Raw genomic sequence first — 70854 nt, 5'->3', positions numbered from 1 at the left:
CCGGGGTCCTGGACCTCTTCCCTCCCTCAAGCACTCACCCCCAAGGCGCCTGACATTTCACGAGACCCAGCTAGGGCAGCGGGCGCAGGCTGGTGTTGTTCGCTGGGGTCCTGGGGGGCTTCCTGTTGGGTTTGAACCAGGTGGGACAGACGGGAGGGAAAGGCCAGGTGTCCAGCTGCAAGGTCCTTAGGGTTGGGGAAGAGGCGCTGAGAATCCGGAGGGTCCCTAAGTCCTCGCCTGGGGTACACCGCAGCTTACTCCCTCCCCCTTCCCAGTGAGCAGCCCCACCTGGTGTGGTGTGGTTTGGTGCGGTGTTTTGAGGTGCAGTGCGGTGTGGTGTTTGATGGAGGCAGAGGAATGCATGGGGCCAAACTGATAGCAGCCTGCAAGAGCCACGTGAGTGGAGTAGGCCAGGGCTTTTGCCTCTGTGCGGTGCCAGGGCCTCTTACATGGCTTATTTCACCACCTGGGGTCCCTGGCAGAGGGTGGCGGGAGGCTGGCAGGTAAGTTGGCAGGCAGGCAGGCAGATGCATGGGTGAAACGTGGCACCCGCTGGGCTTCGGATGTGTGGGCCAGCCTCTTGCTCCCAGCTGCAGCCGCTGGCGTCTATGGCCATACCACCCTGAACACGCCTAATCTCCTCTGATCTGGGAAGGTAAGCAAGGTTCTGGTTAGTACTTGGACGAGAGACCACTTGGGAATATCGGGTGCTGTAGGCTTTTGCCATTTGCTTTGGCCTCATTGACCTTTTCTTTGGCACCCCCCCGACATCCTCCCACCCTGTCCAAGGATCATGGCTCCTGGGGCCAAACACACCCCAGTCACTGCTCCCTCACCCCATCCCTGGACAGCCCAGTGGCCTTGTCTGGCGTGCACACTCCACGGCAAGTCACATGTGGCTCACTCCCCACTTCCCTCTCTAAGCCAAATCCCACTGCAGGGTCTCGATGCCACATCCCAGCTTTGCCCCTTCCGTGACACACCACACACACTCGCATGGAGGAGGAACACAGGCGAACCGGGGACTGGGGGCTGGGCTCTGGATGTTGGAGGGTGGGGACTGGGATGAGTGTAAACAAGGATCATGGAGGGGTGGTAGATGCAGCGAGATCTCAGACTTTATACCACAGGCCTGGGCTGCCTGGGTCCTGGACCTCTTCCCTCTCTCAGAACACTCACCTCCAGGCTACTGGCGATTCACAAGGCCCATCTAGGGCATTGGGTTTGGGCTGGTGATGTTCTCTGGGGATGCTGGGGTCTCCGGGTTGGGTTTGAGCCAGGTGGGGCAGACACGAGGGAAAGGCCAGTTGTTGGGCTATGTTAGCCCTCTTGGTGGAGAGGAGGCGCTGAGAATCCCCTGGGCTGTAAGGCAGGGCTGGCCTAATTCCCCTTCTAGCTCCTACTTCCTTCCCAATTAGCAGACATCCTGGTTTTTTATGTGTTTGACAGGGCTATGTTTCCTTCCTGGATGACTCAGTAAGACGTATGCTTTTCAGCCCAATGATGGAGTGTAACTTTACAAATTGTAAATATTCGATGAAACTATCGATTTTGATACTGAATTATGTCAGTCAGAAATATACAAGTACCATGAAATAGTGTAATCATTTATGGGTTAGAAGCAAAGAATAACTGGAAATAAGGTAGAGAGTGAGAACAAGAGACAAAGCGAGAAAGGGAGAGCAAGTAGACTATAGAGTAAAAGACCCTAATATAAGAATAGTTGGATACTACTAGAGGGAAGGAGGCTGCTCAGGTAGTTATCGCACACATGAAAGGAGATTGAAATGTGTACCTGCCAAAATGCACACTGGGTAATATTTGGACCCTGAAACTAATTCTTTGTATTAACCTTTTGAAATCAAAGAGACAACAAAAATGCAATTTGAAAAAGAAAGAAAATGAAATGAGTACCTGTCCAATCATTTAGTAGGTGAATTACATGAGATTGTAGTTATGACACCCTTGCCAGGACTGCTGTGGGTTCTGAACTACGTTGGGGGGCTCAGTGAGTTGAGGGTCCGACTTGGGCTCAGATCATGATCTCGCCGTCTGTGAGTTCGAGCCCTCTGTCGGGCCTTGTGCTGATAGCTCGGAGCCTGTGTCTCCCTCTCTCTCTGCCCCTTCCCTACTCATGCTGTGTCTTTCTCTGTCTCTCAAAGATGAATGAACATGAAAAAAAATTAAAAAAAAAGAACTACCTTAGAAGAAGTTACAATGTCCTCTAAGTCACATTGCATAGAGACTCCTCTCTTTCCCGTGCAGAAATATTTAGCAGTAGTTGTGCAGGTATTGAAGAAGAATGAGGATGACAATGTCTTACAGATAGACAAAGGCAGCTTAACAATGGAAGGTTAGTGGGAAATACTCCGTGCATGCCATCCTGGGCCTGTAGTTTTGACGCTCATGACGCAAGTCAAATAACAGGTTCATTTTGTATGAATTCCTTTAAAGGCCACCCATCCTTCCTCTGTGTCCAGCACTATATCTTCATTAGTGACCGGGACAAAATGTGATCTGTGCCCATGTGGAGATCACTGCCAATGAGGAAGACAGAGGTGAAAAGGGCGTCCATGTGGTTAGTAGGGATGGGAGACAACAGCATGGGTCATTGAGAGCAGAGACCTGCACTTCAAAGGAAACTTCCTCCGAAAGGAAAACTTGGCACGAAGGTCTTGGAAAGGAATGAATTAGAGCTTTTGGAAAAGTGTGTTTTTATATTGAATAAAAGATGTGTTATCATCTCACCTGTGTATTTATTCCTGGAACGTAGGTTTAAACTGGAGGGGATCGGGTATCTATCTGGCAATTTGTCTCACCAAATTATAGCATTGTGGCAGAAATCTTCTAGGCCTCTTTAGTTTTTCCAAGGACTTCTGCATTCCTGTGACAATCAAGTCATTCTCTTTGGAAACCTCCATTGGGTCCTCTTCCTTATTGACTTTCCTTAGATTTTGAAGCAGCTTAACCGAACCAGGTTACCTTTGCCGGTAGCTTTCTGTGTTCTTTGGATACACAAAATAAGGCTGATGAAGGAAATAAGAATCCTGGCATTCAAGGGCAATCACAGCCTACACTGTTTTTCTACCTTAAGCATTCTTTTCAGAGAGTGGAATCACAATGTGAGTTTGGCTTTTTTGTTGGGCAAACTGTTTTGTTTCTGTTTTTATTCTTATTTTCATTTCAACTGGGTAAACCCTACTTCATATCTTTAAATATCCATTTACATTGGTTTTCAATTTTTTGTTACCCTACTCCTCATAGGGAAAACTCTTCGCCTGCTGCCAGTGCCCTTAATAGTACACATAAATGGGAACAACAAGTAGCCATAGAAGGGGGAGCGCTTGCTGACGTTGCTTCTTTAAAAAGTCATAGCAGGGTGGCTGCACCAGTTTGTATTGTGACCAGCAGTGCAAGAGTGTTCCCCTTTCTCCAAATCTCACCGACAACGGTTCTTTCTTGTGTGGTTTCATTTTAGCCATTCTAGCAGGTGTGAGGTGGTCTCTCGTCGTGGTTTTGCTTTGCATTCCTTAATGCACAGTGATGTTGAGCATGTTTCCATATGTCTGTTAGCCATCTGGAAGTCTTCTTTGGGCAAGTGTCTATTCATGCCTTCTGCCCATTTCATAACTGGGCTGTTTGGTTTTGGGTGCTGAGTTTGATAAGGTGTTTCTAGATTTTGATCCTAACCCTTTATCAGATATGTGTCTTGCAAATATCTTCTCCCATGCTGTGGGCTGCTTTTAGTTTTGTTCATTGTTTCCTCCACTGTGCAGAAGGTTTTGTCTTGATGAGAATATTACTCAGCCATCAAAAAGCATGGAGTCTTGCCATTTGAAACTATGTGGATGGAACTAGAACGTATTGTGCTAAGCTAAATGAGTCCATCTGAGAAAGACAAAGATACAATTTCACTAGTATGTGGAATTTAACATATGAGAAGGTGAGGACGAGAAGAGAGGTAGACTTAAAAAAATTTTTTTTAATGTTTATTTATTTCTGAGACCGAGAGAGACAGAGCATGAGCGGGGGAGGGGCAGAGAGAGAGGGAGACACAGAATCCGAAGCAGGCTCCAGGCTCTGAGCTGTCAGCACAGAGCCCGACGCGGGGCCCAGACTCACAGATTGAGATCATGACCTGAGCCGAAGTCAGACACTCAACCGACTGAGCCACCCAGGTGGACCTAGAAAAGAGGTAGACTTTTAATGCTAAAGAACAAACTGAGAGTTGATGGAGGGATGTGGGTGAGAGATGGGCTAGATGGGTGGTGGGTACTAAGGAGGGCACTTGTGATGAGCACTGGGTGTTGTACGTAACTGATGAATCACTGAATTCGACTTCTGAAACCTATATGTTAACTAACTAAAATTTAAATTAAAATAAGAAACAGAAATCTAAACAGCCCACTCCCTCGGTCATGGTCCATGAAATGGTTTTGACAACAGTGTGTGACGTTCTCTCTGGCACCATCATTCTAGATGCTGTATCATGGTCCTGTAGCCAGAGGAATCGGATCCTCTCTGTCTGAGAAGGAGGTGTCCCATTCAGGGCTCTGAGAGAAAAAGCAGAGATGACACATGCCTACATGAAAGTCTGTGCAAATCCCTGGTCACTGTCTTTGCTCTCCAGAATCAGACCCCTCCCCACCGGAATCAAAGGTGATGGCAACTGAAATCATGGCAACAATCACCCTCCAGTAAGAGAGTCGAGGCCCCTCCCGCTACTGAAAAATGAGTGCCCTGATCTCTAATGCACAACAGGGGGTCTAGTTTCAGGAGTGTGATGAGTTATTTTTGCTAGTTTTGTGGATGAGAAATTACACCGAACTCATCGTCCTATGTTCACTTTTCTAATGACGAGTGAGGCTGGATGTTTACCACTTCCTGCCATTTCCAAAATGTAGCCACTGTTCTCAGTTCTGGGTGAGCCTGCTGAACACACTCTCCTGGACATCCCCCGGGGACACAGACAGTGATGTGTGTCCAGTCAGGAAACGTCACTCCTTGTGAAACCACTAAGCTGTTAGTGAGGGGAGGTCAGTTTCCAGCTTTCAGGACAGAAATTCTGTCACTTACTTCTTACTTGCTTTGTCCCGTGTTTGTTCCATCTCTCTCTGTCTGTCTACTCCTCTTTCTCTCTCTCTCTGTATCTCTCTCTCTCTCTCTCCTTCCCTTTTCCCTCTCTCTCTCTGCTCTCTGTCCTCCTTTGCTCCCTCTGTCTCTCCGCTAACCCTGCAAATGGGGAATCAAACACTTCAGTTAGGGAATACCATATGAGAACATGATATAGGAGAGTAAGAAGCAAGTTTCCAAGTCAAAAGATTGAAATAGGCTCTCAGTTGCAACTGAGTTCTGACACTGTCTGTGTGAGTGAGCTTGGAAGGAAAGTATCACCCTTTTGAGTCTCCGTTGAGACCACAACCCTGGCTTCATAGAGACTTACTTTGAGGCAGGGTCACACAGCTATGCTGTGACTGGATTCCTCTCCTACAAAAATTGTGAGCTATTCAATATTTGTAGTTTTAAGGTTCTAAATATCTAGACAATTCTGTCAGAGAGGAATGGAAAGCTAATAGTCTACCAGGTCCCAGCATCTGGTCTATGGTCTGGCTCCTCTCTGCCTCTCGCCTCCCAGGATCCCACAGCCACATTATCCACCTTTCTGATGTGTCTGGACAAACTCGATTCTGTCTCCTATTCTTGGCCACAGCAATATCTTCTCCTGACACGTCGCAGCCACGGGCAGGGTGGTTCCCTCTTGTCATTCTGGTCCCAGCAGATGTCACCTCCAGTGACTCCCCAGGCTGTCCTCACAGCACACTTGTTTTTTTCACTATTACAGTCCTTGAACCCCTTCCCTTTTTATTGGGACAAATCTTGTCTTTCATACCTTCGTTCATCTCCCCACCAGACTGTGGAGACCTGGCAGGCGGGGACCGCTTTGTCATTGCCAGCCTTTCAGTTAGGCCCACCAGATCCCCTAGCACAAAGTGCGTGCTTGGAGCAGTTACTGAATGAAGAAATTGAAGGACTGTGGAGCCCTCTGTCTAGATTTAATGGGCTTACTCTGTGGAGATAACTGCTACTCATGGGAGATTCCTGTTGTATCTGAGGCAGGGGGATTCCAGAATGACGTCTGCACGAACTTTCCCTTGTTCCGTTCCTCCAGCAAGTCTCAGTGGGCACCACGGACACAGGAGGCTGCCTGTTCCCTGGTGCCCGGCGCTAGCACTGCAGCCACAGGCATGAAGACCAGCAAACAGAATCAGCGCCCTGACCCCAGCTTAACCTAATCGCACCTAAACCTAAGCTAACGTGGCCCTCGAAGGTCCCTGAGTAAAGCTCATCAGCCACACGCCCAAGAGCTGTGCTATGGACCTCAGGTTTCTGTCGTTCCCCTTTGTCCATCCCCAGTGTATACTCGTGACTCGGGAGGCATCCTTCCGTCGGCCAGCAAAGTGAACCCCCTGTTTCCCAATGAAGAGCCCGCGGACCCCGGACTGTTACTGGACTTGGGCTCTGGAGTCAGTGTACAGGGCTCTGACATGTCCTTCCCTATCCCCACCCCTCACCGCCCCAAGTCCCCAAACCTCTCTAGGCTCTAAAGGCTTCAGCAAGTATCAAGTCCTTCTCTAGTCTCTCAGAACACAGTGAGGCATTGATCGAGAACCAAGGCCAGTTGACACTTTATGATTTTATGGAACTCAGGAGAAACCCACTGGCAACACAACTGATTATGGGAGAACACCAAGGCCTTCTCTTCTTTAGCTATTGTGAAACTACTGGGAGTTAGTTCATCTTAATTCCAGGTGCCCAGAGAGGCAGACTGTAGGACCCTAGTCCTTTCCTCTGGAGGCTGGCTCAAGGATGGTCCTGGGTGCAGCAGAAACCTACAAACATGAAGAATCTCTTGCCCATTGGGGGCGCCTGGGTGGCGCAGTCGGTTAAGCGTCCGACTTCAGCCAGGTCACGATCTCGCGGTCCGTGAGTTCGAGCCCGTGTCAGGTTCTGGGCTGATGGCTCGGAGCCTGGAGCCTGTTTCCGATTCTGTGTCTCCCTCTCTCTCTGCCCCTCCCCCGTTCATGCTTTGTCTCTCTCTGTCCCCAAAATAAATAAAAACGTTGAAAAAAAATTGAAAAAAGAATCTCTTGCCCATCTTTGGGCCTTTGTGCAGGAAGCTGTGACAATGGATGCTGCTGCCCCATGGCAGAGCTCGCTCTCACCTGTTTCTTCCTTCTGTCTTGTTATTGCCCAGTGTCCAGTCTCTCTTGAACACACCGTTCAGTGTGTGTGTGTGTGTGTGTGTGTGTGTGTGTGCCAGTGCATATGTGGGAATTAGGATAGCAAGGTGAACTCAAATGGACAGGAAGTGCTGTCATGATTCCTCCTGGAATATCTGTCTCTCATTTTTAGAGCAAACGTGATGGGAGAGCTTTAAGCTATTGCCAGTTGCACCAAAGATACTTTGTCAGTTACATAGAAATTACCCTAACGGAGAGGTATAAAATCTGTACTCTGAAATCTCATGAACGAAATGCAAGAGGACACAAAGAAATGGGAAACCTCTCCATGCCCATGGTTTGGAGTACAAAATGGTTAAAAGGTCTATACTACCCCAAGCAATCGACACGTTAGCGCAATCCGTATCAAAATACCACCACCATCTTTCACAGAACAAAATAATGGAATGATAAAAGTCCCCAAATAAACAAAGCGATGCTAAAAAACCAAAGCAAAACTGGAGGCATCATTGTGGACATATTACAAAGAGGACTGAAAACAAACAAAAGAAATAAAACAAACAAAAAGCCTAATGATTTATTGTGACTGACTCACTTATTCCAAGAATATTTCTATTCAGTTTCTCTTTATGCTTCTACCTCAGCAGTAGTCGAATAAAATCTAATGTTTGCCACTCAGATATTTAGAATAAATGAAGGAAAATAGGACAGAAGAATGTGCTGTCATGAAGATTCAACGTTTCTTTATGACATTTTCTATTCACAGGTGTTTCTAACTATGCGACCTCCTCATTTCTAGGTGATAGGAGAACGTGACCACATGCAGGAACCACAACTGACAGACTGTCTTTCAAGTGAATTGAGATAGTTCTATACTTCTGTCAGATATCACTTTCCTGTTTGGCAATCCCACAGAAGTACTCACAGCTCAACCATTGGGAGACTTTGCACTTTAGCAACATAGGTTATTGTAAAGTCTATGTGGCCCGAGACATAAACACACACAGTGATGTGTCCCTGTGTGATGACTGCAGTCCAGAAACAGGTGTCATGCTGCAAAGCAATCGGGTTAGATGTTAAATAGAATAGAGAATATGAGACGCTAATGCAATTCAAAGCAGGTGGTGCTGGAAAGAGCCCACCTCACTTCAGGGTCAAGAAGAGACTGGGATCAGGGGCCAGATCCAGGAGCAACTGGTCTGTCCTCAGACAGTGACAAGAAGCTCTAGGCGAGCTCCCACTCGGTGGTGGGCTACCCCACAGCAATTCGTTTGCCATGTTGGGGAAGAAAGGTCGTCCTTGCATTCCTAAGAAGTCAGGGCCAGGCAGGATTGTGTTGGCTCAGATGGTTACTTCCTGCTCTCTCCCAACCTCCTGGAATGCCTGTGCTTCCTAAGTTCTGAGATGCTAATGGTTTGTCCAAGCAAAGTGCATACCTTGCCTAAGGAGGTAGAAACAAGAATCTCCATAAGTAAAGATCAGAGACCATCTCCAGGGACTTGGGGGTCAGCCAGGAGCCAGATAAGATCCTTCAAATCACCACTGCTCTATCGCTGAAGGAAAGGAATGGAAGAAAGTGATAGCCCTTTTACATACAGGGCTCCTAAGTGTAGCTACTGGAGGTTCCCCTGAGGCCTGGCCCACCGAGGTTAGTGCTGACACCAACCTGGCCCAGGAAAAGGTGCTAGTGACTTCATTGGAAGCTTTATACCATTTTCTTCGGTGAGCAAGACATCTGGCCTTCAGTGCAACCCTTCAGATTCCCTTGCTCTTTCATTAATGAGGATATCATTATGGGACATTCACAGACATAATCTAGGAGCATTTTCTGACGGTAATCATGGAGTTGTGACCAGTTGCCAGGAATCTAGGATGGCCTGGGCAATATGAATCCATGGGCTTCCTCTGCAAGACCTACCTTGGCCAAAGATGTCATCGGGGATCGGAACTGTTCAGCCCAAGAGGCTTGCTTTGTGCACAGGGGCAGAGGAGGTTCGGAAGGATCCGATCTCCTTTCTGGATCAAGGGCCTAGGGCCATGTTGAGGAGCTACAGGGCTGTCAGTCAGACAGTGCCCAGTCCTTCCCGGGGAGCCTGCACTCACACCGTGTGTCATCACATAGCACTTAATTTCTGATATCGAAAAGGAAACGTTCACCTCCTGCCTGGAAGAACTCTGTGTCTGGCTGGTTTCTGTTGCCATGGGACCATTGCCCTGCTCTCTACCCACCCCTTCCGGGAAAGCCTGAGCTACCTACCCCCTGCGACACTCAGGGACCGTGCGTGTAAAGTTCATTCACCGAGCAGGTTGGGGCACAACAATATTCCAAGACTAAAATACCAGAGCCTGAATCTGAAGACTCGCCAGGAGCAAGAGCCTACCTTGTGAGTCACAAGGGCCTCTCTATCCACAGATGGGAATGGCTTGAAACCTGGCCAGAGCTTGACACTTTGCTGACCATATTGACGTTGGGGTGCATGACGTTCTCACGGGACTCCCTGGTACAGCTAGTGGGTGTTCCATTTCTCTTCAGGCCACAGGTCTTTTTCACTCCTTGGAACCCACACTTGCCCAGGGAGTTGTGCTAGTAACATCAGCTCCAGCTTCTTTCTGTTTTCACCTGAGTTGAAGAACTTTAGCCCTCAGTGTATCTTTTCAATTTTCTTACACGTATCCTCACTGTGTGTTCATTGGGAGATATTCCATGCTGGAGTCGGGCAGCCTTTGTCTCCAATTTTATTGGTGGAGTCTTGCCAAGTTCCCATCAATTTGGAATGGCTTGAGGAACTGATGCTCTTCTGGTGTCTGCCAGATGTATCTTGGGAACAGGAGGTACTGGGGACATGAATGTGTGAAGCACAAGAGGCTTGCTTGTGGGTAGTGGCAGGTGATATTGAGAGACAGTTGGCCTCACTGCTGTGGCAAAAGTTGACAGAGATGGGGCCTTTAGGGCCACAGTCAGAAGGGGAAAAAAAATCACATAGATCGGGCTAACTAGTCTTCTTTTTTTTCATACTTTACTGCTAAATTATCTTCCATACAATACCCAGTGCTCATCCCAACAAGTGCCCTCCTCAATGCCCATCACCCATTTTCCCTCTCCCCCACCACCCATCCACCCTCCATTTTTGTTCTCTGTATTTAAGAGTCTCTTATGGTTTGCCTCCATCCCTCTCTGTTTGTAACTAGTTTTTCCCCTTCCCTTCCCCTCGGTCTTCTCTTAAGCTTCTCAAGAAGCACATGTGAGTGAAAACATATGATATGTATCCTTCTCTGACTGACTTATGTGGCTCAGCATACAACCTTCCCGTTGCATCCACGTTGCTGCCAATGACACGCTTTCACTCTTTCTCTTTGCAGATAGGGCCGATTAACTCCCAGTGAGCACACATGAAGGTTGTTTTCAACCCCCCGAACAACTAATTTCTGATATCAACGAAAACATGTTGTCCTCCTCAAACCGTTGGGCGTTGAGGTCTCTTGTTTGTGCAGTGACTATTACTGTGCTCTTTGCCCCCGCCATAGACTGCCACAACATCCTGCTTTTGGAGACTTTCAGGGATCCTGCATGCCCAGTCGTTGCGCCAGCAGGGGATCGTCAAAGAAACGACTCAAAAAGAACTAAACAGAATCAGAACCCAGTCCTACACACTTGGGCATCAGCTCGTATGGAGACTCTGCCCTCCAGATCACCACTGCTTTTACCCACGGACAGGAAAAGCTGCAAAGCTGGCAAGTGCCCCAACCCCCCCTACACTGTTTGATGTCAGATGTTGGGTTTCTTTGGCTACCTTCAAGCTCCCGGGCGTAACTAAAATAGGTTCTATTTCTCTATAACCCACAGGTTTTCCATAGTCATAGGACATGAAGCTTCCCTGGGGAATTGTGCCGGTCACTTCCTTCACAGATTTATTTTATTATCATCTGGGACAGAGAGTTGGGACCCAACTGTATCCCTTCTGATTCCCTTGATCTCTTCCTAATCCGGTTTTCCAGTGAGGGACTGAGTTTCCTAGCCTGGAACTATGTCTCTCTGATTTTAATTGTGGAGTCCTGCTACGTTGCCCTAGATCCAAGGGAACATGGACAGTGGGTTCTCCATGGGCTCACCTGTGACACCTCTCTTGGCAAGAGAAGGCAAAAAGTCTTCGGGGATGGGGCAAGTGTTATTGGGAGGGAGCCATCTTCACTTGTGTGCAAGGGGAGTTGGAGATCAGAGGTCAGAGTCAGGAACCATGTAACTGTTACTCAGAGAGTGCCCAGCATTCACAAGCAGCTAACACATGGCGATTCCCAAGGACACATTGCCCTCCCTTACTGAGACCTGTGTGCTTGTTAGCCTGAGGGCTGTTGGTGACCCTGTTCCACAGGTCGCTGTGAGGTAACCACATGATGAGAAGTCCAGTGTTGGAGCATGAGCATTGTTCTTCCCCAGGTGGTCAGGGCAGACAGTCCATTCAAAGACTCGGGGACCAGAGCCCAATTCCACAGACATGGCTGCCAGCCAGCACAGAGAAGCCAACGCTGAGCTAGATCACGAGGGCCTCTGCCCACTGGTTGTAAGTGGAAGGCCAGAGCCAGAAGCCTTCCTGCCCTACGTAGCTCAGGAGGCAGTGCGCTTGTGATCGGTGCTTCCTTTCATGCCAACCCCACAGACGTTTCCTTCTTACTCTCAGGACATCTAGCTTGCCTGGAAAATAGTGGTCATGTCCGCAGTCCCATTTGAATTCCATTTTCATCTGAGCTGAACAACTTATGTCCCCCGTGTGTTTCTTCTCACTTGTTATTCTTATTTTGATTATGATTATCATCATAATCATCTTTGTTATTTATTGACCAGTTCCTCCCTGTGGGGCTTTGGTGGAAGCAGTCTGGAAGCCTCCCTTCTGATTTTTCATTGTCAACTCCTTTAAAGCAGGGTCCCTGGATGTGGGACAGCTTGGAAAATTAGTGCCTCATGGGCTTCCCTGGCAAACGTACACTGGCAACAGGAAGCAGGTACCCCAGTGCGTTGGAAAGCATTGAGCACAAGAGGTTTGCCTGTGGACAAAAGGCCGGGTGGAAAGCAGGCTGCCTTCCTTCTAGGGCAAAGGAAATATATCAGCAGGAAGGAGTCGGGAGCAACGCAGCTGCCACCCAGACAGCAATCTCTGGCAGCTTCTCTGACTGACTAATTTCACTTAGCATAATAATATCCTCCAGTTCCATCCACCTAGTTGCAAATGGCAAGATTTCATTCATTTTGATAAGGCACAGACCTTTCTTCCTGGCGGAAGGTGAGAGGCTGCTCACAGGTCTCTCTCTGAAACCCAGCGATCCACTGAGGAAATCCCAGGCATCTGGAGGGATCCGTGGGTAAAAACGATGAAGAGTAAAAACGTCAGGAGGACGTCTGATGCCAGGGCAGGTCGTCAGGCGTGCAGACCTTTTCAGGACTCCAGGACATCCTCCCACACTTCACACGGCTTTGTGAAGAAATCCGAAGGAGGGAAGGAGGAAGTGCATTTGACTAACCAAATAGCTCAACCGGTTTTCAGACACACTGAGAAAATACAGAAAATAACACGTTTCCAAAGATTTGTAGCTGCATAAAGTTTTCTCTTCGTGCCAACAGAAATCACTGCTGCAACCTGCCAGCATACATCTCCTCATGGCCTCCAGTGTTTGTTCCTTGTAAATGATGACTTTGCTACAAGTAATAAATTCTATTACTGTGAGTTAAACATGTACTCACACATGCAAACACAACACACAAAAGGGCCACCAGGGTGGCCCACTAGGCCAAGCATCCAACTTTCGACTCAGGTCATGATCTCGAGGTTTGTGGGTTCGAGCCCTTCGTCCAGCTCTGTGCTGTAAACTGGGAGCCTGGAGCCTGCTTCTGATTCTGTCTCCCTGTCTCTCTGCTCCTCCCCTGCTCACACCCTGTCTCCCTCTCTCAAAAAGGAATAAACATAAATAAATAAATAAATAAATAACCCAAGTAATCCTCTCTGGAGGGACCGTGTTGCAGCTGGGAGACAATCACAGCACAGGGAATGCTGTCTGCATGAAAAGCAGGGAGCTTCTGGGAGCAAAGGGAGAAGCCGGCTGCAATTCTAATGAACAGTAATGCTTACTGCCCAGAGATCAAGACACCAATCCGTCAAGCCACCGACTCCCCACCCACTCCCAGAAATGATACAGCAGCCTCGACAGGCACCCCACGGTTAGACATTACAGAGCAGAGAAACAAAGTGCCCTCTTTCCCTAGAAACAAGCCAGTCTCAAGCATATGCCACTTACATCCACCAACCACTCTGTCACACCCAAGAACCACAGGGTCCCCGGCATCCCATCTACACATCCATTTGGTCAAGCACATCACTGAGCCCGGCCCAGGCTCAAAGGGAGGCCTTAGACTCCACCTCTCAAAGGGAGTTGTAGCGAAGCACCTACCTCCCATCGCGACTTTGATGTCATCATAGGCCACCTCTCAGCAAGTCTACGATGTCACTGCTTGTAGGACACATCCTGATGTCACACGAATCAAAATGTGAAAGCAGGGTCAAGATGGAATCGTGATGTAGCACTTGCATGCTGATTTGTGAGAGGAGACATGTCTCCACTGCCAGTGCAGCTCAAAGTTCGAACCCGGGCTACTTTACGTTCCAAAGTGAGGGCCAGGGAGCAGTCATTCCAGGCTGAGACCATCTATCGCACGGAGGGGATCCCTAAACAACCACTAATGTTTTCTATCCTAGAAACTTCTGCACAAATGCCAAAGGAAGATGTACAGTAAACCCTCATGAATGCATCACCCATCTTCCACCAGCATCAACCCACATGGTCACTTAATCATTGATGCATACCCTGACCTAACCCAGGGCGTCGAATTCCCAGACGGTGGGTGAGTGCACGTGTAAATACTGGGACATACGGTGGCACCGTGAGCCCTTTGTGTTGTCCTCCTTGCAATCCACGTGGCTGAGCAATACATATCGCTTTATTACCTAGATGCCACCGGGTAAATCTGAAATGGATTTGCCAGGGCTCACACTGGCCACAAATGAGTTTGTAGGGAAGCAAGGGGAGGAACGGTGAGAATAGGATCACATGGGGTAGGGAGGGGAGTAAAACCCAAGGTGGGGGCAACCACAGTTTCTCTTGAAATAATGAGTGTGGTGGCACTTTGGGCAAAACGTTAAAAACAGGGGCCCCTGGGTGGCTCAGCTAGTTGAGTGTCCAACTTCGGTTCAGGTCATGATCTTATCATTGATGAGTTCAAGCCCTGCGTCAAGCTCTATACTGACAGCCCAGAGCACGGAGCCTGTTTTGGATTCTATGTCTCCCTGTATCTCTGCCCCTCCCCCAGTAGCATTCTGTGTGTGTGTCTCCCTCTCCCTCTCAAAAATAAACAAACATTAATACATTTGAAAAAGTAAAAAAACACCAGGGTCACTCAGCTGCCACTCGGGGGAGTATACAACTCTTGTAGGAGGGTCATGGGTCTGTGCAGACGTTATTTAAAATCTTTAAAAAATAAATCGAAATTAGGGGCACCTGCGTGGCTCAGTCTGTTTAGCATCTGACTCTTGATTTCAGCTCACATCATGATCTTTTTGTTGGTGAGAATTGTGTCCCATGTCGGGTTTGTGCTGACAGTGAGGAACCTGCTTGGGATTGTCTCTCCCTCTCCTCTGCCCCTCCTCCTCTATCTCTCTCTCTGTCCCTCTCACAATGAATACAATTTTTACAAAATTTAAAAGGTAACATAAATGGAAAAGAAAATAAGGTGTTGGAGACGAAGACACCCTCAACCCTCTATTTGTGCAATGTGACAATCCCTCAGTCACCGCTTTAATTACAAGTTAAATATTTTGTTAAAATATTTTATTTAAAATATATTAAAATATATTATTTAAAATATATTAAAATATAAATATAAAATATTTATATTTTTTACGTTCATTTTGAGAGCAAGCACTCGCGTGAACGGGAGAGGGGAGAGAGAGAATGCCAAGCAGGGTCCGTGCTGTCAGCGTAGAGACCGATGCCATGCTCAAACCCCACAAACCGTGAGACTATGACCTGAGAAGAGATCAAGAGGCAGACGCTCGAAAGGTTCTGTTCTCCTCTTTTAAGGATGGCTGACCGGACTCACTGAAAACAATCCAGGAAAGGCCTGCAAGCCCCGGAACATTCAGTATGGGGCGAGCACAGCCAAGGATGGCTAACGCGTGTTCTCAGAGAGGCCACACCCCTCGGACATCTGCTCGGTGCTTGGTCTGTTTCTCAACTGACATTTCTTTTTAAAGCATAATTGGATTCACCAAATCAAGTTTTAATAAACCATGTGCAACCTAATGTACCTGTGGGGAATTGGTCTGTTTCCAGAAACTCTCAGATGCCGAAGGCTTGCCCAGCTTTGGTGGGGAAAACAACAGAAAGATGTAAAATGCAAGGAAGCACTTTGTTGTTCCAAACCTCACACTTAACACTAAGGACTAGGAAGTGCAGAAACTAAAAATCAGCCAGGAAAGGTTCTGAACAGAAAGACACAGAATGACCTAACTATGCCCTGACAGAAAGGAGAAGGGAAGTCTTACTCCACAGAAAGAAACTATCCTTCACAGTAGTAAACGATCGGCCCTGGTGCGAGACACAGTACAGGAAGAGAAAATCCCAGCGATTGTCAGCTGTGCCCTCCACACAAGGCCCACGGGTCAGGCAGTCCATCCCTTGACCCAATGGCCATAAGCTCTCTGTGGCGGGGAGGGAAGGAACCATCCCAGAGTCGCCTGAGCTATGAGGGATCTTGTGCCAGAGCCTCCGGAGGTGGCCTCGTGAGGGCTGCTTCGGAATCTGTGTCTTCTCCTGTCTCTGCCCCTCCCATGCTCATGCTCTGTCTCTCTGTCTCTCAGTAATAAATAAACATAAAAATCTTAAGGAAAATCTACAAATGGAGATTGAGATCCACTCTAAACTTGTTCTAAAAACAAATGTAAAAAGTTGATTTCAGTAAGAACAATAAGACCCTTATTAGAGTTGCACTACATTATTTCCAGTGTCTCACGCCTTCCTCCTGGGTGCATACCCAGCACCCTGCCCCGCGGTGGGAGCCCAGTGCTTTCTGATTGGTCTTCTGAGAGTTGTGGTGCCAGGGAGCTCAGGGTGGGCATGGGTCAGGGGTGGGGGGAGGACGGGCCCAGGTTCCCCCCCCCGCCACAGGCTTGCTGCGGCCTCAGCTCTCAGGTTCTGCGGGTCACTCCAGGCAAGCTGCCCTGGTCCCCAGGACTAGGCTGTGCTAGAGCCAATGAACTGAGGACACCCACATTGCCTAGCTGTAGTAGGTGGAGGAGCACACTAATATTCAAGCAGATAAGCAGGGCCCCAGCCTTGTTACATACGAAGTTGGCCATTCTCCACCATTGTTCACATTCCAAAGAGCCTCCCGTGGTGCCGTCCCCGAGGGGCTGGGGCAGGTCAGCGTGTCACGGACCGACGACCAGCTACATCTTCTTTGGCTGCATAGAGGCCAGAGAGGATGTGACCCAGAAGTCTGCAGGGAGAGTCTCTGCTGACCTAGCAGCTAAGTCACAAATGTCCTTTGGTCTACATTGTTTTCTCCAAGAAGGTGCCTTCCTAAAGTTTTGTCATCATTCAGAAATCAAGACTGATTGGAAATTAAAAAACAAAAGTGTATAATAAAGTTACCAGTCCTTTAAAATGACCTCGCTCTGCAATTGTTTTTTACAGTATTTACCCAATTCCTGCAGCCATCGGGCCCCCTGCCCATAAGACAGCCCCATGGGGTAATGGAGACAGGGCCACCCTTTAGCCAGGACTCTGACCGGGCACAATTCAGGAGACTCCTGGGCTGCCTGGGCCTGCTCCACTGTCTATGTGAAATCACCTTCCTGCCACAGAAGATACTACCTTTTCGTTTTCCAAATAGTCTGTAAGCTGCAGACAGTGCCACACGCTGGGACAGTCCCACAGCACCCTTTCACTTGCCCTTTTCTCACAAGCATGTGTTCGTTTTTATGGCAATGACGACAGTCTTAAGTAGTGGTGTGGGAGTACATCAGTCCTGGTTTTGTAGAAGGAGAATGCAATGTTTTGTGTCTTTTCAAATAAATAACTGAAACATTCCCCCAGAGCACAGGGCCCTGGATTGCAGTGAGATATCCGGCTACCGCCAAAACACAACTTACAGGCTCTATTCCCAGGCTGCAGCCAGCGTGTTATGATGTCAAAAATATTTCTGAAGACTATCAGTGTCAAATAGCAAAAATGAAAGAAACCAAACTCCTCATCTCTGTGAAATTATTGGTTTCTCAATAGCTAATTGGTTTATTTTTTATAGTTTTTTTTTATTTTTGAAAGATGCAGAAACAGCAAGAGAGGAGCAGGGGCAGAGAATTAGGGGGAGAGAGAATCCTAAGCAAACTCCCCACTGTCAGCTCTGCGCCCACTGCAAGGCTCAAATTCACCAAGTATGAAAACATGACCCGTGCCGAAACCAAGACTCAGATGCTTCATTGACTGAGCCACTCAGTCGCCCCTCTTTTCAAAGTTTCAGAGAGAGAGAGAGGAGTGTGTATGAGGAGAAAGAGACAGAGAGAAAGGAGGAAAAGGACCAATAGCAGGCTCCACGCAGAAAGCAACCAATCCACAATTTTTTTTTACCTCAGACCTTACAAAAATACACATTTCGGGGCCAGTGGGGTGGGAGAACCAGAAGTCACTACCATAAATCTTACTGTTTTCTTTACAGAAAGTATAAAGATGTGAAATAAAACACATCGGCAACATTTAAGGGACAGAATTTCCCCAGCATGGTTCCAGGAGCAAATAGTCTACTTTCAGTAAGAAATTGCATACAGCCAGGTGGAAAGTATCCAAGTTATTGTAAAACAGTTTTATACACTTCAAACATAGGGAAATTCAAATCAGACCACTGTTAAACTGTTTCTACAAATTTCTATTCCTAGGGAACAAAGTCCTGAGGGTTCCTACGGAATTGGGAGCATTAACAGAAATAACGGCATTTCACCTGAAGTACAACTGAGTGTGTCAGTCATGGTCATTATTATGAGTTCTGAGTAGACTAGATTGAGGAAGACGGAAAGAGAAACGAACGGACAAGTCCGGGGCTGAAGGGGAAAAGGCCTCTATGGCAAGCGGCTCTGTGGGCCCAGTGTGGACGGGAGGCAGCCCACTCCAGGCTTCGCAGGCACTCGGGGCACTGAGAGTGGCCCCATGCCTTGCCTGCTGTCCAGTGTATCGCAAAGCCCACTGAGTTCTTCCCCGGCTCGAGGCCCCATCCCGTGGTCCCACCATCTCCAATGTCCTCCTTGGCCCACCTCCTGCTCCACCCTGCTAGACTGCAAACCACCTCTTCTGTTGAAGAGGGTTCACTTTTATTTTTCAGTTGTCGGATCACTGGGATGTGGTCTCAACATGCCTCCTTCATCCACTTAGCTCTGGGACACGCTCAACCCACAAGCGACCTGCTCTACAGTGGAAAGTCCCAGAGGGATATGCCCGCACCAGTTCTCTGGGGCCCCATCCCAGGCATCACAGCGCCTCAGCTGCTTGGTAGGAAATGAAACCCACTGTCTGGAATCAAGACCAGTTAAAAATAGGGGGTACCGAATAGATTGCAAAGGTCATAGTCTAAGAGAAACTCAAAAACTACAGGGGAGGGAAAAAGGAGGGGCAACGTAGTGAGTGCGCCAGAGACCACCAGATGAATGACAGTTTCTGAATGCCGGTGACCTTGTCCCCACAGGGGCTGCAGTTACACATGTGATGGAACTTCTGTGATCAAAGTATCTTTTAGATATTTAGATGCAGACACTCCTATAAGCCATATGACGGAAGTGCTCCCACAGATCCTATTAGGTGATTAAACGGAAGCACAGGAATGCTAATATGTAGCTTCCCGAGAGCCCCAAACTCATCTGTGCAGGAGCCAGGCTTAGAGTCAAGTGCTCTGGGGTCAGGCCATCCCTGCACAACTTCATAAGGTGGAATGGGATTCCACGTGAGTCCTTTCCAGATTTCATACACGCTCTACGTCCTCCAGGAACCTTATCTTAATACGGGCCTCAGTTTCACTATGGAGGAGATATAACTTATTTGCAGCTATATAGAATCCCTTTGCAGCTATACAGAACACTAGCGTGGCCGGGGTGGACCTTTTGTTTCTTGCCTAGCAAGCAGCGCACGGGACTGATGACCTTCTTTTGGGGGCGTTGTGCAGGGAGTCCTGGTTACTGCTACTGCTGCTGAGGTTGCTCAAAGGACCATCCTGAGAGCCTGTCGGACTGGGTGAAGCACGGAAGAGCATCTTCCACGTGTGCTTGGCACACGACACACCACCCCACACGAGTGAGAAGCACAGGCCGGCAGCTGCCGGAGAGGGCTGCCTCCAGGGAGCTGACACTCTCCCTCCCAAGCTGATCTGGACTCTAAGCGCCCTGAGTCGAGAACCCTCGGCAACACTTCCAGGCCGTGACCCGGGAGCACAAAGCACATGCACAACCAGAGCCAGCCCCGGACACGGTGCCAGTAACAGAGCGGCTGCACCACAGTGTTTCGAATGTGCTGAGCGTGTTACCAGAACGGACCGTGAGCACGGCATGGGACAAGCTCAGGTGGCACGCACTCCACACCTGAAGGCATAACACCGCCTACCCACCAGGCTTTGGTAGGGTAGAGCCCAGGGAAGACAGATTCTATCATGCAGACGGGGAGGCAGCTGCCAGCCTGGAATAACGCTTCCGTTTCTGCAGCTACTTCTACCAAACTCCAAACGGTTCAAAAAATGTAGGAGAGAAGGACAGAGTGGACAAAGACCGAATCAAACACCCCACATTTGACTTGAGGACAGCGAGGCTTTCTCAACTGCCTCTCACTTCATGCACATCTCGTCGTAACATGGTGTTCATTACTTCTGAAAAGGTGACATCCTTCCGCGGGTTGTCTAGATCTTCCTCCACCTTGGCCACGAGAGTGGAGAGGGGAGCTAGGCACTCCTTCATCTGGCTCTCTACCTTTGAAAGCCAGAAAGGGAAGCAACATGTGATGGCCCCCACTGCTGGTCTTCATATGTTTTTTTTTTTAAAAAACAAGGGTAAAAAGGAACCCCCCTCCATTCAAATCCTGTGATGATGTCTGGAGCTTACTCTTTGCGTGTGGCGCCTAATTCTTCTTCGAAGAAACTATACCACTCCAGTGCCACACATGAATGCTCTCTCACCTGGAACCAAAGGGATTGAGTTTGTACGCGGAGGATTTTTCATTAATCCGTACTGTAAAGCCACCCTAAGGTCCCCTTCACTTCAAATAACATGCCAGGGGGCACCTGGGTGGCTCAGTCGGTTGAGCATCTGACTTCAGCCCCAGGTCATGATCCGCGTGTCTGTGAGTTCAACCCCGCGTCGGGCTCTGTGCTGACAGCTCGGAGCCCGGAGCCTGTTTCAGATTCTGTGTCTCCCTCCTCTCTTGACCCTGCCCCTGCTCATGCTCTGTCCTCTCTGTCTCTAAAAATAAACATTAAAAAAAATTTAAAAAAAAAAACAACATGACAGAATGCTGGTAAGGACTTTCACGGATGCTCATGTTCACAAACTTGCTTGTTAACAGCTTTAAATTTATGCAATTTGTACCAGCAAATCTGTACACACATTTCCACCAACCACTGATTTTTATCCATAAAGACCCGGCTTCTTACAAGAATTCAAGTAGCTTAAAAGGAAACTCCAGTCACACAAAAACGCAATGTATGCCTGATAACACACAGCATGTGCACAAGTCGAGAACCGCCGTGGCGAGGCACACCGTTTCATCCTCCCTTTTGTCGTTCTCCAATATGGAGTTCAAAGACCTTCAGCCCCTCGGTCTCAATGCACACGCCGGCCGTAGTCTTTTCGCCTGTAGCCTCACCACTGTTTTCCGAAGAGATCTCTAGTGCCTGGAGACGAGGAACTCCAAATGTTCCAGCAGCAGCTGGCAGGAGAGGCCAAAGGAAAACGGTGTTTCAAGAACACCTTCAATTGCGGGCAAGTTCACCAAATGCAAAACCAAGTCTGAATCACTTCAGTTCAGTACCCAGTTAAGGAGCTGCCCCCACGAATGTAAGATAGCCTTCTCACAGATCAAACGAGGTCTGAGAAAAATGGGTCCAAACCAACTCCACAGGGACATGTGGACAAGAGGAGTGCTGTCATGTGTTTAAAGACCCTCGTGTTGTTTCTCGCTGCCTTCAGTTCGACAACCTCTTCCTTTCTCTGCAAGAGCTGCTCCTACAGCTTTTGAGCTCCTCCGCAAGGGCTGTACACTCCAGGAGTGGAGAGGGGAGAAAAGTGGAAAGTCACAGGGGGTCATTAGCAAGAGCGCACCAGGCCTCCGTGGCTCTCCAGAGTACACTCACTCACCAACCTCAGGTAGCAACACACACAAGTCCCCTCATCACCACCCACAGGAGTCCCAGGGATTTTCTTAGGGACCAACTCTCAAGGGGACATTTTCAGGTGCCTGGTAGGTTTATGATTTAGGAACCCTGCTGACTTGGGAGCAACAGCCTGAGAACCTGTTGCCCATCCCCAGCCTCTGGCCTCGTCTGGCAAGCAGGCTTGTGGAGCTGCAGTGGGGAAAGGCTGACGGTATTCAAAAGCCCTGTCTTAGACTGAACACCTGGCCCAATCAGAGAAAACCATACGAAATGCACTTTTCAAAAATGATTGTACGACTTGACGAAAGGCAGAATCTTATTTCCTTAGTCAAGCAGGAAATATTATGGACGAAGGGTTTCTGAAGAGAGGGATGCCAGGGTCCGTCACCGCGCGTGGGGTTTCTCTCCCGCCAATACTGAGCGCTCGCCCAAGACACGGCGTACAGGTGGGCTCCAAGGAGGTGGACGCACACTCTCCAGTCAGTAGAGCGCAGCGCCCGGTGCAGGGCTCAATCCGTGAACCATGAGATCATGACCTGAGCTGAAACCAAGAGTCAGACGCTTAACCGACTGAGCCACTCAGGCGCCCAGAAGTTTGACTCTGAAGACAGACAAACGGACAAGGTTCACTTAACTCAAATTCCAAATAGCGAGAGTGGTTGATTTCGTCAATGCTAGAAAATCATTGTAAAAACAGGTGACATACTTCAAGTTTCTTCATGAATTAACCTTTTCCTAATCAAGGGGAACTTTACCACAGAACTACCCAAGTTCCTTGCAATCTGACTTGACAAGGTTAACCCACAGACGCATATGTGATTCTTGATGTAGGGCTGTGCAGACCCATTTCTATGTGGGGATTTTTTTTCCAATAAATACATTGGAAACTTTTCTTGAGATATGTGTCATTTGGAAAGACTGGCAGACGAGCTGGGCAGCTTCAAAATATCAAAAATAGTAAAAGGCAGGGCACGAGGGCATGAAATATACGCAGATACTTGGCTATTATATCATTTCCTACCCAAAAGCATACACAAATCTACTCTAACAAGGTAAGAGTCACAAAAATGTGCGCATGTAAACAGACCTTACCTACATGGTGCCATTTGCAGTCAAGAGAAAGGTATACAAATGTGGAGACGCAGGATTAAGTCCTAACGGCATAAAATGAGCTGTAGCAAACGCTGTACTAGGGGGAAAGTGTGCAAAACCTCCTGTAGCTATTGAGCTCACCTCAAGTGTTGCACGAATCTGCCTGACCACCAACCTTACAGAAGCAGTTCTTTCTCTGTAACTCACACACCACAGTAAAAGTGATTTCTCTGGGTTCCTGTGTATTTTTCAGTGTGTTAAGCACAACCTTGAACCCTGAATTACACCCTGGGACCCGTCAGAAGTTTACCCAGAGATGCTGGACGTTCTCCCGCGATGCAGAGAAGAGTCATGGTATGACAAGAAAAGGCTGAATGGCCTGACATGTACTGAGGTCCTCAGCTGCAGCTGCCAGCCGGCCAGCGATGGGGTCCATGGGGACAGAGACAAAAGGAAATTCTCGACGCTCTCGCTACAGCCACCCCAAGACATGCAAAAACCTGGTGCTTTCGTTGAGACATCTTTTTGTCTCGTGTGGAAATGTGGCATCTCTTAGATGTAGGACAAAACTATGAGACGGGCGCACCTGCAGACTCGACTCAAACTGCAAGACAAGTGAAGACATGACATCACTACTTAAGGCAGAAGGAAGGGAAGGATCAAAAACTGGAACAATTCAATGCAGGCAAAGGATAGCTTGGTGATTTTAGAAAGGAGTTTGCCTTTAATAATGGAAAAAGCGATAAAAGAAGCAGCTTCCACCACGAAGAAGAAGGACACGGTTTCCCAGAGTCCCCAGAGAGGATTGCAGAGAAGCAGGAGCTACGGTCCAACACATGTCAATCACTCCAACACAAAAAGTGAAAAACAAAAGAAAATCGCTTGTGGAGACAAAGTTGCCTGCACAAGTTTTTCATGCAGGAGGAGCCCTGTCAGGAAGGAAAATGCCACAAACATTTTTTCACGAGAATGACAAGTGAGCACCAAGATGTTGGGTAGGAAGGGGTGAAGCAGCTACCGACTGAGCGGATACGGGCGGGGGTGTGAGCAGGGCGGCTGGCTTTGTTAGGAATCACACCTCCAACTAGGACCCAGGGTCCTGAGAGGAGCAACAAGTTGCAGTGGCCAGTGTGTCCTGCTGCACAACCAGAGCCCTTGCCCTGGAGCAGTTCCATCCCGCTCTGTCCTCCAACTCAGGAGTACACTGAAAGCAAAGGAATGTTCTCTGAAGTTCTTCTGACATTGAGACAATGTCCACGGCCACCCAGACCCACGGGTCACCACCAAACGTGTCTTGGCGGCTCCATCGCTCTTGAGCGCAGCGGGTCTAAGCCTGTGGACCAAGGACCACGAGGACCTGTGAGGCTCATGACACAGGCACGTTACAAGAAGGACAGTCAATGCTACCAAAGAGAACCGCCACAGAGGGAACATTATGAAAGTCAGGAAGATGCCAAGGGACGTTACAAAAAACTCTGGGACAACCAAGCCCAACACAATCAAGAAATCCTTGCTAGAGATGACTGTCCATACGACGTGCGTGATTTCCAGACCTATGACACAAGCCAATCAGGAAACTCATGAATGACACTGGGCATATGGCAAAAAGAAAAAAAGAAAAAGGAAAAGGAAAAGAGTTGGGAGATGCAGGCATTCAAAATGCGTATCCTACAGAAGGTCAAGAGCACAGAGAAAAGCCCACAGAGAGGTCACAGAAGAAGACAGCACAGAGAGGAGATCTGGCGAAGCAGACGGAGGGCGAGAAGGCGGCATGGAAGTGGGCATCGCTGGAAAGCACGCTGCCACCAGGAGTGATCCGGCAGAGTCTCGGCTCCTTTCCCACATGGACCCTTCCATGACAAGGGCGCTGGGACTAAAGCCAGCAAGCTATGGAAACATTGGCCAGGAACAGAAAGGCCCTTCTGGAAAGCTGCACAGACAGTGCCCGCCTCCACCCCCATACCGCCAGGCCCCAAGGCCCAAGACAGCCCCATCTAGCGGGTCCCCCCCACCCCATGCATGTCTGCCTATCGAGTAACCCCGTTCGCCTGCCATGCACAGCCACGTCTGTGGCTGAAAATCGAGGGAGCATGCAGCCAGGCCGCCCGGGGCGCATGTGTGTCACCACCACCTAAGCGTTCAACAGGAGGAACAATGTGTGCGAGACTTGTGTGCACTTGGACAGCCTATCCTCACAGGGGCATAAGGGCAGTAAGATCTGACATAAAACGAATAACGTGTTGTTCCATAACCTGGCTTTCAAAAAATGACATTTCCTTCTGGCAGGCCTCTGTCCCCCGCCCAGAGAAAATGCCTCTCAGCCTACTATCACAGGCCGTTTCTGTAATGTAACAATGTGTCCAGACTGTATTAGGAATATGGATGTAAAACTGCAAGCTAGAAAAGCTTTGTAACCATGCATTCACCCGTGTATCTCCTAGGCCATGACGAAGCAATCGTACTGATTACACCAGGCCATCATGAAGCATTCACCCTTCATTGGTTACGCATGAATTGTGACATCCGTAAATACACAGGAATCTTTCCAATTCCTCCCATTTCTGATGCATAGTGCTAATGATACACGTAACAACAGCGTAGTGTGTCACCTGAGCCAGCACTGATGTGGGTTCTGATAGACAATTCATTCTAGAAACAAACGGAGAATAAACTTAGGGATCAATACAGTGTAGAGCTGTGCACCTATTTCCCTGTGACGTAAAACTGTTTCTCTAGCTTACTTGACTCGAAGAATATAGTATATAACACATACAAGATACAGGTGCTAATGCACTGTTTTTCTTTCTACTCAGGTTACTGGACAACAGGAGAGTTTGAACAGTTAAGTGTTCTGGGGACCAAACGTTATACATGGATTTTCAATTGTGGGCAGGGTGGAACCCCGAACACCAAGTTGTTCTACGGTCAGCTCTACTCATCCTTGGGGAAGAACGAAGCAAGCAGGACCTTTGTGAACAACAGAAAAGAGTAAAATAGAAATAGATTTTCTGTTTTAATTTTTTAATATCATTCTTTATTTCTTAGAGACGGAGAGCAGCAGGGGACGGGCAGAGTGAGAGGGAAGCAAGGAATTGATAGCAGACTCCAGGCTCTGGGCTCTCAGCTCAGAGCCCGTCTCGGGGGTTCCCTTGCCAAGAAAAAATTCATGACGGGGCCAAAGTCAGCCGCTTAACTGACTGAGCAACCTAGGAGCAGAAAAGGAGAAGTTTAGACGGTCCTTGTACACAAGGCATACGTGTTTCCCCACAGGAGTTAGTGACCAAGTTGCTCAGCAACACCCAGCACTAAGGGCCAGCAGGCAGGACACAGATTCAGAAAGAAAGGCCATCTTCTCAGAGAGCGAGGCGTATTGTACACGGATGGGGCAGGACGCCAGCATCTCTGCACAGCAGGAGGCGCCCCCCGACCCACAGCCAAGCAGCTGCGAGATGAGTGGGGCCGGCGCAAGGAAGACTGCAGGACTCGGCCCCTCCCCGAGTCCACCCGAGTGATGACAGGGTACAGATCTCCAGAGACCTCACAGATGGCCTTTGAGACAGGCAAGCTCCACGCCACAGTACCCACGGACAAGCAGGAAGAGGGAAGAGCAGGAAAGAGGCAAAGCCATCTCCCTGGCTTCTGACCACCGGACCAGAGAGCAAGCTGCTCTGTTCCCAGGAGGAGGCACAGGTGGGGGGAGGAGGGTGGTGGTCCGTGTGGAACTCAAAGAGCCCACACAGTCTGCCCAGATGGAGCTTCACTACAAGGTGCATGGAAAGGCGTCCGGGAGACAGAGTGGGGTGCATGAAGGAGAACACAGGGCAGCCGAACCTCCAAGGAGAATCGCCTCCTCGAGTCTGACCCACGCCGACCCATGGGACAAAACGGCCATCCGCAGCCGCCACTGTGCACACGTTCCCCCTATTCCACCGAACCACACACTCCCATGCCCTTCTATTGCTCTCCGTAAAACCACATACGTCTCTGGGCGAGGTAACTGCAGCACATACTCAGTGTTCAGCACCTAGAACAGTGCCTGCCACGCACTCCAGGAACAGGTGAATACTTTAGTGTATGCCTTGTACCCACACACGTAAATATTACACACGCTGCTTTTAAACATTACGTAATTCTGTATAGGATAAAAACGCACACTGTCTTGTGCTTTATGTGATGGGTGATATGAAGGGCTTGTACCTGTTGCCTAAAGCACGAATCTTAGAGCTCAAACCACACTTTAGAAGGAGCCTCCCTACCCAATGACGTCTACACTGCATCCATTCTTGTCTCCTCCCCCAGGCCACTATGCACACAGTACCAGCACCAGCTTTTAAAAAATTCAACAAAATAATGCCGGTCCTTCCCCCTAAGGACACAACGACCCCAGGCCCTTATCTGAAAAGCCAAGTCCTTACGGGGCAGTTTCTGTCCCAACACCAGCTGCCTGGTGCCTCACTTGGCTCCGCTTCTGCTTCCGTCGCTTAATACAAAACGAAGATCCTCCTGGACCCCAACTTTTGGCCCCGGAGTCAGACTGCTGGGTGGTGCTCGGTCAGCCTCAGATCCTTAGCGACTTCTCCGCAAAAGGCCTTTCCTGAGCCACCGTGCGCAAGTAAGCATTTCCTCTTAACCCCTTCACTCTTTCAGATACACTCTTTCAGATGTGCCTCCACCACCATCTCCGAGGAGCACAGGAGCCAGAACCAGGCGACCACAATTGTGCAGAATCACAAAGGGGCGCAACAAAGTTGGATGTTTCTGTCTCTGTAGATCATTCAGGTGCACCAACACAGAAACCCTTGTTGGGGGAGTTGCAATGTACACTTGAAGGGCATCCTGTCCCCAGTTTTCTTCATTTTCTGCATCTCCCTCCGTCTGCCCCTCCTCTGGCAACACTCTATGCCTCTCTAAAAAGTAAATTAAGCATTCACAAATTAGAAAACAAAGAACACTGATCAAAAACTCAAAGATTGTCAATTAAGCAATCCACTTCCTCTGCCCGCCCTGGCACAGGCAGCCTGGCACCACAAAGGTGCACACATTTGTGCACACCACAAAGGTGTGCAGGCACCTGACAGGGGAGGAGGGAGGTGGTGTAGTGACCATGGTCGCTGGCTGAGGGCAAACTGGAGGGTCATTTTAGAAGAACGATGGGTACTAGGCAAGGACTAGTGGGTTTTGTTTACTCCTGTAACAAAGGCTGACGACCAAAATGTTCACTATGACTTCTCAGTCTTTTCCGGCTTGCTCTTATAGGTGTGAGTAGTCTGTTAGTCAACCCATCATGAGCTAGGAAAGTTGATTTCAATTTTAAGCATGTTTGAAAGGCATGAGAAGACACTGAGGTAGTCAAAACTAGAAGGACTGAGACCCCAACAAAAGGGAAGCCCGCTAAGCCAACTCTAATGTTCAGGGTCCTTTCTCTCCTTCAAGGAATTTGAGGATTCTGACACGGGACTCAAAACCATAAACCCTGAGATCATGTCCAGAACCTACGTGGGATGCTTACGGGATTGATTCACCCAGGCATCACATTTCTATTCTTTTCTTTACTTTTTCTTTTCTTACTTTTCCTTTCCTTTTCTATCCTCTTCTCGTCTCTTTTTTCTTTTTCTTTTCTTTTCTTGTTTGTTTTTATTTTTCTATTGGACATGATGTAGAAGCATAGAGACTCTTCCTGTGTTTGTATTCCTTCAGCATTTCATCCCACACAACTCGAGTGCAGCGGTTATTGGGCTCAGTCAGGCGTGAGTGAGTCGAGACTGGGGCCCAGTCTTTGTAAGGTGCAGTGTGAGCTGGGCTCACGCTGTCCCCCACTCCCGTGTAGACCTCCAGGGTCTCCATTTGGAGGCCTGGCGTATTTCCGAGGACCCGTCCTTGATGCTAGGTCCCAAAGCCCAGTTATTTTCTCCACATCACAGTGAGATGATGGAAGGGTCAGCTTCTCAGGCAGTGCTTGCCGAGTGCCGGGCTCATTTTCTGTGCCTCCCTGTGCTGTCCAGAGCTCGGTTAGCTGCGACTTTCTGCTTGCCTTTCTGTTAGGTTTCCTTTGCAGCTCGTTGGTATCTTGCCTCCAATCCCTGAGGAAATTCAGAATCCTCACATGTCTTGAGGGAGAGAGAGGACTCTGAACATTAGAGTTGGCTCAGCGGGCTTCCCTTTGGTTGGGGTCTCAGTCCTCCCAGTTGTGACTGCCTCGGGGTCTCCTTGATGCCTTCAAACATGCTTCAAATTGAACTCATCTTTCCTAGTTCATGATGTGTTGATTAACAGGCTACTCACATGTATAAGAGCAAGCCAGGGAAGACTGAGAGGTCATAGCAAACATTTTGGTCCTCAGCATTTGTTACAGGAGGAAAACGAAACCAGTAGTCCTTGCTAAGTACCCGTCGTTCTTCTAAAATGACCATCCAGTTTGCCCACGCTCAGCCAGCGTCCATGGAGTGGTGATGGTGTCAGCCTCCCAGCTCCCCATCCCCCACCGCCATTGCCGCCCTCCTCCCCTGTCAGGTGCCTGCGCAGGGCAGGCTTTGTGGTGACGGGCTGGCTATGGCAGGGCAGCTAGACGAAGTGGATCGCTTAAGTGACACTTATTCTGGGAGTGTTTGATCAGTGTTGTTTGTTTTCTAATTTTCGTAATGTTTATTTACTATTTAGAGAGACAGAGTGTGTGGCCAGGGGAGGGGCAGACAGAGGGAGACCCAGAATCTGAGGCAGGCTGGGGGCAGGATGCCCCTCAAGCGTACAGGGTAGCCCCCCCAAAAAGGGCTTCTGTGTTGGTGCACCCGAATCATCTGCAGAGACACAACCACCCACCCTTGTTGAGCCCTTTTGTGACGCTGCACCATTGTGGTCGCCAGGCTCTGGCTGCTGTGCTCCTCGGAGAGGGTGGTGGAGGCACATCTGAGAAGAGTGTATCTGGACGAGTGAAGGGGTTAGGAGGAAATGTCGCTTACTTGCGCACTGTGGTTCCGGAAAGGTCCTTTTCCGAGCAGCGGCTCGGAGCTGAGGGCTACCGAGCACATCCTCCCAGCAGTCTGACTCCTGAGCCAAGGCCGGGTTCAAGAGAGCTTGGCTGTGGTGTGGCGATGGAAGCGGAAAGCGGAGCCAGGTGGAGGCACCAGCAGCTGGTGTTGGGACGGAACCTACCCCGCAAGGAGTTGGGTTTTCAGATAAGGGCCTGGGGTCGTTGTGTCCTCAGGGGGAAGGACTGGCATGACGTTGTTGAATTTTTTATGTTTATTTATTTTTTTTCAATATATGAAATTTATTGTCAAATTGGTTTCCATACAACACCCAGTGCTCATCCCAAAAGTGCCCTCCTCAATACCCATCACCCACCCTCCCCTCCCTCCCACCCCTCACACCCCGTTTGTTTCTCGTAGTTTTTAAAGTCTTTATCTTTTGCTCTCTCCCACTCATAAACCTCCTTTTTTTTTTTCTTCCCCTCCCCCATGGGTTTTCTGTTAAGATTTCTCAGGATCACACCTAAGAGTGAAACCATATGTGTATCTTGTCTTTCTCTGGTATGGCTTATTTTCACTTAGTCATCACAATCTCTCAGTTCATCCGTGTTGCTACAAAGGGCATATGTCATTCTTTCTCCATTGCACGTTGTACTCCATTGTGTATCTAAACCACAATTTCTTTATCATTCATCATTTGATGACATGTAGGCTCTTTCCATCATTTGGTAATTGTTGAGAGTGCGCTATAAACACTGGGGTACAGTGCCCCTATGCATCGCACTCCTGTATCCCTTGGGTATAAATTCTAGTAGTGCAATTGCTGGTCATGGTAGTTCTATTTTTAATTTTTTGAGGAACCTCCATACTGTTTTCCAGAGTGACTGCACCAATTTGCATTCCCACCATCAGTGCATGAGAGTTCCCCTTTCTCCACATCCTCTCCAGCATCTATATTTCTTGTTTTGTTTGCATTTTGGCCACTCTGTCTGCGTGAGGTGATATTCTAGTGTGGTTTTGATTTGTATTCCCTGAATGAGGAGCGACGTTGGAGCATCTTACATGGCCTGTTGGCCATCCGATGTCTTCTTAGAGAAGTGTCTATTCAGTTTTCTGCCCATTTGTTCACCTGGGTTATTTGATTTTTTGGGTGTGGAGTTTGTGAGCGCTTTTATAGATTTTGGATACTAGGCCCTTTGTCCGATATGTCTACTTGCAATAATCTTTTCCCATTTGTCCGTTGTTGCCCTTTTAGTTTTGTTGGTGGTTTCCTTGGCTGTGCAGAAGCTTTTTTGTCTTCCCGATATAAGGTCCCATTAATTTCATTTTTGCTTTTAATTCCCTTGCCTTTGGGGATGTGTCGAGTAAGAGATAGCTACGGCTGAGGTCAGAGAGGTCTTTTCCTGCTTTCCTCTCTAGGGTTTTGATGGTTTCCTGTCTCACACTCAGGTCCTTTGTCCATTTTGAGTTTGTTTTTGTGAATGGTGTGAGAAAGTGGTCTAGTTCAACCTTCCTGCATGTTGCTGCCCATCTCACAGCACCAATTTGTTTAAAGAGACTGTCCTTTTTTCCATTGATGTTCATTCCTGCTTTGTCAAAGATGAGTTGGCCATACGTTTGTGGGTCTAGTTCTGGGGTTTCTATTCTATTCCATTGGTCTATGTGTCTGTGTTTGTGCCAATACCATGCTGTCTTCATGATGACAGCTTTGTAGTTGAGGCTAAAGTCTGGGATTGTGATGCCTCCTGCTTTGGTCTTCTTCTTCAAAATTACTTTGGCCATTCGGGGCCTTTTGTGGTTCCTATGAAATTTAGGATTCTTGTTCTAGTTTCGAGAATGAATCAGGAGCGATTTTTGATGGATTGCATTGAATGTGTAGATAGCTTTAGGTAGTATTGGCATTTTGACAATATTTATTCTTCCAATCCGTGAGCACGGAATGTCTTTCCATTTCTCCATATCTTCTTCAATTACCTTCATAAGCTTTCTATAGTTTTCAGCATACAGATCTTTACATCTTTGGTTAAGTTTATTCCTAGGTATTTTATGCTTCTTGGTGCAGATTGTAAATGGGATCTTTCTTTATTTCTCTTTCTGTTGCTTCATTGTTAGTGTATAAAAATGCAACTGATTTCTGTACGTTGATTTTGTGTCCTGCAACTTTGCTGAATTCATGTATCAGGCCTAGCAGACTTTTGGGGGAGTCTATCAGATTTTCCATGTATAGTGTCATGTCATCTGCAAAAAGGGAAAGCTTGACTTCATCTTTGCCAATTTGGATGCCTTTGATTTCCTTTTGTTGTCTGATTGCTGATGCTAGCACTTCCAACACTATGTTAAACAACAGCGTTGAGAGTGGGCATCCCCGTCGCGTTCCTGATCTCAGGGAAAAGGCTCTCAGTTTTTCCCCATTGAGGATGATGTTAGCTGTGGGCTTTTCATAAATAGCTTTTACGATCTTTAAGTATGTTCCTTCTAAGTCCCGAACGTTCACAAGGGGTTTTTATTAAGAAAGGGTGCGTAATTTTGTCATAGGCCTTTTTCTGCATCGATTGACAGGCGGCTCTACGGGCTATGAGTTCTTATCTTTCTTTGTCTACTGTGATGTAACACGGTGATTGATTTGCGAATGATTTTGGGGGGGAAAAAAAACCCCACCCCAAAAGAGCCACCCCTGGGGCCCCCCCCCCCCCCCCCCCCCCCCTAGGGAAGAAAAATTTTTTGAGTAAGATTCCCCCAAAAGCCCCCCGCACTTGATCATGGTGGGTAATTCTTTGTATATGCCGTTGAATTCGATTTGCTAGTATCTTATTGAGAATTTTTGCATCCATATTCATCAGGGATATTGGCCTGTAGTTCTCTTTGTTTACTGGGTCTCTGTCTGGTTTAGGAATCAAAGTAATACTGGCTTCATAGAACGAGTCTGGAAGTTTTCCTTCCCTTTCTATTTCTTGGAATAGCTTGAGAAGGATAGGTATTATCTCTGCTTTAAACGTCTGGTAGAACTCCCCTGGGAAGCCATCTGGTCCTGGACTCTTATTTGTTGGGAGATTTTTGATAACCGATTCAATTTCTTCGCTGGTGATGGGTCTGTTCAAGCTTTCTCTTTCCTCCTGATTGAGTTTTGGAAGAGTGTGCGTGTTTAGGAATTTGTCCATTTCTTCCAGGTTGTCCAATTTGTTGGCATATAATTTTTCATAGTGTTCCCTGAGAATTGTTTGTATCTCTGAGGGGTTGGTTGTAATAATTCCATTTTCATTCATGATTTCATCTATTTGGGTCATCTCCCTTTTCTTTTTGAGAAGCCTGGCTAGAGGTTTGTCAATTTTGTTTATCTTTTCAAAAAACCAACTCTTGGTTTCGTTGATCTGCTCTCCAGTTTTTTTTAGATTCTATATTGTTTATTTTGCTCTGATCTTTCTTATTTCTCCTCTTCTGCTGGGTTTAGGCTGCCTTTGCTGTTCTGCTTCTATTTCCTTTAGGTGTGCTGTTAGATTTTGTATTTGGGATTTCTCTTGTTTCTGGAGATAGGCCTGGATTGCAATGTATTTTCCTCTCAGGACTGCCTTCGCTGCATCCCAAAGCGTTTGGAGTGTTGTATTTTCATTCTCGTTTGTTTCCATGTATTTGTAAATTTCTTCTCTAATTGCCTGGTTGACCCACTCATTCGTTAGTAGGGTGTTCTTTAACCTCCATGCTTTGGGAGGTTTTCCAGACTTTTTCCTGTGGTTCATTTCAAGCTTCATAGCCTTGTGGTCTGAAAGTATGCATGGTACAATTTCAATTCTTGTATACTTATGAAGGGCTGTTTTGTGACCCAGGATATGACCTATCTTGGAGAATGTTCCATGTGCACTCGAGAAGAAAATATATTCTGTTGCTTTGGGATGCAGAGTTCTAAATATAAAATGTGTCAGTCATCTGACCCAATGTATCCTTCAGGGCCCTGTTTCTTGTATTGACCGTGTGTCCTAGGAGAATCTATCCATTTCAGTCAGTGGAGTGTTAAAAGTCCCCTGCAAATGACACATTTCTTATCAGTAATAAGGTAAGGTTGCTCAAGTTTTATGAGGAATTGTTTCTATATTGGGGGCTCCTGTATTCGCGCATAACAGTGTAGAATTGCGTTAGCTCTTCCTGATGGATAGGCCCTGTAATTATTATCAAAGGCCCTTCTTCATCTCTTGTTACAGCCTTTGATTGAAAGTCTAGTTTGTCTGATAGAAGTATGGCTACTCCAGCTTTCTTTTGGCTTCCAGTAGCATGATAAATAGTTCTCCATCCCCTCACTCTCAATCTAAAGGTGTCCTCAGGGCTAAAATGAGTCTCCTGTAGACAGCAAATAGATGGGTCTTGTTTTTTTATCCATTCTGATACCCTATGTCTTTTGGTTGGCGCATTTGGTCCATTTACATTCAGTGTTATTATAGAAAGATACGGGTGTAGAGTCCTTATGATGTCTGTATGTGTACAGGGTAGCCCCCCCAAAAAGGGCTTCTGTGTTGGTGCACCCGAATCATCTGCAGAGACGCAACCACCCACCCTTGTTGAGCCCTTTTGTGACGCTGCACCATTGTGGTCGCCAGGCTCTGGCTGCTGTGCTCCTCGGAGAGGGTGGTGGAGGCACATCTGAGAAGAGTGTATCTGGACGAGTGAAGGGGTTAGGAGGAAATGTCGCTTACTTGCGCACTGTGGTTCCGGAAAGGCCTTTTCCGGAGAGGTCGCTCGGGAGCTGAGGCTGACCGAGCACTCTCCCAGCAGTCTGACTCCGAGGCCAAAGGCCGGGGTCAAGGAGGAGCTTGGCTTTGTTGTGAGCGATGGAAGCGGAAGCGGAGCCAGGTGAGGCACCAGGCAGCTGGTGTTGGGACGGAACCTACCCCGTAAGGAGTTGGGTTTTCAGATAAGGGCCTGGGGTCGTTGTGTCCTCAGGGGGAAGGACTGGCATGATGTTGTTGAATTTTTTGAAAGCTGCTGCTGGTTCTGTGTGGATAGTGGGTTGGGGGAGGAGACAAGAATGGATGCAGTGTAGACGTCATTGGGTAGAGTGGCTCCTTCTAATGTGTGGGTTGAGCTCTAAGATTCGTGTTTTAGGCAACAGGTACAAGCCCCTCACATCACCCATCACATAAAGCACAGGACAGTGTGCGTCTTTATATCCTTTACAGAACTACGTAATGTTTAAAAGCAGCGTGTGTAATTTTACGTGTGTGGGTACAAGGCGTACACTAAAGTATTCACCTGTTCTGGAGTGCATGGCAGGCACGGTACTAAGGTCTTAGACACAGAGGTATCTGTAGCATTTACCTCGCCCCAGAGACGTATGGGGGCGGTTTTACGTAGAGCAATAGAAGGATGCATGGGAGTGTGTGGTTCGGTGGAATAGGGGGAACGTGTGCACAGTGCGGCTGCCGGATGGCCGTTTTGTCCCATGGGTCGGCGTGGGTCAGACTCGGGGAGGCGGTTTTCCTTGGGAGGTTCGGCTGCCCTGTGTTCTCCTTCATGCACCCCACTCTGTCTCCCGGACGCCTTTCCAAGCACCTCGTAGTGAAGCTCCATCTGGGCGGACTGTGGGCTCTTTGAGTTCCGCCCGGGCCACCACCCTCCTCCCCCCACCTGTGCCTCCTCCTGGGAACAGAGCAGCTTGCTCCCTGGTCCGGTGGTCAGAAGCCAGGGAGATGGCTTTGCCTCTTTCCTGCTCTTCCCTCTCCCTGCTGGTCCGTGGGTCCTGTGGCGTGGAGCTTGCCTGTCTTTATGTCAGATCTTACTGCCCTTATGCCCGTGTGAGGATAGGCTGTCCAAGTGCACACAAGTCTCGCACACGATGTTCCTCCTGATGAACGCTTAGGCGGTGGTGACACACATGCGTCCCGGGTGGCCTGGCTGCATGCTCCCTCGATTTTCACGCACAGACGTGCGCATGGCAGGCGAAGTGGTTCACTGAGCACCTTGGTGAGGATTTGCTGTCTGGAAAGTGGGGTTGGGTCCTCACAAATGTGCCGATAGGCAGACATGCATGGGGTGGGGGGGACCCGCTAGATGGGGCTGTCTTGGGTCTTGGGGCCTGGCGGTATGGGGGTGGAGGCGGGCACTGTCTGTGCAGCTTTCCAGAAGGGCCTTTCTGTTCCTGGCCAATGTTTCCATAGACGGCTGGCTGGCTTTAGTCCCAGCGCCCTTGTCACGGAAGGGTCCATGTGGGAAAGGAGCCGAGACTCTGCCGGATCACTCCTGGTGGCAGCGTGCTTTCCAGCGATGCCACTTCCATGCCGCCTTCCTCGCCCTCCGTCTGCTTCGCCAGATCTCCTCTCTGTGCTGTCTTCTTCTGTGACCTCCTCTGGGCTTTTCTCTGTGCTCGTGACCTTCTGTAGGATACGCATTTTGAATCCCTGCATCCCCCAACTCTTTTTCTTTTTCTTTTTCTTTTTTTTTCTGTTTGCCATATGCACAGTCTCATTCATGAGTTTCCTGATTGGCTGTGTCATAGGTCCTGGAAATCACGCACGTCGTATGGACAGTCATCTCTAGCAGGGGTTTCTTGATTGTGTTGGGCTTGATGGTTTCCCCAGAGTTTTTTGTAACGTCCCTTGGCATCTTCCTGACTTTCATAATGTTCCCTCTGTGGCGGTTCTCTTTGGTAGCATTGACTGTCCTTCTTGTAACGTGCCTGTGTCATGAGCCTCACAGGTCCTCGTGGCCCCTGGTCCGCAGGCTGACTTAGACCCGCTGCGCTCCGGAGCGAGTGAGCCGCCAAGACACGTTTGGTGGTGACCCGTGGGGTTCTGGGTGGCCAGGACATTGTCCAATGTCAGAAGAACTTTGGAGGACAGTCCCTTGCTTTCAGTGTACTTCCTGAGTTGAGGGAGAGAGCCGGGATGGAACTGCTCCAGGGCAAGGGCTCTGGTTGTGCAGCCAGACCACTGCCACCTGGCACTTGTTGCCTTCAGGACCCTGGGGTGAGCTTCCTACACAGGGCCAGCCGCCCTGCTCACACCCCCGCCTGTATCCGCTCATTCGGTAGCTGCTTCACCCCTTCCTACCCAACATCTTGGTGCTCACTTGTCTTTCTCGTGAATAAATGTCGTTTGTGGCATTTTCCCCCCGACAGGGCACCTCCTTCTGCATGAAAAACCTGTGCAGGCAGCCATGGTGTCCTCAACTGATTTTCTTGGGTTTTCACTTTTTGTGTTGGAGCGGTTGACATGCGGTGGATGGTAGTTCCTGCTTCTCTGCAATCTTCTCTGGGGCGTCTGGGAAACTGTGTCCTTCTTCTTCGTGGTGGAAGCTGCTTCTCCTATCGTCTGGACCATTTTCAAAGCCAAACCCCTTTCTAAAATCACCAAGCTGTCCTGTGCCTGCATTGAAATGTGCCAGTTTTCGATCCTTCCCTTCCTTCTGCCTTACGTCGTGATGTCAGGTCTTCACTTGTGTTGCAGTTTGAGTTGCGTCTGCGGGTGTGCCCGTCTCACAGCAGTCCTACATCCACAGAGATGCCACATCTTCCACACGAGACACAAAGATGTCTCACAAATAGCACCAGGTTTTTGCATGTGCTGGGGTAGCCGCAGGGAGAGAGCTTCGAGAATTTCCCTTTCTTTGTGCCTCCATGGTCCTCACGCTGGCCAGCTGGCAGCTGCAGCTGTGGACCTCAGTACATGTCAGGCCATTCAGCCTTTTCTTGTCATACCATGAGTCTTCTCTGCATCGCGGGAGCACGTCCAGCATCCCTGGGGACACTTCAAACGGGTCCCAGGCTGTAATTAAGGTTCATGGTATTGCCCTTAACACGGTGAAAATGACGCAGGAACCCTGAGAAATCACTTCTCCTGTGGTGCTTGATGTACTGGAGAAAGGAAGTGCTTACCAAGAGCTGAGTAGCAGATTCGTGGATTCGTGCAACACTTGAGGGGACCTCAATAGCAACAGGAGGTGGTGCACACTACCCCCAGAGGACAGCGTCTGCTACAGCTCGTGTTATGCGGTTAGGACTTAATCCTGCGTCTCCACATTTGTTTGCCTTTCTCTTGACTGCAAATGGCACCATGTAGGTACGGTCAGTTTCTGTGTGCAAAATGATACGGTTTATCTTGTTAGAGTAGGTTTGTGTATGTTTTCGGGGAGGAAATGCTCTAATGGCCTCGTATCTGCGTATATTTCATGCACTCGTGGCCTCCCTTTTAGTTACTAGTTTTGATACTTCGTAGCTGCTCAGCTCATCTGCCAGTCTTTCCAAACGTCACACAGCTCCAGAAAAGTTTCCAATGTATTTATTGGAACAAAAATCCCCACATAGAAATGGGCCTGCACAGTCCTACATCAAGGATCAGATAGGCTTCTGTGGGTTCACCTTGTCAAGTCAGATTGCAAGCAAGGTGGTCAGTTCTGTGGTAACATTCCCGTTGATTTGGAAAGGGCTAATTTATGAAAGAAATTGAAGTATGTCACCAGCTTGTACTTGGATTTTCTAGAATTGCTGAAATCAACCACTCTCTTTATTTGGAATGTCAGTTGTTAAGTGAACGTTTATCCCCTCGTTTGTCCTACAGAGACAAAAGCTCTGGGGCGCCTGGGTGTCTCAGGGCGTTAGGCGTCTGACTCTTGGTTTCAGCTCAGGTCATGATGTCATGGTTCAGGGATTGAGCCCTGCACCGGGCTGTGCGCTCGACTGACTGGAGAGTGTGCGTCCACCTCCTTGGAGCCCACCTGGAGCCCTCCTGGAGTCCACCTCCATGGAGCCCATGTCCTGGGCAGGCGCTCAGTATTGGCGTGAGAGAAGCCCCACGCGGGGTGGTGGGCCCTGGCATCACTCTCGTCAGAGACCCTTCCTCCGTAATATTTCCTGCTTGACTAAGGAAAGAAGTCGTAAACTCGCCCTTTCGTCAAGAGTCCTACCATCATTTTTGAAAAGTCCATTGGGCATGGTTGAGTCTGACTGAGCCAGGGGTTCAGGCTCAGACAGCAGCTTTTGAGTACCGTCAGCCTTTCCCCACTGCCGCTCCACAAGCCTGCTTGCCAGACGAGGCCAGAGGCTGCGGATGGGCAGGAGGCTTCTCGGCCGGTTGCTCCCGAGTCAGCAGAGTTCCTGAGTCCTAGACCTGCCAGGCACCTGAAAATGTCTGTCCCCTTGAGTGTCGGTCCCTCCGAAAATCCCCGGGACTCCTGTGGGTGGTGAGGAGGGGACTGGTGTGTGTGATGCTACTTGAGGGTGGTGGGTGCTGGGACTCTGGAGGGCCACGGAGGCCTGGTGTGCTCTGGTAAAGACCCCCTGTGTCTCTCCACTTTTGTCCCCTCTCCGACCCCAGGAGTGTGCAGCTCTCGCTGCAGAGCTCCACACCTGCAGGGAGCAGCTCGTGCAGAGAGAGGAGGAGATCGCCAACCTGAAGGCGGAGAGAAACAACACCAGGGTCAGTAGGCGCACTGCCAGTGTCTTTAAACACAGGACACCATTCACTCCCCTTGTCCACATGTCCCCATGGAGTTGGCTGGGACCTATTGTTCTCAAACCTTGTTTGATCCGTGAGGAGGAGTAAGGCTATTTTAACACATTCGAGGGGGTGGCTCCCTACCTGGGAACTGAATTGAAGGGATTCAGACTTGGTTTTGCATTTGGTGAACTTGAGGCCCGGAATTGAAGGTGTTCTTGAAACACGGTTTTCCTTTTGCCTCTCCCGCCAGCTGCTGCTGGAACATTTGGAGTTCCTCGTCTCCAGGCACGAGAGAGCTCTTCAAAAAACAGTCATACGGCGACAGGCGAAGACTCCGGCCGGCGTGTCCAGTGAGGCGGAGGTGCTCAAGGTCCTCAACTCCATATTGGAGAAGGACAAAACCGAGGCTGAAACGGTGTGCCTAGCCACGGCGGGTCTCAATTTGTGCACATGCTGTGTGTTCTAGGCACCCTTTGTGTGTTTGTGTGACTGGAGTTTCCTTTTCATCTTCTTGAATTCTTGTAAGAAGACAGGTCTGTATGCTTAAAAAGCATAGTTGGTGGAAATGGTGTGTGTATCGGATTGGCTAGTACAAATCGCATAATGCAATTTATTTCGGGGAAGATTCGTCTCCAATGTAAAATTGAAAGCGGTTAACAAGCAAGTTTGTGAGCAGGAGCATCCGTGAAAAACCTTACCAGCATTGTGTCATGTTATTTGAGGCGCAGGGGATCTTAGGGTAACTGTATAGTAAGGACTAATGAAACACCTCTGTGTACCAACTCAATCCCTTTGTTTCCAGGTGAGAGAGCAGTCACGTGTGGCACTGGAGGGGTGTAGTTTCGTAGAAGAAGAATTAGGGGCCACACGCAGAGTTCAGCTCCAGACATCATCCCAGGATTTGATTGGAGGGGGTTTCCTTTTTATCCATTGTTTTTAAAACAACATATGAAGACTAGCAGTGGGGGCCCTCACATGTTGCTTCCCTTTCTGAGTTTCAAAGGTGCAGAGCCAGATGAAAGAGCTCCTGGCTACCCTGTGCACTCTCGTGGCCAAGCTGGAAGAGGACCTAGACATCTCAAGGAAAGACCTCATCCTTTCTGAAGCAATGAACACCATATTACAAAGAGATGTCCGTGAAGTGAGTGTCAGTTGAAATGGCCACGCCGTCGGCGAGCCAAACGTGGGGTGTTTGGTTCGCCTTGCCCAGTGTGTCCTTCGTCTCCCATGGGTTTTGAACGTTTGGAGTTTGGTAGAAGTAGCAGCAGAACGGGACGTGACTCCGGGGCCTGGGCGGGCTGCCTCCCCATCTGCGTGGTGGAATCTGTCCTCCCTGGGCTCTCCCCTGCCGAGGCCTGGCTGGCGGGCAGGCGGCGGAGTGGCCTCTGGTGTGGGGTGTGGGCCACCTGAGCTTGGCCCATGCCATGCTCTTGGTCCGTTTTGGGAACACACTCGGCACATAGGAACCAGCGTGGTGCTGCCAGGTCGTTTCCGGGGGCACGACCTTGCGGGGGCGGCTCTGCCAGGGGCCGTCACGGCCGCCTCTGCCGCCCTGCCCTCCTCCCAGGGGTTCCGTGCACTGGTCGTGGCGGTCAGAGTGAGCGAGGGGCAGCCCGCTGGTCCTGGTGTAAGGTCATGGAGGAGTGCGGCCACTTCTGCACGTGTGGTCGTCGATGGGCATCTGATCATTGTCACAGAAACTAGTAAGGGTAGGATGGTTTCTCTGTGCCTCCTCCTGTCACTGTGAGCTGCCCTTTGCGGACAGTCCCTGCACACCCCACCCCCAGCCCGGCAATGCCACCTCGGGAAGACCCTGTCAGACCCTCGAGGGTGTACGTGCACGAGCAGTCTGTTTAGTACCTTAGTGTGGGTGAGGTCGTGTCAGAATTTAAAACAAAAGTAGTTGCAGAAATTATAGAACCTGTTCAGTGAAGTTGTTGTTTGGCAGAGGTGGGGAGAGACCCCTCAGCAGAGTTCAATATGCAGAGAACTTAGAAAATCCTTTCTTAGGACTCATCACTTTCACTCTTGAGACTGCTGACATAAATTGCTTAGTAAACACGGAGGGCTGGAAGAGGAATCTTTCGGGTGTTGGACAAGAAACGCAGGGCAGGACGTTCTGGTTGCATTCGCAGTGTCAGATACCATGGGATACAATGTTGTCACAGGGTTAGGCTATAGAAGATGACTTCCAGTTATATGAAAGGTGGAGTTTGGCTTCCATTTGTTAACACAGCTGCTTCAACTTTGTGGTAATTGGATGAGATTTCATCCACCTTTTCCCCGGAAAAAGGATGGTTGTCTCATGGTGTGTGCCTCCAGAGGCAAGTCGCTGTTCTGTGGAAAGCTCAACGGTGTCCGGAGGCAACCGAGGTTGTGACTTCCGGGAGACTTTATTATCCGTTTGTCTTTGAACACATGGGAAAAAATAAGCCTGGGTAACTGGCCAGAATCCTGAGCAGCCTTCGCACTGTCGGCACAGAGCCTGACGCGGGGCGCCAACTCACAGAGCGACACCGGCTGAGCCACCCAGGTGCCCCGAGGATGCTACTTTTCTGTTTGTTTGGAAAATGAGGATTTCGCCCGGTTTTTGTGTCTGGAGTGTGTTAATGTGTCGTACGCTAATTCTTTCCCTGTTTTCCCTCTGAAATACCTGCTGTAGGCCCTGGCCCAGAAGGAAGACATGCAAGACAGGATCACTACCCTTGAGAAGCGCTGCCTCAGGGCACAGCACAAAGCCACCTCTCTGCACGACCTCAAGGATAAACTCGCAAACGAGATCGCAAAGAAGGACTGTCTGCATCGACAGGTCGTTGGTTTCGTTGAACTTCATTCCACTTTTATTAATTACAAGTCCAATTAAGGACCAAGTGTCAATTTTCCAGGTTTTTAGAGGATCTTAGAATCTGTGTTGACCAGCGGGGTTACTTCAACGTCCAGGGTTTAATTCTTTCGAATTTTATGGAAGCATGTTATGGGGCTCCCCTCCTTGATTCCTTCTTTGTCTTGTCTTACATGCACGTTACTCTGTTGCCTGTTAGCACTGTTTCCAAAGGAGCAGGGAGTGGCCGGGAATGTGTAGGCAGCTGGCCATTTTGGTTAGTACCTGAGATCGGGGGGAATGGCAGGTGCAGAAGCACAGTCTGGCGTGAGGATGTGAGACCCTGTGTTGTGGGAAGCAGCACGTCTCTTCCTTGGTTGTCTCAGGTCATCCGGCATTGAACAGGAAAACCACATCCAGCTTCTTGGAAACTGAGTGAGTTTGCCTGGTGTGTTTGTCAAATGTGTCAGTCGACCCAAAATGGTAATCAAAGTGAAATACTAGGAAGCCATTAAAATGACATGGAGGAATGCTGTTTGAGAGCACGTAACATGTTCCAAATCATGAGTGTAAAGGGCAGATTGCGAAATACTATGTGTACAGCATGTGATTTATTTCGGAGGGTTTTAAAGCATGATACGCGGTCTGTATATACACACAGAGCTATATGCACACAGAAGATGGAAGGAGTCTGTGGGAACAAACGTTAACCTTGCAAAAACCTCACCTTATACGTGATTTTTAAAATGACTTTATATATATTTTAATGCTTATTTATTTTTGAGAAAGGGAGCCAGAGTGAGAGAGAGAGAGAGAGAGAGAGCGAGCGAGCATGAGCAGTGGAGGGCCAGAGAGGGAGAGAGGGAGACGCAGAATCCAAAGCAGGCTCCAGGCTCTGAGCTGTCAGCACAGAGCACGAGGCGGGGTTGACCCCATGAGCTATGAGATCATGACCTGAGCCGAAGGTGGACGCTTAACCGACTGAGCCACCTCGCCTTCCCTAAAAGTCCTTTAACAAAAAATCTCATGTCTAAGTTTTCCACATTTACATTTTCCACGTTTTTGGTCGAGAGGGAGAGTGTTTTTGTTGAATAATGCTCCACTTCCAAAAAGAACTCAACTGGCATCAGGCATGCTCTCAGAAGCTCTGTGCTGGCTGATGTGCCCACCTCAGAATGTCCTATGTAGCGAGCCCTCGGACCCCAGTATAAATATGTTTACGAAGGGTTAGGACCGAACCCTTCTCTCCTTAACTCGTCAGGAAGAGCGAGCAAGCTCCTCCAGAAGATGGGTTTTCTTTAATGTGTGGGAACTTTGTCTTTGGAAAGACTTCTTTGAAGATACTGAAGAAGAGCAAAGAGTTTGGCAAGACATGTTTTGCGTAGTGAAAGGAGGACCAAGGCAGTGGGTGACTCCTTGCAGAAAGGAAAGGTTTACTCTGAAGCACCTACCAAACTGTTGGCTTCAGTCAGAACTACCAGTAGATCTCTGCATTTAGATTTTGTTTCACTTTATTAAAAACGGAAACGGAGAGAAGACTTGCTACACTCTGATGCTTTGCCTTCATTTCCTAGACTGCGGATCAAAACGGCCAGTTGGAAGAGCGCCTGGAGGTGGCGGAGCGGAAGCTGCAGCAGACCCCGAGGAAGGCCAAGTCGCTGCCCGAGGTGGAAGCCGAGCCGGCCCAGAGGGTGGCCACCCTCTGCAAGGTGGGGCCCCCGTTTCCTTCTGGGTCCCATAGGTGGGAATGTCATTTTCATGGCGGCCCGTTCTTGTATCTCATTTCTCACCGGTAACGTCGGCGTGCCAAAGTCCGCGAACCAGCTGAGATCTGTTTTCGGTGCTACTTTGTCTGAGGTTGGAATGCTTTTCAACGGCAGGCGCATCATCCCCAGTTTTGTTCCCTCCGGTTTTGTCCGACGTGTGCTGTTTGCCGTTGGCTGCATGTAAGACTCACTGCTTTTCAGAGTTACGTCAGCGACTCAAAGCTCAAGATAGTAGCCTTGGGCAAGAGAAGGACAGGGGTGCCTGGCTGGCTCAGTCAGTGGAGCTTGGGACTCTTGATCTCAGGGTCATGAGTCTGAGCTCCCCGTTGGGTGTAGAGCTTACCGAAGGAAAAACAACCAAAAAAGCATAGAATTTTTCCGAGAAATGAGAAAATCCTATCCTCTTTTAAACACAATCGTTTTTATTTAAAAAATTCTTAAACGTCAATTTATTTGAGACAGACAGAGAGGGCGAGCATGGGCACATACATGAGCAGGGGAGGGGCAGAAAGAAGGAGATAGAATGCCAAGTAGGCTCCATGCTAGCGGCACAGAGCCTGACACAGGGCTCGAACGCACAAACCTTGAGTTCATGACCTGAGCTGAAGCCAAGAGTCAGAACCCGACTGACTGAGCCACCCAGACACCCCTGTAAGAAATAAATCTTTAAGGAATTCACTCGGAGGTTCCACAAATAGAGTTGAGGAACGTGCTAGACACAGTCCCTGCCCTCCCAGCTCTCACAGCCCTCACCACCCACAGAGGAAGGCAGCAGTTGAAGAGGTAGTTTCCAGACATGATGTGGTCGGTGCTGGGATCGAGTGATGCACACAGGACGAGGGAGCACATGACTGGGCAGCCAGTCCATCCTTCCGGAACCTGGGCTGAGGGAACCTGTAGCAGGGAGCCTGTCGGTGCTTCTGTGTCACCGGTTCCAGTGCAGTCAGGGTCCCAGTGGGAAGGGGGGTGGGTTCGTCACGGGATAATGACCCTCAAGGCTGCCATCAAGTCGGGCAGGCGGCATTGGGCACCCACAGGCCCAGGCTCCAACAGAGCCTCTCCTCCTTTGTGATCTGCATGTCAAGTCTCCGTTTCTTTTCTCGCCTGTCCTCTCTCCTGTCCCTGGTCAGCCGTGTAGCCCGACCCTTTGTCTTTGGACAGTGTGCTGCTGAGGAAGCTAAATTGTTGGAAGTAACTTCCCAGCTTAGGAAGGCAGCACGCCTGTTTGCTCTTTCCGCTTGCTGCTTCCTCCTGTCCGTGCTGAGTGGACAGGGGTGTCTCCCGGGGGACGAGGCACCGTCCAAGGATCCGGGACCCGGGGTGGGGACGAGACCATTGCCCACCCCCGGTCACCAGCATGGAAGCCCACTGCTTCCCACTGGCATGCATGAGGCCTGTAGGGACTGTGAGCAGGCAGAAGGCCGCTCACAGCCTGTCGTGCGTAGGCACAGCGTGTGGTGTGGGGCAGCCAGCTCTTCTGACCCCGCTGTCGCCCACAGGCCGAGCAGAGGGGTGGCACCATCGAGGAAAGGCTGCGCCAGATGGAGGCCCAGCTGGAGGAAAAGAACCAAGAACTGCAGCGGGTACGTGTCCGGGCGGAGCAGCCGCGCACCTGGCAGTGGTTGAGGATGAGGCGCAGGCTGGGGGTGTGGGGGTAGGGAGTGGTCCCTTGTTTCCCACTTCTCCCCACGTGGACGCCAGGCCCCTTCTCGATCCCATCAGGGGTACGGTGCACTCTTGTGCGAGTTGGATGCTAGTGAACACTCCTAGCCTGTGGACAATGTTCTCTGGACGCTGGGGCCCCGTAGGCAGTGCCGCCTAGGGGTGGAGGCACCCGCACAGCCCACCGTGCCCACCAGCTCATTAGCAGCTACTCACGGTTGACGCGGGACCTCGTGGGTGTCCCTTGGCCATAGCGCAGGTACTGGCCTGGGGTAGGGCAGCCTAGAGGAGGGGTCTCCTTCCTTAGGACGTGACACTGAGGTCCTGAAATCAGGTCACGGGGCTGACCTTGGTCCCCACATCCTGAATTTCTACTTGAGATGTATAGGCACAGGTCGGGGTAGATGTTCCTTAGAAGAGGAATAGCGTCATCGAGCCTTGACGAAAGGGAGGCCCGTGTCCCTTGAATCCCCTGAGATTTTTCCCTGCGGGAGCTGGTCGGACGTCAACATGAAACACCCAGGAGACAGAGCAGGCAGCAGCCTCCCCAACTTGGGACGTCCATCCAAGGCCATCAGGTTTTGTTTTCACCAGCAAAGTCAAAACACTCACCCTTAACTTACACCAGAAACTCGTGTGCTTGGCCCTCAGGGTCAGAAAATAAAACATGAGTTTCCGCGGAGTGAAGCTTCTGATGCCAGCGTGACGGCTCGTGTTGGCCGACCCCAGCCCGCCATGACACATGCACACAAGCGAGCACAACCAGACGCTAGCCTCTTGGGCCGAGAATTCGACCTCACCTACTTAGAGAAGCACTTCATTGCCTTTAGGACTGTATGGTAGTTTGGAGGGACAGGTGTTGAGATAAGGATTCTATTATAACTGAGACAATTCCAAGGACACTTTTAAGCTGCTTTGCTTGAAAATTACTTGGGTGCTGATCCCTTCTTGTGGGGTGGCCAGGGTCTTTTCCAAGTGATGGCCGTTGCTGCGTGTGAGGTGTGGTGGTCGTGCTTTCTGTTGCCTGCTCCCAAGGAAAGAGGTGCCAGCAGGTGTGGCTTAGAGATGAGGAAGCCCGAGCCTGGAGGGACTGTCCATTGCCTAGCCTGCGGGTGTGTCCTGAGGGCTCTTCCTCCTCCCTGGGCCCCCCCGACTGCAGGGCACATGTGTACTCCGTACCCCACGGCCCTCCGCCCGGCAGGAGCCCCTGAATCCTGCCGGCCTGTCCTCGCCGCTTCTGTTTTGGGTTAATTCAGGATATGCGGTAGAAACAAGGTTTTAAACCATACGATTGATGAGAGTTCGATAAAACACAGACCCGTGAACTTGGCGGTTACGTTGGGAAATCACTTGAGGTAAATACAAGTTTCCATTACAAAACGTTCAGGAGATGTGTGAATTTCACGAAAAACAGGTGAAAGTCTTTCACACCACTGAATCTTTCCCAAAGGGGATTTTTTTTTTATCTTTCGGTTTTGTCAATGGATTCATTTCTTTCCCCCTGAGGCCAGATCCGAGCTTCTGTTTCCGCCCCGGAATATGCCTCCTCCCGTGTGTAATCACTGAACCCTTAAGAAATATGCTCTTTTCCTGCATGTACATCTGCCTCCTGAGCCCATCTGAGAGCTAATAATGAGGACATTCGTGAGGGCCCATGCGTGTTTTGTTTCCCAGAAACAAAGGGACCTGCTAAGTGATGACCCCTGGGAAGCAGGGTCCTGCGTTTCTGTGCCCCGCTAGGTCGGTGCTGGCAGTGACGCACAAGCACGCCAAAGAGTGCCGTGGGAAGGGGCAGCCGAGGATGGCGTGCGTGTGGGTCACACCGCTGGTCGTTCGCACGCCTGAGCCGGTGTTCGCACTTTGGCTTGAAGCCTGCGTCTTCTCTTTCAGGTACGTCAGAGAGAACTACTAAAGGAAGAGACTAATCAACATCTGTCCAGCACTATTGACAAGCTCCTTGCCGAATCTGACGAGCGTCTTCAGCGACATCTAAAAGAGAGAATGGCTGCTGCGGAAGATAAGGTAGGACATGAGAGACAGCGGCTGAGTGCCCCCGTCCTCACAGAGGAGACGCTCACGTTGTGATCCTGAGGAGCAGCGTGGAGCAGAGGCTAACAGCCACTGCAGAAAGTAGAAATGATTCTTTCACGCGGAAAAACTGCAGGCTGTTACCCACTGCCTACGTTAAGTTCCCAGTGTCCTGTGCCCGCCCGACGTATGTGTGCGGGAAGGTGCGTCTCACTGTCTAGAAGAGGAGTGTGGTCTGGGGAGGGCCCGAGAGTAAGTATTTTAGGCCTTTACTAACTGAGACGTAAGGATTAAGCTACTTCATGCAATCAAAGATGGGCCCACCGAAACAGCCATACAGCAGTAAATAACTAAGGGGAGGGCCGTGTGCCGATAACCCTTTGTTGATAGGACCGCGGTGGCTTGGATGTGGTCGGCAGGCCCTCGTTTGGTCCCGCCCCTAGGCTGGAACCTTCAAGGCTGTTTCTTTGTCCTGGGGAGCTAATTTCTACCTCTTTGTCCAGACGGGACCGGTATGAGTGCGCAGTTCGTTCAAGCAATTAAACCAGCTGAAAACAGTAGTACTCCAGTACCATCTCCTGCCTTCCCTCTTTTCATCTGGGTTGCAAAGAGTCTAAGCCTGGACTCTTACACCATCATAACGGACACACTTGAGGTGTAATGGGAGGGAAGCAGTATCATAGGATCTCTGTGAGAGAAGCTCTGGTGGGGACAGTTGGATGCGGACCTGAGACCTCCGGTTCTGGTTACAACCTTTGTCCCTGTAGATGAGCCCAGAATCCTCCCTAAGATTGTCACTTGGAGACACCAGTGAGCAATGCTAATTACACGACACACTTGTTTTGGGTAAAACCCATTATGAGGTGTGTTATTACACCCCACGTGAGGTTCTACCTTGATCGCTGGGGCCAGCCTTTCGGTAGAAAGTTGTATGTGAGATTGGAAGCATATGTACGAAACTTAGGTCAGGTTTCCCAAGTGACTGAAGCATCCCAGACCCTAAAAGCTAGTACAAACCAGTGTACCTGCTGCAAGTAAACTTAATGTTAACTTGTCATCACTTACAGTCCAACAGTGAATCCGTGAAGAAATTGTACATGGACAAAGTATGAGTAAAGGCTGTTACTGCAGTTTCACAGACAGCATTTCACTCTGTGGTCATGTGACCCGGTTCGTTGGTATGGCCATCCGGCTCCATGCTTGTCTGTGGTGCTGCGTTATTGTAAAGAGAAACGTAGGCATGCTCTAGCATGTGGAACGTTTGAAAGAATCAACACTAAAGGACTGTCAGTACCTTTCTCAGAAGTCTCTGTTAGGAGAAGTTGGCAATCTGAAAAAACCGTTACAAGAAACGCAGACTGTGAGAATGTATTCATCTCTCGAATCATTCAGTGATCGGTTGAGACTGGAAAGGAGCAGGTGACCTCTGGGGCTCACACTTCCTCCAAGGCGAGCCACCAATGTGCTTTCGAGCGGCCCCACGCTCGCAAGTCTGAACGGCACGCATGTGGCGGAGTTGGAGCCGAGCAGCCTATGGGGTTCAGATTTCTGAGTCCCTTCGGGGATTCGCTCAAAAGCTAAAATGTTCACGTAAACCGTTCGTTGAGTTGCAGCGTTGCCCAGCAGGAAGGTAACAGGTGACACGGGTGTCATCCCAAGGGTGCTCGCGGCTGCATTTGAAATGGTCAAAGAGACGGGTGATGTTAGTTTTCATGTAGCCCGATGCAGGCAACATGTTATTGTATCATGTAAATAGTGTAGACATGAAGGAGCTACTCTACAATGTTTTTCCACATTCAGTCCTTGCAACCCACGGGGCGTCTCACAGTTCCATCCCCTGTGGTCGGGACCAGCCCCATTTTGGGCGCTCAGTTAGCCACGTGCGGCGGGGTCTGCGGCCTGGGACGGCACTGCCTAGGGGGTAGTTGTGTGACCGAAGCTCCTCGTCGGTCTTGCTACCCTGTGCTGCGTGTGCAGACGTGAGGCTGGGCTGCAGAGGGTCCACGAAGGAGCACGTGCCTATTGCACAGAAGGGCTATTCCCCCACCGCCCAGAAAGTCCTGCTCCTCTCTACATAATTAGGAAGAAGTCCTAGTGGCTCCGTGTTTCTCCTCTGTAACCTTGCTATTCCCTGAGACCTAACTGTTCAGTAGGGTTTAGGACGTTCACTTGGTGATCCGGGTGTTTGCTGGAGGACTCTTGGAGAGGATGGTCTTGGGGTTTGTAAGTGCTGAATTTACCCATCGTGGTTATGATGGTCAGCATTTCAGCACACCTTGATGCGAGTATGTTTTCCATTTTTTCTTGAAGCTAAATGAACCTACAGTGTTGTATCAGTTTCAAGTAGACAGCATACCGTTTCAACAATTGCACACGTAACTCTGTGCTCGTCACCATCACTGTGGTCACCGTGTGTCACCATACAGAGTCCTTAGGGTATCACGGACCGTGTTCTCTGTACTGTGCTTTTCATCCCCGAGATGGCCTTATTTGATATCTGGATGCTGATGCCTCCTAATCACCATCATCTCTTTTGCCCCTTGCCTCTACTCTCCTCTCCTCTGGCCACTACCAGTTTGTGCTCGGTGTTGAATGGACTCTTGATGCAAAGACTAGTTAACCTTGCTTGCAGTGAGTGTCGTTGTCATTTGCTGCTTTGCAGGAACACCTTCTACAGAAGATGGAAGCACTGAGCGCCATATTAAAGCGGGCAAGATTGAGAGGCTCTTCGCTTCACCATAGGTATGACACTTCCCGGTTCACAGATCTGTTTGAGATGTGGCTGGGGGCGGCTTCCCTCTGTCACCAGTATGACCTGAACCAGCTCATGGTTCCAAAGTAGAACGGTGGGTGTGCTATGGTATGACCCGAACCGGATCAGAGTTACACACAATAACCCTGAGTGTGTTGTAGTCTGACGCGATCCATTTTCCAGGTACCAGCTAACTGATGATGGGGCAGGGCTGGGGGGACACTGCCCTTCACTGTGCCTAACATGAACCACCTCACAAACACCTATGTTAGCACCTGCTGTGTATCTTGCAGAGGAATCCTTTGGCCGAATGGGCAGAGGGACTGGATGTAGCTCAGGGAGCCGGTAGCTTCGTAGTTGGCAAGAGGGAGAAGTAAAACCTCCTTCCAGAGGTTAGGTGTGGAATCTCAGGAGACCGGGAGGCATGACAGAGCTCACAGCCATGGGAGGAGGAGTGGAATTTAGGGAAAGTTCTGTTCGTGTTTGGGTGGGTTTATTTGCGGCCTCCCTCCACCGAGTGTGGCAGTGATGGTGTGGGGCTAGGAGGGGTCCAGCGTGCCAGGTTCGGCCCAGCATCCCTGGAAGCTATGGTCCCTTCCGCAATGCCAGTGGGGTCACCATGGGAGTGCACACGTGGCCATGGTCGTGAAGGTCACCTTGACATCGGTGGGGTTAGCGCAGTGCTCGCAGTTTCTTATATTTTTGAAAACACTGGAGAATGACAGGTAATCGCTGTAACTCTGTTGGGACGTTGGTGAGTCGCCTGTGAGGGAGTGGGACAGCCGGCTTGTGAGCTGCGTCCTGCAGACAGTAATTGTCAGCAAGGTATTCAAAGGTTTGCTTGCTATCTTTGTAGGAAATATGTACCATGTGAGAGTCATTCTGGTGTGACAGTGCCTCGAGTAGCTGACTGGGCCCCCTTAGGTGCAGGAAGCAGGCTCCTGCTCCAAAGGCAGGCCCCCTCAGGCCTCACTGGGGTCTCTGCGGCTGCCGACGGGGGCTTCGGGAAGAGTCGAGGGTGTGCTGTGCTGTCCTTGTGAAGCCTGCTTGTAGAGAGAGAAGTCTGGGTGCAAGAGAGTCCCAAGCGGCCCTCCCATGACCTACGAACTACTGGTGGCACAGCAAATGTGTTTCCAGAGAGAGAAGCACACAGGAAGGTCCGGGCACAGAGCGGCCTCTTGGTTGGCTGACGGAGATCCTCACCAGCAAGACACCAGTGTGCTGAGTGTCACCATACCAGGGCTTGAAGACGGGTATGTGTGAGGAGGCCAAGGGAGCAAACAGTGGATGCGGTGCAGGCCACTCGAGTGCACGTTGGAGTTCTCAAGGGAAGGGGCTGTGCAGGCCCCTGGAGGGTGGCACCCTGGGGCAGTTGCCATAAGAGGGACGTCCACGCCCGTCACCCGCCTGAGGTGAGCTGGCCAAGGGGAAGGATAGAGAGGATCGCAGTGCTCCCGTGGTTGCGGAGGCATTGGCCGCGGTCACAGGTGGCCTTGTGGTCAGAAGACCCCGGGCAGGAGACCGGCTGAGGAACAGGGGTGTTTGATGCCGTCTCACAAAGTGCACTCTCGTGTGGTGGCAGAAGAAGGCTGGTGGGAGCTGTGTCGCCGTGAGCGGCCGGGGGCCGTGGGGACGAGACTGAGAAGGCGGCAGGCAGGCTGGACAGCTGAGCCCTCCTGGCACGACCTCACAGCCACGTCTTCTGTTTGTGTCCTCCTCTAGCAAGATGACATGGTCTGGGTTGCAGAGGAAAAGAAAGGTGACGGACCAACTTCCACACGCAGGCGGGGCAGATGGGAGAGCGCTCTGGGATAGGACTGGATGCAGGGTGGTGGGGTCGGGAGCCAGGGAGCCTGAGATAGGGTGTCAGAGTCAGGGGACACACACGAACCTCGGAGGAGCCACGAACCATGCCAGGTCCCATGCGGGGTGGCGTGTGTGGCTCTCCCCGATTGGCGATGTGTCGTGGCCCCACAGCGGTGAAGCTAGACCACCTGAGCTCAGGTGAGCAGTTGTTCTGGGAATGGGGGGACCAGAGGAAGGGAAGATGGTTGTGGCCAGCGGGCAGTTCCGACTTGGCTGTCTTAGAAACAAGCAGTACCCTGAGGCAGCACGTGTCAATGACGTTTCTTGAAAGGCCGCAGAGAAGAGCTTGAAGCACCACAGAGGAGACGCCCTGTCGTGGTGGCTCTGTCTCCAGGCCACGAGGGGTGACGCCAGGGGCCCCCTCTTTAGTTGATGTGAATCAGATGGGCGTGTTCTGTCTCCCGAGACCATAAGGATTTGTGAAATGGAAGGCAGCCTCTCTTCTTTTCCAGAGAGCGAGGAGCCACTGGACTCCCGTGCAGGGTTCAAGTGTGGAGGGTGAGCCCGTGGCTGAGGCTGGGCACGTGGGCTGGCGGGCGCTCCTTCACAGCTGCTGCCCAGAGCTTCGTGCCCAGAGCCTTTGCTGAGGGGAGCAGCTGACAGCCCTATTAAGTGACTCTACCCTAGGGGCTCGGGGCTCCATGGAACTTCTCTGGAGACTTCTGTGGCCAAGGGGGACATTTGTCTGTTAGCCTAACTGCACAGAGGCCAGAGACGCTTTTGCCTTGGAAACACCGGGTGCATTGCCACCTCCTGTGTACGGGAGCTGCGAGGTGTGGTTCCCGAGGATCCTGCCGCGGATGCCCCTGGGGTGCCCGATAGTGGCTGGTGGAGGAAAACCTGGGGTCACCTGGCATCACAGCAAGGGCCTTGGCACACGTGGGCCGATGGCAGGTGAAGGCCAGAGGGACGTATAGGAGTGCTTTCCGATCAGTTGGGCAGGAGGTGGTGCAGACACGCAGGATGACAGCTTGACTGGGGGCAGGCACTGCTCCACCTCGTGGACGTCTGGGCCGCGGGGATGCGTTGCACCTGCTGGGCCCGGGAGACCCTGTCTCCACAGGGCCCGGCTAGCGGGCTTGCACTGGAGCCAGGGGCAAGGATGCCTTCCTTGGAGACCTTTTTCTGTGACCTCATTTCCCAATTGACGGGTTCTGGCCTGGCGGACAAAGTCCACTTTTCTTTAGATAACAACCTTGGTGTGTGTGTGCGTGTTTGTTTGATTGTTTTCCTCCGTATTTCAGGCGGACGCACGTCAGCAGCATCCCAGCTTCCAGGTTCCGTCCGGCGGAGAGCCCCACGGATGCCAGCAGCAGCAGCAGCAGCAGCGCGGTGTTGCGGCACCACCGGAAAGGCCGTGTGGCCCGTCTGCGACATGAGCCTTCCAAGGCAAGGACCTCCATCCTCTGGGGGCTCTCGTGGGACCCACCTGCCTGCTCCGATGTCACCTGCCTTTTCCTCTGTCTGTGAGGCTCTTCTGGAACTAAAGAACTGATTGGCTGCTTTCTCTTTTCAGCTTTCCCCATTCTTCTTTTGCTGCCTTAGAATTTACTTTTGAGAGCTTTTGTTCTTTCTTTGTATAAAGTAGCAATGTGGATTAAGATAGGACCTAGTGTTAAGCACAGCACAATGCAAATTAGTAAGGGTTTGAAACGCTAATGAAGGTTAAATGAACACGTGTATTCATCCTGAAACAACAAAGAATTCACCTTTGGAGTTTAAGTACTTTTGTCCTTTGTCTCTTCAGCTGCGTATATTTTTATATATTTGTGTAAGTTTTGAGCACCTGTAGTCATGGAACAAGTTTGGTGCAGACATCGTCCCAGAGCTAGGGTGCAGCATGACTGAAAAACCCAGATGAGGGGCGCCGGGTGGCTCAGTCGGTCCAGCGTCCGACTGCTGATTTCTGCTCATGTCACGATCTACGGGTTTGTGAGATCGAGCCCCGCAGCCCCGCAGCCCCGCATGGGGCTCTGCGCTGACCGCGCCTAGAGCCTGCTTGGGATTCTCTCTCTCTCCCTCTCTCTGCTCCTCCCCCACTTGAAATAAAACAAAGAAAACAATAAATAGATAAAAAGTTAGAGGAGAGGCCTGCACCCCTGTGTGTGCACCGTGTAGTGAGGGGAGACCAGCAGCGAATGGGAAGTAAAAGGTGAGATGTGTGTTAGTTATCTATTTCTGTTTGACAGATGATTGACAAGTCCCTAGATGGGCACCTGTGGATAGCCCCAGAGTCCACGGGTGGCTCTCTGGGCACTGCCCAGTGTGGCAGTGGAGAGAGAGAGACAGAACTGGCAGAGACCAAGCGGTCACGAGGTGGAAGGAGCTCAGTGAGCCAGGTGCTCAGGGAAAGGGAGACCGGTGGCCTGGTGGTGCTGGGTGGGGCCAGGCAAGGTGGAGGCCGAGGACCACGGTGGTTTGGTCCAGGAGCCCTTGTGCTAAGGCCCACTCGCCCGAGTTCCAGAGTCTGTGTAGACACAGTAGGGGCAGATTTCTGGAGGACTTGAACTCTGGTTGGGAGCAGAGACGCGGTGCTAGCTGGAAGGAGACACAGGGTAAAAGTTCTGTGGTTTGTGTTCTGTTATTTTGTTGTCTTGCCCTGGAGGGTCTGTGGTCAGTCGTGGCTGGCTCGTGTTGTTTCTCCTGTGTCTTCATTTGTCAGTAGATAGTGGGGTTTTGCCCCAATAGTGAGAAATTGTCGCTAGCGTATCACTGCATAGTACAGGTGGATACGGGTATGATCCAGATAATAATTTGTAAACGAAGTGTTTCTTCAAAAGGGATAAGGCACTGAGCATAGATGAACGGAAGCTCGATACAGACAGCATGCTTTGCGGTGCCGACACTCGTGTTCAGGACTCCAAATCTCATGGGCTTACTGAGCACAAGTACTGCCTTCTACACTGAAGCTCAGGACTCCTACAACGTGAAGCTGTCACCTGCCCCTAAGCCCGTTTTTATCACGTACCTGCCCAGGGCACCCTCCTGCAACCAGCACAGTGATTCGTGAGAGGTTGTCAATCAAATTCTAGGTCAGGATTTCACATTCACGTCCAGCAGGGCATTAACAGAGTGGGTTTGTTTGGTGTTATACAAGGTGTTGCGGGAACTTCGGCATCCCCTAGGGCGATACTGTAAAAGTGTAACTTGGTTTTCAACAAGGAGAACAGTTACAGGAAAGTTTAGAATAGGCACCTGTTAGATGTCTTTGTTCTACAAGATGCCATGTTTTAATAAGTTGTGTATGTTGTCATGGGGTTTTACGTCCCTGAGTGATAATTGGGAGTGTCTCTGGTAAATGTCGAATAGCCTATTACATTCAGATGTGTGGTGGAACAAAGGTCTGCGTCCAGTCGTGGTTGTTTCTAAATCTTCTCTCAATTATATCCATCTTGTTGTTCTCTTTAAAATATGTTTGCTCGTTTCGTCTTGGAAATTGTAGCTTCCAAGTGTGCGGTAAATCTGATTTCTCTTCCTTTCTTTGCATGCCTCTGTCAGCCTAGTGATGTAAGGAAGCATCGGAGAAAGCGAAAGTGTTTCGTAGTGCAACCTAGCTGTGTTTGTCTGTGGTGTGGGGGAGAGTGCCCGTCTCTTCACGGTGAGCACCACAGCTGGGTAAGGACGAGCGGCTGTCGTGTGCGGGGAAGTACAGGAGCCACTGGGAGCTCGAGCGCGGCGTGCTGTTTCCACGGTACCTGCGACGGCCACCAGAGCTCGCCGTTGTCTCTCGTTTGTGTCTTGCTCGCTGCGCTGCGAACTTTGTTCCATGAGACATAGAAGTTTCTAGGAAGAGAAATTAATGAAGCAGAGCCGTAGAGTTTCGATTTCGGGATAACCACTTTTGACAGCCGTAGCCAGCAGCATTCAGAGAGCTCTTAGGGTTCGCCACCTGGTGTGTGCAGTGGTTTAGGATCCTGTGACCTGGCCCTCACAGACATCCCCGCGAGCCACAGCTTGTGTGGTTAGCCCATTTCCAGATGTGCAACCAGAGCCTGAGAGCCCGGGTCCTGTGCATGAGGACACTTTGCAGGGCAAACACTGGCCACGACACCACTCTGCCACATACCCCATCTTTGCTCGGGCGCCCTTCTCCCATTTACGGTGCTCCTCGCCGGGACAGGACACCTCCTGTGTCCAGAGGACAACGATGTGGGTGTGCCCATCCTCAGGGGAAGCGCCGTGCCTCGGGACGGAACCCTCGACCAGAGAGTCCGCCTCATAACTGGGATGCCTTGCTCCCTGGACCGGACCCCCATCCCAGACCTTCCCAGCCATGCGCTGACAGGGCCGTGCCTCTGCTACAGAGCTGGGCGGCAGCTGGGGGAGCCCCTCCACGGCACAGACGGTGTGTCCGTTCAGTTGAATTCTTGCGTTCAAGTGCCAGTTCGGTCACTGGTTGTTTTGTGACCGGGGTGTATTCATCACCGTCTTTTTTTCCTGCTTTGCTCTCCTGGTAAGTGAGGACAGCGCAAGGTTCATGGCCCTTGGGGTGTCCACACACTGCCCATCGGCGCACGGTCCTCAGAGGTCAGGAGCTCACATCGGCGCCGGGGCACAGAGCACGCCCTGCATTCCGGCTGGCTCGTGCTGCCTTTTCCTCTGTAGCAAGACTTTCTCAAGGAACAGAGGGTCATGTGATGAACACCCAGGCAGGACGGCCTGCTCCCGCAGCTCACTGATGGCTACTTGGAGGGCTCTTTGGAGGTTTTGGGGGATGAAGTCTAGGTGTACGGGCAGCGGGTGTCAGGTCCATGCAGACAGGGCCAGCACGGGCGTTGCACTTCCCAGCCTGGCGGGAGCCTCCCGTTTTGGTTGAGACTGAAATGGCCCATAGGCACAAGTCTGGCAGGACCCAGTGCTGGGCGGGGGCCTGTGTGTGGACTGCGCTGTGACACAGGGGAGGGTGTGCTCCCGGAGCCCTCCGTCTCTGCTCACCTCATAGCCTGGTCGCTAGTGTGGCTCCCTGTCCTGTTCCCTTTTGGGTTTGTTTTCTCCACATCCTTGCTTCCACCTGGGTATGACATCTACTTGTGTTGAGTGAGTCTGACCCTGTTTGGTTTTATGTGGATAATTTGTAGCCTGTTAAGGTAGCCTTTTGTTGTCTGAGGATTGTCAGGAAATCAGGAGAGGAGGCAGGTGTTTTGGAGCTGTTGGTGAAGCTTGTGTCTTCCCTGAGCTCAGCTCCACTTGGTGCTGACCGCCATGGGTGTCCCGAGCCCCATGCAGCTTCGGAGGTCCTGGTACAAACCCAGTTGGCTGTGCCTGTCTCGCCAGTCCTACACGTGTGTCTCGTGAGATCCGGCCCTGCCTCACCACCAGGACCTGTCAAGGGTCATAACGCTGGCGGGTCCGTGGCCCCACGGTCCTTTCCAGGGCCCACAGCCACATAGCCGCAGACCCACAGCCTGTCACAGAAGGAAAAATGGAGTCTGAAGGGGTTCATTTGTCGTGACGGCAGCCAAGGGACACTGTGTCTCCACCGTGTCGAGCAGACTGTCCGTAAGCTGCAGATGAGTCCGTCAGTTTGTAACATCAACCGAAATGGCCCCGAGAAGCAGAAGTCAGACCCGAGTGTGGGGTCAGGGGGTTGGGTGCCTTGTCACTTTACACACGTCCCCGTAGATTCCAGCCTTGCATCGCTACCAGAAGTGACAGTGGATTAGGCCACAAGCTCGCTCCACTTCCCCCAAACAAAGAGCTTTGGACAATCGTGCATGGGAGGGCTCCGTGCTCACCAGGGTTTGCCCTGAATGGCGTCAGGAAACAAACACCTTCCTTCTCAGCTGGCCGTGGTATATGGTGACATGGTTTGGGTCTCCGCCTCTACCTTCTGTGGCCGGGCTCCTGGTGGTGCGAGGTCCTGGGGAGGGTACACCCCTCGATGCAGATGGGCTGGGGGTCTCAGTGGGCCCACTGCCCGGACGCAAATCCACCCTTTCGCCTGGCGTTAGGCCGATCCTAGGAAGTCGGTTTGGACGCTGCACAAAGCACAGCTCATAGCTTTTCAAATGAGTTGCTGGCTATGATTTCAGGGCTGTGTGCTCCTCTGTCTGGGTGCACGGTGAACTCATGTCACTCTCCTCTCCACCCCACAGTTGCTGCCTTTGGAGGAAGAGTCACAACATAGCACGGCAAGGACACGATGTGGACCGTCAGCTCCTTCTTCCCAGAGGTCCCTGAGCTTGGACAGGCTGCAGCAAGGGGCACTGCACAAGGCCAGCCACGAGGACATCAGGGCCGCCACAAAGTAAGGGGCACAGGCATCGTAGGAGACATGCCTGTGCGCTGGTTTTCAGCTCTGAGAAACCTTTGATCTCTACATGGGGGAGAAAGGGTCGGAACAGCGATTCCAAAGAGAGGCCAATGAACCGAGCTTACGGGCACGGCGTTCTTGGGATACCTGCCTGGGTGCCCTGGGTGTGGCCAGCAGAGCAAAAGGCAGGTGGGAAAGACCAGAGTCTTGTGATGCTGGTGGCTGTAGGGCAGCCTCGTTTGCTCAGATCCTACGCACCAGCCGTCCTGAGACCTCCCTTTTCCTCCCGGTGGATCCTGGGTGACATGCTCCCTAGGGCTCCTCCCCTGGGCCGCACTGTGCCCTGTGGGGCTGTCAGGAGCCATGCTCTCTTACCCCCACCCCCACCAGGCAGCTCCAGCAGCCTCTCTGTTACTCGCACCACATCCTGGGGTGGCTCAGGTGTGCATGTCCTCCGTGCTCCCGGGTCACAGCCAGGGAGGGGTGCCGAGCGTTCTCAACCCAAGGTGCTTGGACTCCAGATATACTTGGGAGGGAGAGAGCGTCAGCTCCCAGGGCGCAGCCCTCCCTAGAAGCTGGGGGATTGTGCTTCTAATCACGTGGGGCGGTGTGTCGTGTGACAAGCACGCGTGGAAGATGCTCTCCTGTGCGTCCCCCAGATCCCCGGGCTCTCAGGATGGCCCCTTGAGCAGCCTCAGCAAAACTAGCAATAGCCAGGACTCACTGAACAACGCCCCCAAGAAGAAGGGCATCACAAAATCCATCCGCTGGTTGCTCACCAGAAGACAAAAGGTCCACCCCAGCCACGCTAGCGACGAGCCTGCATGACCAGGTTGGTGTCCCCTGCGTGTTTCCAGCGTGTGGGTGGTCTTACTGGCCTCATTCCTCTAGATCCGTGGTCTCTCTGCCTGCAGACCCCTCCCCGTGTCGGGAGACCTCACGTGGCTGTGGACACCCCCCACCTCCCATTTCATCACGCTGCTTCCCCACAGCCGCTGAGTTGGAGCCACTGAATTGAAAACCCTTCCCAAGGTGCCCTGGGACTCCGCAAATTGGGCGGACAAGCTGAAAAACACCAAAAACTTTAAAAGAGAAGCATTGTGTTTCTTGTCACCTTGCTGAGCACTTTTCAGCTGTACCTGTTTTTCAAGCAGTAGCTGTTCGTTTGGTCAATAGACTCTATAGCTGCAAAGCAGTATTATGTCCTCCACGGACATAAAAAGGCCTCCGGGGCCTTTTGCTCCTGGAACCGTGCTGGGAAAATTCGGTCCCTTAGATGTTGCCAGTGTCTTTTCTTCCACATGCTTATACTTTCTGTAATGAAAACATTAAGATTCGTGGTAGTGCCCTCTGGCTCTCACACCCACTGCTCCCAGAAATGTGTATGTCTTGTAAGTCCAGAGGTCACACAATTGGCCACAACATTCCACTGTGTTTCCTACGTTTATTTTGTCATCTTCGGGAGGTATGGTTTAAGTACTTGGTCATATGAGGACAGCGTTTATTGAGTTGTTTGCCCCAGCATTTGATTCAGTTTCACAGAGTGTGTGTAGGTGACTTTCTCCGGGGCTGAGATGTTCAAATCGCTGACTTGGGTTCTGTGTTACCATAGGTATCACGCAGTGTCTGAGAGTGGATCATACTGTGGTCTCTGTGGACATGCATGGCCAGTCCCAGAAACATACGGTTGACCCTTGGACAGCCAGGGTTTGAAGATCAGGTCCACTTCTATGCAAGTTATGTGTTTCCATCCAGTAGAGTATTGTAAATGTATTTTCTCCTCTTTATGGTTTTCTTAATCACATTTACCTTGTTTTATGAAGGAATACAGCATATACACGTCACTTATAAAATATGTGTTAACCGACTGTTTCTGGTAAGGCTTCTGGGTACAGTGGGCTATGAGGGGTGAAGTTCTCAGGGAGGTGGCGGTGAGGTAGAGCCCCATAAGGCTCCACGAAAGGTGCCTAGTGTTGACAATGTCCGCCTCAGGAGAATGAGTCTCAGAGTCATTACAGAGTTATTACAGAGAAATGTAGTAACGATGTGTAAGTGTTTTAAGCGTGTCCATGTGTTTGAACAACTGTTATTTTACCTAGTGAAAGACCTTGGAAATGAACTGGGTATATGTGTTTCCTGTACTGTGTACTTCATTTTAAATCTCTTCACAGTTGACAGAAGCAGTCTTTCACCAACAGTAACTAGTGAATCATCTGGGGATTTTTCGATGTCTCCTAAAGCAAATGCAATAGTTATTACTTTGCATGAAAGTGAGGTGTCCCGTCACAGTCTCTTAATATGCTGGGGAGTCTTTTCAGGTTTCTCTGATTTTCAACTGAGTCCACAAAGCGGGCTTTGCGATTAGAACTGAGACGTTTGTGTTGAAGTGACAAGGTGCCCAGGCTCGGGGCCAACAGTGTTGTCTGACGGGAGGAAGGTTTTCCAGAACACCCGGAGTGTGCAGCTGAAGCATAGGCTTGGGGCACACAGCGGAGATCCTTGTCCTGCATTACAGGGTGTGGATGTGATGGAGAGAGCTTTCGGCAGCCACCGTGGCCATGGGTGTTTACTGTCGGCAGAGGTGCTGGTTTGGAGGAAGGACCCGGTGATTCGCTGGGTCCTATCGATTGGCCTTAAAGAGGATGCCAACAATCGCGTAGACGGTGGAGTTCACGGCACGTTGATGGCCTTAGATGGGACCTTCGATGTCACCGCCCTGGCGCTTCTGGTGCAGATCCCGACCCAGAACACACAGGTGACACCGGGCCGTCTGCACCCGCCCACTGCTCCCCTGCTGGAGACCCCGCAACCTGTATTGGAGCAAGGCAGCGCGTAGCTTCACCGCACAGCTAGTCCTCTCTCCCCAAACCCGGTCTGTTTTGCGCGGCACGGAGTCCTCGGTGCTGCCTCCTCCTGCCTGAGCTCTGCCTGTCCCTTCCCCTCACAGGCTCGTGAGACTGGCGTGCATTTAGCTCTTATGTGGAGAGAGAAATACTCTTACTTCGTGTGCCACGTGGAAGTTTCATGGCTTCTGTTTCTGATTTCCCTGTGGAATTCTGTTTGACTCATGGGCTCAGTGGAGAATCAGGAATCTTGTGATCCTTCTACAGAACACTGTACACCTTTGGGAATGCCCTCAGTGTCCCCACTGCAAACCCCCCTCCACGGCACCCTTGTCTAATTTCCCGGAGAGCATGGACCCCTCTCCCCAAAGGCCCATTCCTGTGGGCTTCCTGGGGGGCTCAGATGATTCGGCGCTCGACCCTTGCTTTGGGCTCAGGTCATGATCTCATAGTTGGTGGCGTCGAGCCCCAAGTCGGGCTCCGTGCCGACAACTTGGAGTCTGCTTGGGATTCTCTCTCTCCATCTCTCTCTGCCCCTCCCCTGCTCATGCTGTCTCTCTGCCTCTCAAAGATAAGTAAATCAAGCCCATTAATGGACTCCACATTAACATGTCTGATTGAAAATACACTATTAGGATTCAATGGGTATTGTTTTGAGTTTGAAGTCTTGGTTTCGACGCAATTGCAATATGTTGTCATCCTTTAGATTGACATAACTTTTGGGGTGTTGGCTCGTGATTTCAGGCTCGTGCTATCTTGGAATGGGAGTTGAACCACCTTTTGGTCATGGGGACTGACCAAAGGGTTGGTGAAATAAGTTTTCAGCCTAATGATATCTAAATTTGCGTTAACTGTTGAGTATTATATTTGGGGATGCCTGGCTGGCTGAGTCAGAGGACAACGTGACTCATAATCTCTGGGTTGTGACTTTGAGCCCTGTGTTGGGGGTAGAGATTTCCTAAAAGTAAAATCAAAAAAAAAAAAAAAAAGGAACGTAGATTATTATGTTTGTAGGAATCACGTACCAGACTACTCTTCCAAATGCGGAGATAATTTTACCTTACAAGTTAAGCTTAGCTCTTAATTTATTAACAAATGAGCTTTGGGGCGCCTGTGTGGCTCAGTTGGTTAAGTGTCTGACTTTGGCTCAGGTCATGATCACACTGCTTGTGAGTCTGAGGCCAGCATGGGGCTGGCTGCTGTCTGCGTGGAGCCTGCTTTGGGTCCTCTGTCACCCTTTCTATCTGCCCCTATCTCACTCACACACAATCGTTCTCTCTCTCTCTCTCTCTCCCTCTCTCTCTGAAAATCTAACAAACAGGGGCGCCTGGTAGCTCAATCATTTAAGCATCTGAGTCTTGCTTTTAGCTCAGGTCATGATCTCACACTTCGTGAGTTTGGGCCTCCCATTGGGCTCAGCGGTGACAATGGGGATTCTGCTTGGGATTCTCTCTCTCCCTAGCTCTCTGCCCTTCCACAACTCATACTGTTTGTGTCTCTTTCAAAAAGAAATAAATGTACCTGCAAAAACGTAAAAAACACCCAAACCAATGAGCTATTGAGAAACCAATATTTTAACAGAGGTGAGGAGTTTGGTTTCTTTCCTTTTGGTATTTGACTTTTGATAGTCTTGAGAAGTATTTTTCACATCATAACACGTTGACGGCAGCCTGGCAATAGAGCCTGTAAGTTGCGTTTGGGGGCGCCCGGAGGTCTCTCTGCAGTCCGGGGCCCTGTGCTCTGGGGGAGGGTTACAGTCGTTTATTTAAGAAGACACGAAGTGTTGATTTCTCCTTATACAACACCAGGACTGATTTACTCCCACACCACTACTTAAGACTGTCTTCATTGCCATAAGAACACTCGAGTGTGACGAGAATAGGACACGTGAAAGGGTGCGGTGGGACTGTCCTAGCGTGTGGCACTGTCCGCAGCTTAAAGACTGTTTTGAAAACAAAAAGGTAGTATCTTCTATAGCAGGAAGGTGATTTCACAAAGACAGTGCGGCAGGTCCAGTCAGCCCAGGACTGTCCTGACCTGTGCCCGGTCAGGGTCCTGGCACAAATATGGCCCTGCCTCCCTTTACCGCCTGGGGCAGCCGTCTGGGCAGGGGGCCCCCAATGGCTGTCAGGAATGGGGGTAAGCAGCTGTAAACAAACTTGCAGCGTGAGGTCATTTTAAAGGGCTGGCGCCCTTACTATATATTTTTGGTTTTTATTTCACAATGTGTCCTGTAATTTCCCAGGATGATGATAGAAGCTTCAGGAGGGCACCTTCTTAGAGATAGCAATGTAGATCAAGACACTCTTGACTTACCTGCTGGGTCAGCAGAGACTCTCCCTGCAGGCTTCTGGGTCACTTCCTCTCTGTCCCCTATGCAGCCAGAGAAGATGCTGCTGGTCTGTATGTGACGTGCTGCTCTGCCCCAGCCTCTTGGCGGAGGTATGGGAGGCTCTTGGGTTGGAATGTGAACACTGATGGAGAATGGCCGACTTAATATGTAACAAGGCGTTCAGATGCTGTGGCATGCTCAGGCTCAAATGATCTAAGGTTACTCCTCACTTCTGCTTATCAAAGTTTCACAGTGAAAGAGATTTTTTTAACTTTTCTATCTGATGGAATATTAGCGTATTCTCTCAACTACTACAACTAGGCATCGTGGGTGTCCTCAGAGCGTTGGACCAGCCTCAGAGCGACACTTGCAGAGCTACGTATGTGATGGGCAGCCCTGGCCCCTCTTTCACAAGATGGCAGATGGACACGGCGAAAGTGTTTTCATGGCCTCTACTGCCCCATTGCTATTTGAGAGTGAACTCCCGGGGACTCCCCCGGCTGCTTGCGGGTGGAGAGAACCCCACTCAGAAGTGCCCCGGGAGCCCTCAGTGGTTGCTGCTGTGGTTTAGAATGTGTGTGGCTGTATTTGTGCCCTCATGTGCTATTTTAAGACTAACCGCATGCTGCATTTGCACGCTGCCCCTTGTGTTGCTTGGAGCAGGCATAGTATCTGCACCACAGAGGCTGGATTCAGCCAGTCATGTCTTAATCCTGCCGACGCCTCCTGTTGGTGAGTAGAGGGCACCGTCCATGCAGGCCACAGTCGGACACCCTGTGTCCTGTCTGCGCAATGTCCATGTGAGCCAGGACAGCCACAGCAGGCTCACTTAGGGACTTTCAGAAATACACAGACACGCAGACGCACATAGACAGACTCACACACACATACACATACACGCACACACACACACACGCACATGCACACACACACACACACACACACACACACATGAGCTTCTCTACACCTGCTAAGAGGATTCTGGTGTTTGTGTGCTTACACTTAAAGAGGTTGGTGTGTTCTCAGTTTTTCCGGAGAAAACTGTATTTCCACTCTTTTCGTAAAAAAAGAAGTTTGGCTTCAGTGTCTGCTAATGTCTTTTGTGGTAGGGAGGCAGGATTGCTGTCGGAGCAGTAGGAGATTTTCCAGGTCTGAGCTGGCCTTCCCGGTCGTTCGGGAGCAAGTGGCACTGGCCTTTGCCTGGTCTGGTGGAGCTCCTAGGTCAGCAGGCCCTGGCTGGCTTGTTTTACGCACACCTTCTTGAAGGAACCAGGCCCAAGAGGATTCTAGTCCTCACGTGAGTGACGCTGGTGGCCTCTCAGTTGAGAGATTAGCTTCTGAAAGCGGAAGCACATTGCCCTCTGAGGGGCTGAGTTTGAACTTGGAGATTTCGGGTGTGGGCCCCGGAGCCCAGCCCTCTTCTCCCTGCTCTGAGGGCCTCGGGGGGTGGGCTTTGTTCTGCTCTCATTCTGTTTTCCTGTCTCAGCCACAGTGTTTGATTGTTGGGAGCTCCTGGCTGGAGGCCAGGTGGAGCCTATGACACTTGAACTTAGGGTAGTGAGTTTGAGCCCCAATTTAGAATGGAGATTACTTAAAATCCTGAAAAAAAAAAAGAATAGTTGATTGATTCCTTCGTCTTGTTTTTTTTTAATTTGGTAACTTTCAGTCTTAAGCCAGTATGAACTCAATCGAATGATTCTCATTGGTCATGCAAAATGCTTCATATTTTCTCTAGATTCTCAAATCTCTTCAGCCAGGAAGGTCTTTGGGGAGGGGGGGCACGCGCTAGGCCCCACCTGGGGCCCTGGAAGGTGCTTTTCGGGCTGATGTCTTAAGACTGATTCTTTCCTTTATCTTGCAGTTTACCCACACTGCTTCTACCGATGGTCTTGCAGCACGCAGAGCCCAGCAGTGACTACATTTGAAAACTTCAACCAGATCTTTCATCTGTTAATCCTTGTTATGTGGACCCTGAGATATTTTATTACAGTATTTAATTACTGACAAATTCGTGAATAGGATCGAGAAACTCATTTAGCATTTAATGTTTCGTACATTTCTGTAAATTTGTCACTCCCTATAGATAGTTCCTTACTTTCATGTATATCCGGGCTATAAATATCCTTTGGAATCAATTGATGTTCTTATATCTCAGTTTAGTCTTTCAAGTGTATGTACTATCATGGTTGTATGTATAAATCCTACGACAAATACAGGGCTTTTATAACCTGTGCATGTATTGTAATTATCATTGTTTAATTGTTTGTTAAGAAACCCTGACAGAGAAAAGGATTTTACCACGTTTGTAAAATCACCGTGACCCAGCCCGCGTTATCCTTTACGAATGTCCCTTAGCTCTACAACCATGGTTTTGATATAATCAGACTTAATTTGCAGCCATTGTCATTGTATTTTAATGACTCGCCTTAACTACACTTTTTCTAGCAAGCAATGCTTTCTTCTGCAGTGTGAACAGATTAAAAATATCTGGTGTTAACTATCAGCTAAAGAAACTTGGAGTGGAAAGCTGATTGAAACACTGTGAAAATCTCCCAGGGCCGGAATGCTGTTTCTGAGCCTGGTCCCCGGGGGCCTGGGCAGTTTGCCTGCAGTGACCCGCACAACCTGGGAGCTGAGGCCCCAGAAAGCCTGGGTGGGGCAACCTGGCCACCTCTTCCCCGAAATCCTGCCCACCCCCTTCTCCCCCCGCCAACCCGAACCTTAGACCCCTGGCAGCAGAACTCTCAGAGGACCAATCAGGGTGCACTGGTCTCCCACCTCGGGCCAGGGCGCTGGGTGCTCAGCACAGAGCAAGATGCAAGATCCTGGAAACAATGTAGTGCAACTCTAATAAAGGCCTTATTGTTCTTACGGAAATCAGCTGTTTGGATTTGTTTGTAAACAAGTTTAAGGAGTGGACCTCATTCTCCATTTGTAGATTTTATTTAATTTTTTTATGTTTCTTTATTATTGAAAGACAGAGAGAGAGACAGAGCATGAGCATGGATGCTGCAGAGACAGGAGAAGACACAGAATCCGAAGCAGGCTCCAGGCTCCGAGCTGTCTGTCAGCACGGGGCCCGACGTGGGGCTCGAACTCACAAACTGTGAGATCATGAGCTGAGCTGAAGTCGAACGCTTAAGTGACTGAGCCACCCAGGCGCCCCATCTCCATGTGTAGATTTTGAGGAGACAGCCATTTCAGGTTATACAAGTAGCCAACGTAACTTATAATTTTGAGGTGGCATATAAAAAAGCCACCCAGGGATGTGCTCAGATCATGGTGCCTTATTTCTTATGCAGCTGGTACAGAGACAGAAACGACATGTCTCTTTACATGTCGTTTCTGCTTTTCATTGGACGTTTGACAGTTTCCCTGTGCTTTTCTATTAATCTTTTGTGAACTTCCTGATTGTATGCCAGAGTAGGTACCGCCTACTTTGAACTATTTTTATCACGGTATTATTTATTGCTGGCTTTCAAGGCAGTAGTGGAGCGTTTCCCACTGCCAATAAAGACCAGTGAGAACAAGCTGCCATTGACTTGAGAAGTGGCTGCCGTGGTTTTCTCTGGTGCTCGGGGCCATGAAGGCACTTCTGCCACGTGGAAGTAGTAGTGTGGAAAACCAGCTGGTAGAATACCACAGCTGGAAGTGGAAGTTCAGGACAGGGGTGTCCTCCACAGGAGGGCCAAGTGCCCAGACCCTAGGGTAGCGGCCCCGGAATCCGTGCAGCCGGGGGCCCAGGCAATAGGCCAACAGGGCAGGGCGACTCTTCCACGGTCAGGGCCAGCTGAGGCTGCTCTTCCTCCAGGACCCCAGGAGACTGGAGTGTGTGCGTGTGCGCATGTGTGTACAGGCGCGTGCTTTCCACCCAGTCTCCACTCCTCTTCCATCCTCTGTGTGGGCTTTCCTGTCCTGCTGCTGTCCTCGCAAGGTCCCAAGAAGTGCCCAGGGCTGCATCCTTCCCCATCGTCTCAGCCCCTGGAACCCACTAGGCTGCTTCTCCCGAAGCTCAGACCCAGTGCTGAGTCTTACACCAGCCGGTGTGGCAGGCGGGAGGGTCTGCCCTCACCGGGGGCTGGCAGCCACCACCAGGCCAACTCATGAGGCTCTGGCACAAGATCCCTGTCGCTCAGGCGACTCTGGGACGGTTCCTTCCCTCCCCGCCACGGAGAGCACATGGCCATCGGGTTGGCGGATGGACACCTTGACCCGTGGTCCGTGTGTGGTGGGCACAGCTGACGATCACTGGGTTTCATCTTCCTGGACTGTCTCTCCTGCCAGGACTGACCGGCTACTCCTCTGAATGCTGCGTTCCCTTTTTGTGGAGTAATCCTTCCCGTCTTTCTTCCGTTAGGGCGTAGTTCGGTTGTTGTCTTCCTGTTCAGAATCTGTGCTGGCTCATTTTTTATTTTTTATTTTTTCTGCACTTCCTAGTCCTTAGTGTTAAGTGTGAGATTTGGAACAACGGAGTGCTTCCTTGCTTTTTACATGTAACACTCTGCTCTTCCCCACCAAAGCTGGGCAAGCCTTAGGCATCTGAAAGTTTCTGGAAACAGATCAGTTCACCACAGGTACATTAAGTTGCAGATGTTTTATTAAAACTTGATTTGGTGGTTCCACCTGTGCCTAAAAAACAAATGTCAGTTGAGAAACAGACCAAGCGCCGAGCAGATGTCGAGAGCTTTCGCCTCTCTGAGAACACTCCTTAGCCATACTTGGTTGTACTCACTCCACACTGAACGTCCGCGGCTTGCAGGCCTTTCCACAGTCCCACCAGGTTCCACCGAAGACCCTTGACTCCCCCGCTGCTAGAAACTCCTACTGGAGGTCACTAAACCCTCATCACTGCTGCCCTTCAGGTCCTGTCTCCAGTGTCACATCGTGTGATCTGAAGGTAATTGTGGCTTCACGTGTTCTTCCTCGCCTATGGCTAGCTGAGCCCTCAGCCCCCCAGAAGGGTGCTCCGTGGTCCGGGGAGTGATCTGTCCCCATGTCCTCTGCAGAGGGGCAGCAGGCACATGCGCAAGCGGGGTTGTTTCCTCCTTCTTGCCGATATGGCTTCACTTGATGGTGTTTCTCAAGATCTCCGAACTCTGCTCTCTCTTACCTTCCTGTCGCTTGACTCCTCAGTGGGAACAAGTGGCGCGGATTCTGCTGTTTCTTGTCCTTGTCTTCCTGTTGCACCTTTTCCAGTCCTGCCTCGAGGCCAGCGCTGTGTCTTCAGCCACCGTTGCTTGGGCAGAAACTGGTGGGGGGCGGGGAGGCTGCGGCCTGCCAGCCTCGCTGCTTGCTGCCCACTGTCCTGTCCTCCCTCAGTGTACCTTACCTGCCGCCTCTCATAAGAACATCCGTCCTTGCACCTCCCCTCCTGAGGACCGCAGGGTGGTGTCAAGGTCCTCCGCTTAGCTGCACCTACAAAGACCCCTTTCCCAAATAAAGTCACATGCACAGGTTCCAGAGATTTGGACATAGATGTGCCTGCAGGGGGCCCACTGCTCACCCCACCTCCTCAGTGCACCTGTTTCTGGAGAAGGCCTGCCTTGTCTGGTCCTGTCCCAGAGCCATCAGGGTGGGGAGGGCGAGCCCCACCCTCCCAAGGGAAGAGGACTCTCGGGTCACAGGAAGGGCCCTGGACTGTCCAGGAAGACAGCAGAAGACAGTGGACAATGGTCAGGAGGACCTCTGGCACGCATCGGGATTACTTCCAGTTGATCTTCTCTCTCGAGTGTGCCGAGCCTCTCCTGGCCACGGATGTGTGTGTGCCTGGTGGGTGGGGGGGCTCTGCGTTGGTAGAAGACACTTTCAGGGACTACTGAGACAGAAAGCACTCTGGACAGGTACTAGGACGTGTGGGGAGACAGTGATGCAAGAGGAAACCATCCTGCCCACACGTGAGAGGAAGCAGCATCAGGCCTGGACGCCAGGATGCCAGCCAGGCTGGGCTGTGGTGAGGGCCAGGTGCAGGTTGGCCTGTGTCCCACTGTGCCGCCTCCAAGGCCTCCGTCCGCTGTGAGCCATGGGCATGGTGGCCGCCCACAGGGTTTCGGGGACACGTACCGGGACACATCCAGCAGTTAGAGGGTACGTCGGCCTCTCCTGCGCAACCGGCGGCCACCGTCCCACTGGCTTGGAGTGTCTTCGGTGCATCCGGCCAGCCATCCTCAGAGGAGGCCAACAGAACCTTTCTCCCCTGGCGCTGGGGGGCGGCCCACAGCTTACACTCCAGGCCTCAGTGCCAATGGCTCTGGTTTTCAGGCCACGATGCTCTAAGAAAATTAAGTAAAAGCTATTTTTAAACTTATAATGAGAATAAAATAATGGAAATTGCTTTAAAAATTCTTAACTAGGGGTGCCGGTGTGGCTCAGTTGGTTGAGCGTCTGCCTCTTGATCTCTTCTCAGGTCATAGTCTCACGGTTTGTGGGGTTTGAGCATGGCATCGGTCTCTACGCTGACAGCACGGACCCTGCTTGGCATTCTCTCTCTCCCCTCTCCCGTTCACGCGAGTGCTTGCTCTCAAAATGAACGTAAAAAATATAAAATTAACAAAATATTTAACTTGTAATTAAAGCGGTGACTGAGGGATTGTCACATTGCACAAATAGAGGGTTGAGGGTGTCTTCGTCTCCAACACCTTATTTTCTTTTCCATTTATGTTACCTTTTAAATTTTGTAAAAATTGTATTCATTGTGAGAGGGACAGAGAGAGAGATAGAGGAGGAGGGGCAGAGGAGCGGGAGAGACAATCCCAAGCAGGTTCCTCACTGTCAGCACAAACCCGACATGGGACACAATTCTCACCAACAAAAAGATCATGATGTGAGCTGAAATCAAGAGTCAGATGCTAAACAGACTGAGCCACGCAGGTGCCCCTAATTTCGATTTATTTTTTAAAGATTTTAAATAACGTCTGCACAGACCCATGACCCTCCTACAAGAGTTGCATACTCCCCCGAGTGGCAGCTGAGTGACCCTGGTTTTTTTTTTTTTTACTTTTTCAAATGTTTTAATGTTTGTTTATTTTTGAGAGGGAGAGAGAGACACACACACAGAATGCTACTGGGGGAGGGGCAGAGATACAGGGAGACATAGAATCCAAAACAGGCTCCGTGCTCTGGGCTGTCAGTATAGAGCTTGACGCAGGGCTTGAACTCATCAATGATAAGATCATGACCTGAACCCAAGTTGGACACTCAACTAGCTGAGCCACCCAGGGGCCCCTGTTTTTAACGTTTTGCCCAAAGTGCCACCACCCTCATTATTTCAAGAGAAACTGTGGTTGCCCCCACCTTGGGTTTTACTCCCCTCCCTACCCCATGTGATCCTATTCTCACCGTTCCTCCCCTTGCTTCCCTACAAACTCATTTGTG

The 70854-nt window shown here is 50.3% G+C and overlaps 1 protein-coding gene across 1 annotated transcript; it reads left to right on the top strand.

Annotated features, from left to right (window-relative positions):
• The first annotated feature begins 34282 nt into the window (after positions 1–34282).
• LOC113597181 (liprin-alpha-1-like) lies at positions 34283–65716 on the top strand. Its single transcript, XM_053207915.1, has 11 exons — positions 34283–34580; positions 39038–39139; positions 39411–39521; positions 40164–40301; positions 41823–41969; positions 43556–43690; positions 45247–45330; positions 47300–47431; positions 50100–50179; positions 53300–53444; positions 65345–65716. The coding sequence occupies exons 1-11, from the start codon at positions 34413–34415 to the stop codon at positions 65396–65398; spliced, it is 1296 nt and encodes a 431-aa protein (XP_053063890.1). The 5' UTR covers positions 34283–34412; the 3' UTR covers positions 65399–65716.
• Positions 65717–70854: the final 5138 nt, after the last annotated feature.

Source organism: Acinonyx jubatus, chromosome D2 (assembly GCF_027475565.1).
Source record: "Acinonyx jubatus isolate Ajub_Pintada_27869175 chromosome D2, VMU_Ajub_asm_v1.0, whole genome shotgun sequence".
Taxonomy (NCBI): domain Eukaryota; kingdom Metazoa; phylum Chordata; class Mammalia; order Carnivora; family Felidae; genus Acinonyx; species Acinonyx jubatus.
Note: the sequence above shows the minus strand (reverse complement) of the source record. Positions and strands in the feature narration are given on the sequence as shown.

Coding starts and splice junctions, on each gene's coding strand:
- LOC113597181 (XM_053207915.1), top strand. CDS start 34,413: ATGTCGCTTACTTGCGCACTGTGGTTCCGGAAAGGCCTTTTCCGGAGA. Junction 34,581..39,037: donor GGAAGCGGAAGCGGAGCCAG/GTGAGGCACCAG, acceptor CTCCGACCCCAG/GAGTGTGCAGCTCTCGCTGC. Junction 47,432..50,099: donor TGGCTGCTGCGGAAGATAAG/GTAGGACATGAG, acceptor GCTGCTTTGCAG/GAACACCTTCTACAGAAGAT.